The sequence below is a fragment of the Limulus polyphemus genome, unplaced genomic scaffold (genome assembly GCF_000517525.1).
Source record: "Limulus polyphemus unplaced genomic scaffold, Limulus_polyphemus-2.1.2 Scaffold3, whole genome shotgun sequence".
NCBI classification, from domain to species: Eukaryota; Metazoa; Arthropoda; class Merostomata; order Xiphosura; family Limulidae; genus Limulus; species Limulus polyphemus.
The window spans coordinates 1,915,255-1,987,343 of record NW_013665613.1 but is presented as its reverse complement, the minus strand read 5'-3'; the positions used below and the strand labels follow the sequence as shown (position 1 = coordinate 1,987,343).

The following is a 72,089-nucleotide window of genomic DNA, read 5'->3' as shown; positions in this document are numbered from 1 at the left end:
CAATCGCCGAAACTTATTTCGTAATGGCATTATACTTTGATGAATACCTGCTGGTTTATGGCAACAGAAGTATATCTTCAGAAAGTTCCGTAACCGTTTGTCAGTAGGGATGAGGTCAGGGGAACGTGATTGACTAGGCATAATGGAAATGTTGCCTAGAAACTCGTAAGCAATATTTTTACCGAGAATTTTATATTGTATCATAAATACATCCTAGCTGTTGGATTTATGTAATGATAAGAATGTGAAATAACTCATGATAACTTTATGAGTCGATTACGCTCCCTGTCACTGGAACTTTATAACCATTTTGCTGACAGCAACAGATATAACATTACTACGCATTTTGTTAGTCCTGTAAAAAATATGCCGATATTACTTCCTCAGTATTGAAGCCATTTTGATGAAATAACTTTAATAACATGATCAGTTGTTCTAAACCCTACATTGTATCGTCCGTGCCACTGGTATCCTGTGTTTACATTTCTAAACCCTACATTGTATTGTCCGTGCCACTGATATCCTGTGTTTACATTTCTAAACCCTACATTGTATTGTCCGTGCCACTGATATCCTGTGTTTACATTTCTAAACCCTACACTGTATTGTCCGTGTCACTGATATCCTGTGTTTATATTTCTGAACCCTACATTGTATTGTCCGTGCCACTGATATCCTGTGTTTACATTTCTAAACCCTACACTGTATTGTCCGTGTCACTGATATCCTGTGTTTACATTTCTAAACTCTACATTGTATTATCCGTGTCACTCATATCCTGTGTTTACATTTCTAAACCCTACACTGTATTGTCCGTGTCACTGATATCCTGTGTTTATATTTCTTTACCCTACATTGTATTGTCCGTGCCACTGATATCCTGTGTTTACATTTCTAAACCCTACACTGTATTATCCGTGTCACTGGTATCCTGTGTTTACATATCATCATTATTTATATGTGCGGTGAATGTTAATACCATAACCAGAGATCAGTGTAATGCACAACATATAATACCTTATAGACGTGCTTCCATAAAAACAGTTCAAGTATCATTACTGGCTTCATAACCACCCTTATAATAGCTATACAAGCATTTTAAAACATTTACATATAAGACACGTACTTCGGCTCAAACAAATATATCTGTTTTCAATATATCCACGAGTGCTAGGAATATGGGCAGTAATAACAGTAATTCTTTAAACGAAACTTCTTCTCCAAGAATAATATATGAAATAGATTTTGTTTTTGTCTTCATAAGCTTTATTTCCTCAGGAGTATTTACACTTCCGTGCAGTTTGTCATCTGCAAAAAATATATTAGCAAGGTTCTAATTTTTCTTATCAAAGCACTAACTGTTAATGGTGGTAAGGTAAACAAACATATATATATTGTGATTAAGCTGCTTAAACTAAAACTTGTAAAGAATTGGCGCCATCTTCCCCTTTATTTTTTCGAATATGAGCAGAGCCCCAGAAAAGTTTGACTATCTTCTCCTTTAACGGTGCACAGATTTCCAGAAAATATGATTTTTTTTATACCGAAAAAACTATTTCTTTTGAAAAAGTCCAACCAAATCTTAAAGATAATCATACAGTTAATTAATATAGCATTGTTAGGTATCACCTAGTAGTTTTCAGTGATAGACTAGTGTTTTTGTTCTCCTCGTACTTAAACTTTTCTAATAAACCCATGCATAAGTAACTAGAATTAGAATATATAGCCTTGTAACTCATGAACGTAGGAATTTAGCAGATATTGATCGATTTCAAGCTGTTACAATATCAATATATGAAGCCTGTGTTGCTTATCTTTAATCACTAGTTCTCAAATCCTTACTTACATAAAAATCTCAAGTTTATTATTTTTAAGGCAAAATATGTATACGTATATCTCAAACGACAAAATGTTTTGGATGTTTCCTGTAACCATTATGATCTTTTTTACATCTTAGCCGTTAGTCATACGATAGTAAATATCTCCAAATACCGCAGAAAATTACTAAAAACATCTTTGCTTATTTCTATCAGCTTTTTCAGGTGGAGATTTTCCTAAACAGAGGGATTGCATATTACTAACGTGTTTCCATTCTTATTCGAAGGAGTATAATGTAAGAATTACAGCAGAGAACCTTTCCTTTTATAAAGTACAATTAATTCGCATTTTAATATACTTTGCTACAGTCACTTTGATTGTTAGAAAGCATTTCTTGCTAATGCTTGCATTGAGCATTCCATTGTCATTCTTAATTCAGTCTTTGCTGAGTTTCTTTGGAATAATTTATTTATTTTTTGTTTTTGGAATATCTGGGAAAAAACTGTTAACTAAAACATGCCGATTTATAATTTTTGTCTACAAGAATTCTCCGTTGTAAACTTGTCTTCAATCTGCCAACTTAGTTTGATTTTTGTTTAGAAATAACATTATAATTTAAGATATTTGTATGACGGTGGTACCTTTGTTCATTTGTGAAGTAGAAACTTCAAAATTTTTAATCAGTTTCACTTGGTTTTCTTCATTCCTGTTGCAAACACATATCTGAAGCAGAATAAAATTCGGTATTTTAAAGAAGGAAATTTTTACCAGACTATAAAATCATCTAAGAATTGTTTGTTTGTTTGTTTGTTTTTTTAATTTCGCGCAAAGCTACACGAGGGCTATCTGCGCTAGCCGTCCCTAATTTAGCAGTGTAAGACTAGAGGGAAGGCAGCTTGTCATCACCTCCCACCGCCAACTCTTGGTCTACTCTTTTACCAACGAATAGTGGGATTGACCGTAACCTTATAACGACCCCACGGCTGAAAGGGCAAGCAAGTTTGGTGTGAGGGGGATTCGAACCCGCTACCCTCAGATTGCGAGTCGAGTGCCCTAACCACCTGGCCATGCAGGGCCATCCTCTAAAAAATTATGCACGATAGTTGTTGGAAGATAAATAAGAAGTATTTTGTAAGTTAAACCACCGAAAAACAACAAGAGGTTAACTACAGATATATTTTATGATATATACTGTTGTAGATACAACGTTTCGGGCAATGCCCTTCATCAGGTATCTCTAGCTGAACAGTAAAACCCTAAACGATTAAGTTCTAAATCGAAGGTCGCGTGACAATATAGCAAATATAAACGTGTCTAACAATGTTTACAAACGCTTGAAACAATATGAGAGAATTAGAAAGTTATATATATACATATATACACATACTTACGGACATATATACATATTTATATACGTGTATACACAAATAAACTGATAATTTGGTAAAAGTAAAAATAGGAGTAGTCGACACAAGTTATAAGAAAACATTTATGAACAAATAATAAAGGATTAGCTACATACACAGTTGGCTGTATAAATGTTGTAAGAGAAGTTAAAACTAAAGGATAGGAAAAAGCTAAAACGTTCATTCATCCTATTCGGGTGGATAGTTCTCAGGTCAAAAATGAGTTTGTTTTCTTGTAGTTCGCGTTTGTATTTGCTTGTAGGAGCCTTCTTCAAAACAAGTATTTTAAAATGTTCAAAGATATGGTTGGGCAAATTAAAGTGTCCACTGGTTTATCTGTGATAGAATTTATTATGTTTCTGAGATGTTCTCGGGTTCGTTCTGCTAATAATCTATTAGTTTCTCCTAAGTATAATTTTCCACAACACAGTGGAATATTTAATGGATTTTTATGTGCAGTTATATTGAACCCTAATGTAAAAAATCGATTTAGGACCCTGCATGGATGTTCTTGGGTCAATGTAATCACACATGTTGTAGCGTCTTCTATTACAAGGATAGCTACCTACAGTAAAACTTGTCAGTTTTTATTGGCTTCTGTGAACTAACCAGTTTCCAATATTGTTATTGTGTCCGTAGGAAATTATGATTATTAAAATTAATCGGATATCACTTCCGAACATGTAGTTCATGTCAGCATAGAAGTACTTCGTTTTGTAGACGAGTGTGATATGTACTTACAGTTTTAAATATATTACTTTATTAGTTTTAAGATTTCAAAAATTACATTTTATGTCTTGATAATTGTTCATTTTTAGCCATTCAAAGTTACCCAGTTGATTAGTCTATACATTATAATGATTATAAACTTCCTGTTTTATGACACTGCATATTTCAACTTAGTTCAGAATACGAAATTAGCTATATTAATGACTTTTTAATTTTTAATTGAGACTTGTGTAGGTAGCTTTCTTTGATCAGATGTTAATAACAGCCTTCATCAAGTTATTGAGATTTCTGTATCACTGGCTAATGAAGTCAGTTCTTATTATCCGCAGCTATTTTATGGTATAATCGCCCTTCTCAAACAAACAACTGAAATTATGGCGTCAGAGCAACTCTGATCAATCTGGATTTCCCTTGCAGAATATCGTCACACTCCTTCGTATTTATAATATTAGTATGTAGCACAGATATCACACAGAAGTTCAAACTATCAAACTAAAATTTAAAGAAACAAATAAAAGTATAATATTTCCATAGAAGTAAATGAATTGAACAAATAGGGCATAGTAGGAACTCGAGATCAGGAACAGTAAAATAAAGTGCTAATGAATTTTATTTTTAAATGAAAGCTTACGTAAATAAAGGATGAGAAACAAGAGAGGTATATGTTTTAACACTAAAAAATGAGATGATGAAGCAGAACTTTCACATTTTTACATTCATACATTACAGTTCAAATGTAATTATTTTTCCAAAGTACAATAATTGTGCTTGTTTTGTTTGCTATTAAGTACAAAGCTGGACAATTGGCTATCTGTGCTCTGCCAACCGCGGATATTTCTAACGTTATAAGCTCTCAGCCGTACTGGTAGGGTCAAAAATAGTGGTGTATTACTATATTCGTCAACCATATTTTATTAAATCAAGCCAAAAAGTAATATCTAACAAACCAAAAAATTAATGTTACTAATGTAATAATTGTGACTTTAATACCATTCTACAGAAAACTTAGAAACTTCGGGTTTAATAAAATGAATAGATTGTAATTCGGTTGAATCTTTTTTCGAGGACAGTATTTTGTTCCGCACGATGAATACCAGAATGAAATGTTTTCTTTAAACAAACATGAAGACTGTTGGATGCATCCCGTTTAAACGTTTTAAATTAACATTCTTCATTGATTCACCTATTTTATATTTTTGTTAAAATTATTACTTAAATTTCCTACAAGTTTACACTGTTGAAAAGATCAGTACTTCAAATGTCTACTCTTACTGAACTAATGTAATTTTTATGTCATGACTTAATGGACTTAGATCTTGTGGTGCAACTGGATAACCTAATTTTTGTGCGACTTTGCTGAGGGAAGAGCGAGTAATATTTCGTTCATGCAGTTAAATTTGCAATGTGTAAGAAGAATATGAGAAAATATTTATAATATGGGTTTCCATTTCTCCTGTTACCGGTTTTTCCTAAACTACTTGTAATTTATTAAAATACATAAGTATCTACATAAAACGTTGACTACATTCTAAAACATTGCACTGATATATTGGTTAAAAATTACAGTAGAGGAGCTGGAAAATATGTAGATTAAATTTAGGTTCTGATGAAACATTATTTGGGATAGCGGGTACATATTTTCTTACTTTGTCTGTAGATGAAGTTCTTCAGTTTAATATTTCTTAACAAAAATATACAACTTGTATTCAACATTAATCCTTCTGAGCTGAATTATTAAAAACACTTCTGTGCCATACGTATGGGACACCTTATTAGCATGTGGCACAGAATGATCTGAACGAGAACTTACTGCATATATAAACAAACACACGTTAGATAAACAAATTAATGGTTTATATTTGATCATTTCTGTGAATTAGAGAGCCTAAAGAATGCCTGAAATTATCACAGTGCTTTCTTACACATAATATGCTGTGCATGACTATTGAATGGCAATTAAATCTATGAGAAAGTTTCTTTTCAACATGTACAGTGAAAGACGAAAAAATTATCTAACCCATAATTAGGTTTTCGATTTCGTAAAGCATTGGAAGTTTCGAATTTTATTCGACTTTTCATTTAACTATGGGTTCTATGCAAGTATATTAAAACTAATAATTACAACTCGCATTATTTTGTCAATAATATTTTTTTCATGTTTCTACTTTTATGCAGCATCAACCAGTGGATCTATGTAAAATGTTTCTTAATCAGTCAAGTGTATAATATAAAGAAATGTGTGTTTATCAATCAGTTCATCATTGTAATAAAAAACAACGTATATTGTGATTTAGTCTTACTTTGGGCTTGAGAGAAAGAAAAAGGGAGCAAATGACCTCAATAAGTAAATTCATTTAAATATGAAATCGGTTTGTTATTAAATAAAAACACTAAGATCACACTTTCTCTACGACTTTATTATAAGCAGGAATAAAACACAATCAACAAACACCGCACTTTTACATGATTCAAAACACTAAAAGAAATTGTTCATTTGATTAGGAAATATTAAAGTCATACTTTTATCTCGTAACATGATTATCAACGATAAAATAGTTACACGAACTTTTGAAAGTCACATATTCAATTATAGCAAAAAACTGACATTGAACACATGCTTGAGATAATAAGAAATTATAAGACCCTTTCGCGATTTACATGGTTTGTCTTATATTGAATAAGTACATTTGAGACAGATTTATATTTACAGCATAGTATTAGCAAAGTTTGACAGGAAACAGTATATAATTTTGCAATGTTTCAGTAAAATGATATATTAAAAAAACTGGGAGGCAAAACTCATCGAAAGTAGAAATTTGATTTATTGTTTGAAAACATTGCAAATATAGAATAGTACGGCGTTAATGTAAAAAGTAAGTATAAGCTGCTTTGGAAAAGCTTTCCTTACTTCTTTTAAAGTTTTCAATAGGCAACAAAGAATAATGTTTATATAATTGATTAATATCAGTATGTGTGGTGTTTCTTAAACAATGAACTTATATACAACAAAGTTTCATAAATTTTTATTATTAAGAACAAGCAAAAGTACCAGTCCCCAGTGATGGGAAAAGTTTAAGTTAATCTATAAATTTATATTATTTCATAGACTTTAAAAAGTTAATTGTTTTGCACTATTGGTTTCACTCAGAGCTAAAGCTCTGAACTACTTATACCGCCTTTGCGAAAAGTAATTGTTGAGCATTTCAGTCATGTCAACAATAACATATGGTAAATCTGCATTTTTATTCTTCAAGTTAGTCACATTTTGAAATCAAAATGACAGTGAATGTGATTAATTCCGTACAATTTAGTGCAAAATATCCTGCTTGAGAAATAAAATTAGGCATCAACATTATTCATGCCTGTTGTCTTGTCATTTCAAAAGTGAATGTTGAACTTTGCCTGCGTGCACAGCTTTTCTGACGCATTGCGGAAAGCGACCACCGTAAACGAGAGACAGGCGAACACTCGGACGACACCACGGTTCGGTTTGCAATATATTTATATATGTAAGATAACCGTGAAATAAATCGCCTACGTCTTTCCAAACCAATCAGTTTTTGTATGATTTTAAAAATACAGAAAAAATAGCAAATAAAGTGAGATTTAATACAAATATTAATATTTTAGTTGTCTTCATCAAGGTTACACAGAAACATTAAAGTAACCACAATACACCCTGTGAAAGTGTTTACATAGAAATTAACCAATGAGGAATTTGAAAATGGTTAGATAGCGAATTTTCATCTAAAACAATTTCTAAATCCCAATCTAAAACAAAGATACTGGATATTTATATTAAACAGACAACGTATTATCTTAGATATGCTTTGATAAAAGTGATCACATAGTTGCCATTTCAACACTTTAGAGAAAGCATAATACGATGTTTAGAAAGCTTATTCGTAGCTTAGTATTCCATACTCATTTGCTTTTGTTTGAAAGATCAACTGAATAACATGTTCCGTATTTCTTATTAGAGAAAGTTATTATGATTTAATTTGTTACTTTCATTTTAACATTCCTGTATACATATTTACTAATCATATAATAACTTTCCAGTTGAAAGTTATACAAAATAAGTTTTTATTGTTACTTCATTTTAAGACCAAACCATGAAAAACCCTGTAGTAGTAAATTTTTCTTATTCATGGGAATGAAGAGATTAATTAAGTTTCAATAAAATAATTTTCGCTGTTTTGGTTTATTTGGAATTTCACGCAAAACTACATGAGGGATATCTGCGTTAGCTGTTCCTAATTTACCAGTGATAGACTAGAGGGAAGATAACTTGTCAGTAATACCCACCGCCAATTCTTGTGCTACTTTTTTACGAACGATTAGTGGGATTGACCGTCACATTATAAAACCTCCAAGGCTGAAAAGGCGAGCATGTTCGACGACGAAGATTCGAGCCTGCGACCCTCATATTGTGAGTCAAGCACCTTAACCACCAGGCCCTGCCAAGTCCGCCGTTATTTTGGTACTCATTCAATGTTCTTTAGTCATGCGATTCAACATGTACCTGTAAAAACACTTTTGATGCATTATTGTGTTCTCAAAATTATCTTTATTATTTGTTTTCACTATTGTGAATAATAACGATAAGAAAAGTTAGTATTCTAGACTACATTATTCTAAATCTCTTACTAGTCTCATCATATTTTTATCGGATTTTCATATTCAAAGACTTATAATCAGGCCATAAATCTAAAGGATTCTAAACCAAAAATAAATAATTTTTTGTTTATTTCATGTTACCCAATCTTTATGTTATATGACTAAAAATTAGAAATAAGTAGAAAATTCCAATACTATGCCGAGAAGAGTCTTGCTATATATATATATATATGTATATCAATATTACTATGACACTTTCATAATATCATAGAAGTGTTTATTTCAAAATCACCAACTTTTTTAAAATACGGATATGTACAAGATAATGTCACTGGTTTTGTAAATAAGCTGTCACGATTAAATATCTTTGATATTTTACACTCAACTCAGGTTTTCAGCTTAGCCATTGAATCTACCAAACTATTCAGTAAACACCTATTAAGCTCAGGATAGACTACGTAACACATATTAAACAATAATACATAAATGAACAAGGAAATTGGAAGGTTGAGTAAACATTTAGGATACGTTTTGAGCGTGGAACTCAAAGTTTGCTAAGACGGTCGGTGCTTTATGATCACAACAATTGCAATTTTATTTATGATTAAATAAACTTGATATTTAACAAGTGAATAACCATGGAAAATGTTTTATTGAATTTTCTGCCATTATATAAAGTATGCTTTATTGAAATACGTGAAGGTAAATAAAAAAGTTATATTCATTTATGTTTGTGTAAATATTGACAATAATTCTGCCGTACGTGGTTCCATACAAAAATTGATTTACCAAGAAGATGTTAACTTTTTTTTTCTGTATTTTGTAAATTTCAGTTCTAAATCTACCACGTGCAATACTTATTAATAAAAACCATTACAATAGAACATGTTAATGTATTCTAATATGTAATAATAACATAGTTTTATTTTTCCTAAAGTTATAAGTTATGTATTAGTAGTTCGTAGTTTGAAACTCTTTACAGATTTTCATATTCTGTGCGCCAAAAGTATGTTGGTTTGTTTGTAGTTATGCACAAAGCTACACAATGGGCTATCTGTGCTCTGCTCACAACGGGTATCGAAACTCGGTTTCTAGAGTTGTAAGTCCGCAGACTTAAATGTATTATTGTAATTGCTTATCATGGAACAATTACAATAGTACATAATAAATAAATGTAACCATCAGAAGTGGCTAGCACATTAATAAATACTTTTGAAGTTTTGTGTTACTGAAGGATGGAAAACACTGGTAATATGGCAAATACGTATATATACTTATATTCCAGGAACCAAATGTATTCTGCTCAGCGAAATGTTTAATAAATGAAACAAAGTAATTTATTCTAAAACTTATATAAACTTCTCATTATTTTTAATCTAAATGAAAAGATAAAATGTGTTCAAGGATATTCTTCAATTTCAATAACAAGAGTTTTCTTTATAAACTCCATATAAGAGTCATAAAAATTGTCTTATCGACTTTGTTTTTTTTTACACTGAAGTTTCCCACGTGTTTTAAACTAACTCCATGTATTAAAATACATAACATTTAGCTTAGTTTTAAATTTAGTAACAAAATATTTTTCATTATGTAATGCTTTTTTTCTTAAATAAGAATATTGAAATGGAAATATTGGGATAAAATATTCCGGCATAGTATGAAAAGTTTCCATAATACACTTATAAATTTGTTTGTTAACAGGTAATGAACAATTATTTGCATTCTTGACATGATACTTTCATAAATGTATTCTCAAACGTTTATTTACTGTTTCTTCAACAAATACAACATAATACGTAAGTTTATTACATTAATCACAAGTGAATCTAGAGTTGGAAAATATTTTCAACTCAATAGAGTCTATAATATGTTTATCATTTATATAATACAACCTTTCTCACAAATATAACAGTTTGGTTTATTATATTAAAAGATGCTTTTATGGAGTTTTTGTTTCATTTCTCTGACTTAATATTATATAAAGATTTTTGGGTTCTCTTGTGGATAATATGTGTTATTTATTTTAAATATACCTTTTAATGTTGTATCCGAGATTCTTTTCAATTATTTTTGACATAATTAATATTAACTTTAACCCAAGAACAATAAGTATTTATCAAAAAGATAGTTTGTTGCTTTCCTTGATATTATCCTTACAATTATTGTTAACTTCCTTTCTAAGTTTAGCTAAGAAAAAACGTCTGTATAATATTTTCTAGATAATGACAGTTTTTATTGTTAAACGTCTGGTATAGACAAGAGAAAAGAATATTTTAGATAGTCAAAAATAGAGTATTTACCTTTATATTACGGTTAGTTTTATTTAAATTTGAAAATATATTTCAAAATCAAAGGATCTATTTCATAATAAATAACAATCATCTAAAAATAGTTTCCAGCTATGCTTTAAATAATTAAAATAACTACCATAAAAATAATTTGTAAATTGCTGAAAATTTCAATTTTAAAATATTCCATCACTTACTGACATAAGGAGCTGCCATATTCGTTCTCATTGACATTCCAGAGATTTGTTGATATAGTTTACTTTGTATACAAAGAAACAAATATCAATATAAAATTCAACTTTTAATTATTGCTTCTTTATCAAATCGTAGATGTAACGAATTTAAGTATTGATCCAAAAATTATTTTAATTAATTTTCTATTGTAAGTGAGTCATATTTCCCCCCTTGTCATTTCAATCCAGCCCATATGACTGGTGATCCAGCAGAAGGTTATGGCCTCTTTAAGCCATGAGTTAAAATTTCAGAACATAGTGACTGTGGTTCATGGTTGATCAGGTATACATTTTGAAGTAGTGAAAAATATTATAAAATGTAAACGGAATGGTAAGAAGTGATATTCGTCAAGTGTTGCGAACGTTATTTCATATTATGTAAAGGTAAATGAGACATAAAAAATATCTTCAGGTAAGATAACTATACGTAGGTAGGGTTTTGTAGAGGAAGTAACAAGTTCAGGGTCATCCTTTGGAAGAGACATCTCATACATGTTAAAAAGTTGTTCAATTGGGGGGAATGGTTTTCATGGAGGATAAACTGAAAAGTTTAACAAGTCACCAATGATTATATTGTAAGTCTAGAAACAGCGTATGATATACTTGGTACGAACTTCTGAAGATGATGAAGAATGTTGGGAAGTGTGACGTGATCATACAACTCCTAGGTTTGACTGGATAGCTTGATTTTGAATGCCAGATGGAGGGCATGTCATTCTAGTACCATAAACCATTCGTAAATATAAAAGGCAGAAATTCATGAGTTATGACCATAGGTGGTGCAAGGACGAATGAAACCTTATAAGTACAGAAGAGAAGAAATTAATTCAAACTCCATGTGGCCTGGAAGTTGATTGCTGTAACAATAATCCTTTCATATCAGATACTTATAGAAGGTGGCATTCAATATTCATTCTGAAATTATGGTCGATGTAGAGGAATAAGCCACGAGGCAAATGATACCCATTTCAGACCTAGGTAGTATCGAGCGTGATGGCACGAGATGTAAATTAGATGGTAAATATGAGATGTTCAGGGTTATGTCTTAGCTGAAGTGTATGTATGAAATTATCACTGCAATGTAAGATGTAACCATGTATCATGCTGGAGAAGATGATCAAGAACATTACTGCTCTCGATGAAGATTCGGATCATACATATTGAACCCTGTGTGTATTTAACAGTAGTGCCGTCTACCCACAGATTAGAAATGATTTCTTTATCGGTAATGGATATATCCACATCACGAATCATGCAGGAAAATACTAGAGTACGATGAGGTGGAGGCTGTTGCTGCTGCAAATAGTTTTGTAGATGCTTGAAATTTAATAATAAAAGTGCTAACCCCCAAATTAGTAATGCCCATTTTCTTACAAATTGACTTTTGTAATAGGGATTAGTGTATTTCACAATCATTCTATAACGTGTGAGTAATATCTGTTGAATGCTAGCATTAGGCATCTTTTAGATATTTCCCAAAATAAAGAATGAGATGTATAAAAGTTCGAATCCATATCATAGTAGGAAAGATGAAAGACTAGACAATGAGTCAGTGACCATTAGAAGAAGTACTTGAAGGACTGACACATGGCAATGAAGAAGTAATAGTTCTAATGACTCGGCATCAGGTGATGAATGAAGGACGAGAAATGACAGCACATAGGAATATGTAGAAAAGTCCAATGGATAATCATTAGAAGGAGATACATAAATATTGTCTTTGATGGGCAAAAGGTGGGAAGATGACTATAGATGTAACAGACTTCTTTTGCTCCAAGGCGGATATGAAATAAGATTTGTGTGGTTGATGACTAAGAGACAATCCAAGATTCTCCAAAGAGAAGGTAGATAGCGTTATATCCTTTCACCATAAACTGTACTACAGGAGGACCTACAGACACAAGAATAATACAGTAACAGGAAAATATTTTTAAATTGAATATCCAGCAAAATTTAACCACCAATATAACTAAAAGTAGTCCCAACACTAACACCAATAAATTTGTATGGCTAAGTACATTCACTACCTGTTCTTTCCCATTTCTGGATGAATAATAAAGCCATTATCATTTTAAATATGACTGTATTTTGGATGTAAGTTGTTTTAGGATGGTGTTCACAATAGAACTCAGTGATTCAATCACCTTAAGTTTTTCAGCTGTAAAGGTTTTTCTATAGATTTTTTTTAGGATTCTTTATCTTTTTTTAGTGTTAATTCTTTACTTTTATAAGTTTTAGATATTACATAAAATTTACATGCTTTATCATTACTGAAAAAAAAAATAACTATTTTGTAAATATAGTCGGAAATCGCTGTCATTTTCTAAACTCATATCTTGTTATGGAACGCGAAATATCCTTGAAAATACGTTTGTTTGTTTGAATTTAAGCACAAAGCTACACCAAGGGCTATCTGTGCTGTGCCCACCAGGGGTATCGAAACCCGGTTTCTAGCGTTGTAAGTCGCGTAGACATTCTGCTGTGCCACTGGAGGGCTTGAAGATACGAAGCCAGAATTTATACTTTTGGTACTTATTTATTGATTTTAAATTGATAATAATAAAAAAAATTAAAAAAATTAATAACGTTGTTTCGTTTAATGATATGTGTACACACACACATGTATATGTTACAATTCAAAATTACACTTCAAGATAAATATGATAATCTTTTTTCCCCCCAAAATTTCCTTTTATTAAACTAGTTTCGTATAATAACAAGCTAATTTTCAGTATAAAAACTATAAGAACCAGAAAAATAACTACAAACCGTTATAAAAACAAAATGAAATTTATAGTTTAAATATAAGATGAAATACATAAGTTTTATTTTTCAATTTATAATTTTTATATTTTAAAAAATACACATTAGGAAAGAAAATTACCTTATTATTTTGAATGTAAAGTCAAAACCTAATTAAGAAAAATATTTAAATTAAATTTAGCATTAGATTATTTTAACTTTAATGATAAAGTTACTTCAATATGATATACAAAGTACAGATGTAATTTTTAGAGATTCTTACCCACTTTGTATTAAATAATTTAATGTTTATTCCAAATGGTCAATAAAGGTTTGTCTATTAATTACAATTCTAAAAGTGAAAACTTTGAAAATAGGTTTATTCAGTCCATTAATATATTTGAAAGTACAGAAATAAAAATGTTTATTTACTGGGAGGGACAATTTTCTTAATTTCTAACATGATACCTATGTAAACTAGTCTCAAATTATTAGCTACCGTGTTACGATCGCTTTGATACCACTTTGTTACAATCATACAGTACTTCTACTTCGCTTTCTATTTTTATGTCCATCAACCTTATTTGTACTTATTTCTATCAGGAACTTACTCACACTAACGTAAGCATAATATATTGCTCTTTATTACTTTAAGCAATAATACGTAGATTTAGAACTAGGTTTTGTTTCTTAGTGGCAGAATATTACTTTATTCCCTCAACCCTCTTCTTTTTTAATTGTTTCTCACATTTGCTGGTCTTCCTTTTTCTTTCGTTGAACTCCTGTCTTTCATATTCCTCTTTCAAATGGTCTAGTATGGCCAGGTGGTTAGGGAGCTAGACTCGCAATCTGCGGATCGCGGGTTTGAATCCCCGTCCCACCAAACATGCTCGCCCTTTCAGCCGTGGGGGCGTTATAATGTGACGGTCAATCCCCCTATTCGCTGGTGAAAGAGTAACTCAATAGTTGGCGGTGGGTGATGATGATTAGCTGTCTTCCCTCTAGTCTTACACTCCTAAATTAGGGACGGCTAGCGCAGATAGCCCTCGTGTAGCTTTGCGCGAAACTTAAAAACAAACAAACCTTTTTCAAATCCACACCAGACAAATCTCTTTTGGTTTTGACTTTGCACTTGTTTTTCTTATATCAAATTACAACGTTTCATAATCATAGGGGTCCCATAATTTTCACACTAGCTGAACAAGAAAAGTATCTCTTCTCTCCAATCACAATTTTATAGGACTTCGAGTGGTGTAATTCCCTAATCGCTTCGAGACTGGTCAAAAGCCGGCCTCTTTCCCACTTCTCTCAATTTCAGTCGATGTTCTTTACACTTAACTTCATAACACCCATTTCCTACGTTTTCCTGAATACATTCAACAATCTCAGCTATTCCTGCCTAATTGCGATGTTATCACAGGTTCCGATATTCCAGCATATATATATATGTGTGTGTGTATGTCAATTTTAATTAGAGCATGGTCATCACACAAGTTTCAGGAGCGACTTTAGTGTATCATGGCTTAAGCATATTTACACGATATGTTCGTCCCATTACTTCTCCATCCCCTACATTTACCTCATACGTCACTTTACGACACACTTAATTATAAGGATAAGACCTATCGACCTTGCCGCTACATTATTTTTGTGTAGTGAGTCCAGTACTGGAACTAACTGGTTTATCTTAAGCTCCTGTTGTCTAATATTATTATCATAGCGAAACATTTGTTTATTCTCGCTCTCCTGATTAGTTTTAGGTACTAACTTGTGCTCCTTTGCTAACATTTACACCAAATTGGTCAGATACATTTATACATTTCGTGTCTCGGCTTTGTCTCTAGACGAATATATTTTTACTATCTCTATCATATATTAACTCAAAGGTTCAAAGTCCTGTTATAGCTTGGTGGACTTATCTATATACAAATATCACGAAAGGCAATATCATATTCCAGTCAACAGGATTCTCCTGTACCATTACTCTTAGCGTGGCCTTAATTGTCTTATTTGCGCTCTCACACATCTGGTTTGTTTGTGGTCTATAAGGATTAGTGTGTTTTATTTTCACCATTGTCGCCTTAAATAGTTCTTGGATTATTTTAGATTAAAAATTGCTACTTAAATCTGATAAAAGTTCTTCAGAAAACCTGACCCGTTAGAATATCACTATCAGCTTTCAGGCCATTTCCTCTGCTTCTGTAGAATTTAGTACTACGGCCTTTACATGTTTAGTAACAGAATTAACCACTGTCAGCATTATCTTCCCCTGCTCTGTTACTGGAATTGGTCCGATAATATCGGTACTAATGGGACTAAATGACTCACTAATAACTGGAAAATTATTCATTGGGCTTTTTACTAGCCAGTTGACATGTTGGGCAGCTTTTTACCTAATTTTCTATATCTCCAAACATACCAGGACAGTAGTAGATTTTAATGATCCTATCTTTCAATTTAGCTATGCCTAAATGTCCAGCCGACATTGTATCATACTCTAACTCTAATATTGTCTATGTACTTTACTTTTGGAGTACTATTTGATCCATACCTTTTATTGCATCACTCCCATTACATTTACGTCTCAACACTTCTTTCCGTCAGTAGTAGTAATTTCTCCTTAGTTTAATTACTTACAGTTACTCAACCTTGGCTTCACTGTGGCATTTATCCAAGTTCTCATCTTCTAACTGTGATTTAATTATTTGTAGTCGATTTATATTCTCTATTCTAACAGTAGTTAAAGTTCATAATTACTTGTAGTATTTACTTGGTAATTTATTCCTTCTATAATCACGTTCATTATCTAGCTATTTTGGCTACGTGTCACCACTTCTATTGATTCATTTTACAACCCGAACTATTCTATCTCGTTACCAAGCAGGATCTGCTATCCCTATGACTATTTCAGCATCGAAAGCTCGACATTTCAATATGATTTTATCTAGTGTTACAGTACCAAGCCTATCCTGCTCTTGTGCTAAACCCAATTAAACCTAATTACCATCTTTCAGTTGATTATCTTTTACTAAATATTTTCTCACCAGAGCTTTCCACTTACAAATATTTATTTCTTGCCTATTTATCATCACATATTCTAAATACTCATTTATAATTTTCTACCTGTCTTCAATGCAACACATTACATTCTCCCTTCTTTCTGTGGTTTTCTTATTCTGCCTATAGAGTTTAACTATATGCCCAACTTGGTCATATATAAAACATCTTGGCAGAGGTTTGTCATTTTTCTTCTTATTTACAAAATCATTCTTTGAAAAGATTGATCTTACAATTCTCAGGACACCTGATTCAGTTTTATTTGTTTTATTATGTCGTTCTATAACTTCATTTATACCTACTTTCAATCCACCATGTTTTCTTGTCACTACATATTTATCTACTGACTTCATTGTCTCAGGTGCATTTTCTGCCTTCATATATTTTAACCATATTACCATATGTGTTGCTAATTTTGTCAAAATTTGCTCTTCAAACATGCAATCTACAATCTTGTCAACGTCTGTAGTGCAGCTGCATCATTTAATTCATTTAACTAGCAACTCAAGCAGTTTTATTCCATACTCTTTAAATGTATCATTTGGTGTTTTTTCTAACACTGAATTTTCTACGTTAAGTGTCAGGACCGAACTCGTATGACTCTAAAATAGCTGATTTCACTACACGGTACTTTAATTTGTTTACGTTCCGAATCTTATTGTATGATACTAACACTTTTCCAGGTAATGCACGAGTTAGTTTCAATATCATATTCTATGGCTGCCATTCCTCTGCTCCTGCTATTTTTCAAAAGCAGAAAAAATACATAATTTCTTTCGTAAAATTTAGACAACTGAACATGGATTTTTCTTTCATGCATGCCAGCCCTATCACCAGAATTACCGTGCCTACCACTCGTAAATTCAAATTATCTGTGCCTATGCCTATCTTCAAAATTTATTTTAGACGTATTTTGTTTCTCAGCTTCTACTTCCAAGAGTTTATTTTCATATTTTAAACATTTAGTTTCTAACTTTAACTTAGTAAGTTCTAAGTCCTTACTATGATAACCTTTGCGAATAGTTCCTGTATTTTCTCTAAGTTAAAATCATCTAGAAAAATCATCTACTGTGACTCTCACTTCAATTAAAACTTCGTGTATCTTATCTCTTTTCCAATTGCTGCTACCTGTTATACCCAATTCTCTACATTTATATACCAATTGACATTTTGCGAATGACTTCCAATTCTCATCCATGCTAGTGTCTTAAACAATGTTGGTTTGTTTGTTTGAAGTTAAGCACATAGCTACACAATGGACTATCTGTGCTCTGCCAACCACGAGTAACGAAACTCGGTTTATAGCGTTGTAAGTCCGCAAACATACCGTTGTGCCACTGGAAGGCACTTGAACAATGACTCACACAATTTATAACCAGTAATAGTTATCCAAACCATTGCAAAAAACAAAAAGGGAAGATAAGAACAAAACAGCAACAACAAAAAATATTATCCTAACTTCACTGCTTCATCCAGTTAATTTTCCTTCTTTTTTGATGTGGATCTACCTTTAAATTCTTCTTTCGTTGTTCAGTTTCGATTCCTAATGAACTGATGAATCCCACTTCTAACACTACTTTGTTATAGGTCATTTTGACAACATTTTGTTATTATCAAGCTAGACTCACACTTTGTTTTCCCTTTTTATGACCATCAACTTAATCTTATCAAGAACTGACTCATATTAGTGTAAACATAACAAATTGTTGTTTATTACTATAATCAATAACACATCTATTTAGAAGTGGGATTTGTTTCTTACTGGCAGCATATTACTTTCTTTCTTTGCCTCTCTTGATTTATTCATTTATTTTCACATTTTTTATGTTACTTTTTTCCAACTCATGCCAAACAGTTACCTTTCGTTTTTCTGATCTTTCATGCATGTTTCTACTATAGCGGATTACAACCTTTTATAATAATAGGGGGTCGCGTAAACTTCACACTAGTTGAACAAGAAAGTCATACTCCCACTCCAATTATTTTCTAATAAATTAGTGTTGTAATCATCTAATACTTGAGAGATTGATCAATAGTCGAACGCTTTCTCATCTCTTTCAACTTTAACTGATGTTCCTTACATCTAACTTCATAACATTCCGTGAAAGGCAATTCTCAGTAAATATAATATTTTAAAACATAAATTACACATTTACCATTACGATCAGAATAACCTTTCATCTTAAATAAATCCCGCCCTATCAGTCCAACAATGAAGTATCCAAATTCAAAATATCTATTTGAAGACATTAAACACATTTGTTTTTGTTACCTGGTACAATATTTTTCTCGTTCCTTACTTTACAATTTTTAAATGTTAACAATTTATATAACTTATATAAATTTTGAGTTATTGTTGAGCCCAAACTATTTTACAATTGTCGTAACATTCTGCAGAACTTTTTCTGAGTAAAGTCATTTCTTGTGTTTTGATTGGTCTTACTACTTTCATATTCATATGAAAGTAGTAAAGGTATTTAAAAGTACACTGAGATGTATTACATTTATGCTAGTACAAGTTCAGACTTATATATTCATACACACACATATGGCAACTTTTCAAACAAACCATTATTCTATTCTTATGTGTTTCTTTAAGTATTAAGTATATTTATATTCACGTACAGATAATTTAATACTTCATTTTATTTTATACATAATATATTTTTGTTGGATTACAGCTTTCCTGTAAATAGTATATAAATCATCTTAAGTTACATACATCATTATGAATGTACGTATTCGTTTTTCTTTCTTAGGTTTGAAAATCATTAAAGAATCGTCCAGCACTACATATATTTGCTTAACTGTTTACTGATTACATGTTCAGTTCCTGGTACATTTTAGGCACCAACATTTATATTATATATGTACTATAAATACTTTACACCTTAAATTTACAGCAAATAATAAAAGCATACCCTTGAATCTTTCGTCAATGTGTTTACCTATTATCACACTCTGTTTTCCAATTTATTTTTCAAGGTGCTCTTTAAGAATTCACTTCTCAAGCTGTCATTTCCTCCTGTCGAGTTTCCTCCTTTCGACAAACACACAGTACTACTGAAAGTTGCTAAGTTCTGGCTTTCAATATTTTTCTGTTCATTGTCCAAACTTGCCTTGTACCTGCTTGTTTGATTCTTTCTGTACTCAAACCACTTTCTACTTGATAACGTAGACGAAGCTGTTGACGTAAGAGTAGCCCTGGATTTTTTGTAATTTCCTATTTAAAGGAGAGGAAAAAAAAGACTAAAAATAAGCTTTTAATTTATATAATTGATTTACTGCCAATTGATCAAGGTTAAAAACCTTTCATTAACAATTACATTAACTGGCCACTTTAATTAAACCCTTACACACACACATAGGTAAAACACCACCTTTCTTTGTTCATGCAAAACAAATTTATCATGCGATGTGTCAAGTGATTACTTCAGTTCCATAAATGGAGAGGTGAGATAATATTATGATCTGCAGGATAATAGGTTGTTGCATTATCTCAAATTTTCACTGAAGCATGATAATGGTTGTTCTTATAATAGAACCATTGCTATAAAAGATCGCTTATTTGATCGCCTGAATAAAAACATATACTATCGGAGTATCTCAGCAGTGGCAATTGAAATGAATTATTTTTAACATTAGACAGTACTGTGGGGACCAATAGACGGTTAAACGTCACGGAAAGAAGTAGATTGGACGGGCTTATGCTGTGCAACAAACGTAAAAATATCTCACAATCGACATATTCCGTCAACAACGATCACATTCATCTTTCTCCAAGTGTATGTAAAGTCTAATCGGAAGCTCTCACATATAAGTAAGCAGCCAGTCTGAAAAACGCTTATCCTAGACTCTAATAGGTAAGAGAAGCTTCAGTGGTGAATGAAGTACAAAATACAGACTGTATAGTATAACAAGTGTGTCATGACTCGCCTTCTTCTGTAGCGATGGTGGAGTTAAAAGATTAAAACATTTGACCAGAATTTTATTGTTCCAACAACACGATGTATTGGAGATGATGCAACGGTGTGTGGTACGTTCTCAAGGAAGAGTTTGGACATTTTGATTCATTTAGAAGGGTGAATAAAATCTTGAATTTACCAACAGGGTTCAACCCACTCGTTGTACATCAATCCTAATAGACAAGGAGTTTTCCAAGACGGTAATTGAATAATCAATCGCACCCATATTGTCCGAAATTCAATGACGTGCATGAAATTGGCAACAATCATCTTACTTATCCAGCACAGCTTGACTAAATATTTTTTTTTAATGAAACTTTACGCTACATTCGCTATTGTAATCCTCTGTCGAAGTCTGTGATATAATTGCAATCTTTATACGTCTTCCAGATTCTTGTGGCATATATGTTATTCTGAATCCAGACTAGTATGGTGGTGTAATGTTGTCCAATTTGATATTAAAAGGAGATCCTAATAAAGCTACCAGCCAGTGTGTGAAGAATAACACAACTGTTTATACATAAAATACGGTTATTACAGCTGAAATAATACTAATTATAGACCTCTCTAAAAAAATATTCAATCTGTATGTAACAATGTTCTGTTTAAAAGATTGGCAGCTAGTGATCTTGAGAATAATTTACGTAAAGGTAAGCAAAAGGTAAGCATAGTTATTTTAGTTATAAAGCTATTCTTAAACTCATTGTATATATTCTAAGATCAAATTTGGATAATATAAACAGCTAAACCGAATTTCCTTCAAATCATTTCAAGTCAAAGCGAGAGTTTTACAGAGTACGTTGGATCAGAGAAACTTCTATGTGTGATAAAGCAAAATCTTTTAAAATGATTTTTACTGCGTTTGCGATATATTTAAAACAAAACGTGTTTTGGAAGTTATAAAATACCAATCGTCGGATAACCATGAACAAGTTTACATTATTAGCTTTATATATAGTTTGAAACCAAATGAAATTTGATAATCAAGTATTCTGTGGAATAGTCGCGTTTATGGAATAGTTTACTTTATATTCGAATTAACTATTTCAATACCTTGGAAGGATCTGAAAAAAGTATATATTAAAACCCAGTGACTTTTAAACATCCAGAAAAAGCCCTGCAAAAAACTCAGTATTACATTATATATTTGTTGTGATAATAAGTAAAATGAATTACTATCTTACACTTAGGAAACAAATTTCTACTTTATATATTGTTAACATCAGTGAGTCATGTAATCCACTAGTTTGTAATCCCTTAAATAAATCTTTATAAAACTATTTCCAGATTTTTTTAAAATATATTTACAGATTTTTAAAAAGAAGTATGCAGTCATTGTGAAAATACATGCAATTATTTAGGAAAATAATTTGTTACTATTGTAAAAAGAGTATTAATATTTAAGGAAGAAGTATTTCAATATTGTAAGTAAAAGAACGTAATTTGCAAATGATGTTAAATGATATGTAAATTTTCTAAAAATAAATCTCTGAAAATATTGCAAAATTTATTGAAATACCAAAACATGACATGTTTAAAACTTGCTAAATCATGTTTAAATCTTTGAAAAGTAGCTTCACGATATTTCAAATGTCATAAAACGTGTAATATTTATATGAAATGTGTAGATGCTCCATTATTAAAATTAATTATCCAGATATTTTAAATTAAATTTAGTGTATCCTATAAAAACGTAAACATAAGATCCTACAAATATATATAATACGGATACTAAGAAAAACACTCGTCTGGAAATCTTTAGAAACAGGATCTCTCTCTCTCTCTCTTCGCTGTATATATATATATATATAGTAAATAACCTTCGAAAATGTAAAAATAAGATTACTTAATCAAAACAGTAATCTATACATAAAGCAAAATACGTGTAAATGTTTATAGCAATATGAAAAACATTTCTAAATCTGGAACGTGATCCTACAGGCATTATTTTTAAACAAAAGTGTACGTCTTTTAAAATTTAATATTCATGTACAGTAAAAGCATAATCAGTCCGTAAAAGTTAAGTTATAGCAATTTTAAAAACATTGTACAAATTTTTGATGTAATAGCCAGATGCTGAAAAAAGATACTTAGCGTACATTGTCAACGGCAATATTCAGATGTTGTCAAAAACGAAAAAATAATATTCATATACAGATGTGTAATTAATTTATTAGATTATATATATTTTTATTAACACTGTTTGTAGCTGTAGCCACTCAATTGCAGTTTCGTATTCTTATCTCATTTCTTTTTATTATAAAATGATTTCATGCTGTAACTTCTGTGTCATGTTATTTATCTAGACACAGATAAGTTTGTTTCTTGGTTTTTATAATTTTTTGGCGCAAAGTACCACAAAAAACAGTCAGCACATAGGTTCCCTAATTTTGAAACGCTAGACGAGAGGGAAGACAGCTAGTCAACCGCACCTATCACTATCTCTTGGAATACTCTTATCTGACGGTATAATTGTATTTCACTGTAACTCTGTGGAGCGTGTTTTTTGCGATAATTGAACACGAACCATGAATCTAGTCGGACATGTAAAGAAAAATGTGCCTCTGTGATTGGGCTACGCATGGCATTTTTGTAAGCAGGGAAGGACACTACCTTTAATATTGCGTAAAACTGTATTGCTGTATTAATTCTGGTATATATACATCAAATATAATATAAATAGTATACATATTAAAGATAAACTACAGTTGGAAGATTTTAATAAGTATGACGTCAGTGTCGAATTATATCTAAAGTCAGTCTACCACACTTTACCTGCACTTTCGACTGTTTGAAGCTTAAACTTCCGAAAAATTACATTAATTAATACGATTCGATAACATGCTTTTGAATAGAATTAATATTATTAACTTGACTATTTATCCTTGCTTTGTATGTAGAGATTTGATGGTAAAAATTGTAAATTAAAAAAAAGAAGATAATGTACTTATTCAATCCGAATATCGACTGAACTAACAGTATTTGTTTTTGTTTTTTTTTACACATGAACTACGTTTGAGTTTTCAAATTATCCTACTCTCACCTCCCACAATAAAAAATAAAACATAAAACGTTTGATTATTAAAACATATAATTATCTCTTTTTACGTGAGTGCGTATAACCAAGATGTAATGTGAATATGACAATAAAAAAAAGTGCTTATATGGATGTACATGCAGGCCATGCCTGAACCGATGGTTAGCTCAAGGTATAAACATTTTAATTTTTACTGAAGCTATTATTCAAACCTGTCAGATATCTTACTACATTTTAAACAATATTTTGTTTTATCTTATGAAATGTTTGTATTTAGGCCAAGCTATTAGAGCTAGATACCGTCGTCCATAATTTTTAACAACTGACCAGAGGGGAAGCTGTAACCTACCACATAACATCCACATCAAGAGATTCATTGTTATTCTAACTGTTATAGCATCATTACCAACTTAAAGTGGTGATGGTTTTTTGTAGTATCGCACAGATTTGAACCCCGCTAGCCAGCTTTGAAATCCATAGCTTTACCACAGGACACTTGTCAAGTATCTGAGCTGATCAGTGCGATCATGATCGGTTCAGTCCCTTAAAATATGCTCACTTCCGGCTCACTGCGATCCGATCAATGATCTCTCGGGCACTTAACAACATGTTCACATCCGGTTCACTGCACGCCAATTGACGGGATAAATGATCGGCTCAGACCCTTGACAATATGCTCACTTCCGGCTCACTGCAAACCGATCAGTGATCGCTCAGCCCCTTAACAACGTGTTCACTTCCGGCTCACTGCATGCCGATCAGTGATCGCTCGAGCACTTAACAACATGTTCACATCTGGTTCACTGCAAGCCTGAACATCATCTTTAGTGCTTGTAACCTGGTACTTACCTTGGTGACATTTGTTCTGGTTCTCTAAGCAGTGAGTCAAATATTGAACCCAAAACGCTGAGAGTCTCTTAAACTGAAGACTCAAGCATTCATAGTGATCAGCACAACTACTTGACAAGCCTAGGAGAGCCAACTTGTGTACTACGAAATGGTTTAGCCAATTTGTTGCAAAGCAGCCTCTTTGCTTAGTAGCTAATAAAGAAAATGATTTTCTAATATACGCAATTTGGTGCGTAGATTTCATTTCGCAATTTTGATATGTATTTAAAGAAAGAGGAAAGTGAAAACATAAAATGTTAATAAATTATACTTTTCTGAATTGTAAAAATACAGAAGCCAATTACAACTTTTAACCTGCTCCAATTTAGAGCAAAGGAGTTACAGTGAATAACATGTTTACATTTTGTTTTTGTTCTCATTGTTGATTTATCTGTCACCTAAGATATACAGAATGATGAATACGTTATATTAAAACGATTTCAAACATGCAAGCCACCTAGTTACGTGACAACCATAGCCGACAGAAATTCACGGTGAAATGGCCTTTATCAGAACTACATTTCGACATTGTTTGATGTTTTTAATGTTTTTAAGTAGAATGATGTCACAGAAAACTGATCGCTTTTTCAACGCAAGATATTAATATTCTTAGATAATAAAGATATGTTCATATCGAGGATTTTGAATTACCAAAATAAGAACATATCTTGTACTTAATGGCATTGGAAGACAAAGGAATAATGATCGACTTAGGACACCAGGTCCATCCAAAAAGAAACCTGAAACAAGTCGTGCTCCAGCAGTGGAATGCAAAGTACAGATGAGAATCCAAGAATATATAGTTCGGTGCAAAATTCATCCATGTATCCAAGGAAATAGCACCCAGCTGCTTCCAAGACATAACTGTTCAACCGTTGCATACCTTAATTAGCTGGAAAATAAAAAGAGTATTCATGCTATTTACTTGAGGTAATACGAGTCAAGTCGCTGGATAAAGTGTATATGGAATTCTGTGTGATTGGTTTGTTGAAACCGGTGCTGGAAAACTGTCGTCCTCTCACAATAGATGTATTATGGAAAGCCTGTTGTGAGAAGTTGCATGATTTCGATATAACAGTTTTGCAACGTAGCCTTCATGCATGGAAAGTGCTCAGCCGGCTATTGTCATGCTGCACGGTAGTCAAATAGAGCATGACCAGACATAGTGAAATGGATTGTAACGATGTGGTGAGGCTCCAAAGTAGTTTGCAAAATAACGTATTCAACCTCTGTATTTCACTTTTACAGAAAATTATTTTTATCGTATGACTCGCACTTTGTGTATGGAGCACTAAGATTTTAATTATAGAATAAAGGGACTTTCTGTAAATAATAAAAAACTAGGAATTTGCAGAAGAAGACTTTTGTATTTGCCCGTTGCTCAAGAATAACTACAAGTCTTGAGTAATATACTGAGTGATAATGATTAATTTTTGAAATCGGAGTTTCAGATGTTGGTGAAAGGGAAAAAGTACATAGAAAAGAATAACGATAAAGATAACGATAAATAACTGCATAAAATATACAATAAAACATAGATGTAACATTATTTTGTTTGATATAATTTTAATGGATTATAGAAATTTTAAAACCTTTCTTTTAAATTTTAATTATCGAAATCGTAGTTTTGTTTGTTTGTAATTAAGTACAAAGCTACATAAGGGGCTATCTGTGCTCTGCGCACCACGGGTATCGAAACTCGGATTCTAGCGTTGTAAGTCCGCAGACATACCGCTGTGCCACTGGGGGCAAATCGTAGTTAATAAGCTTTTATTTTATATAGTGAACTGAACGCTCCCCGTTACAGCCCCCGAAAAATTGTGCTTTGTATTTTAGAGCTGCGGTTACGTTATAACAGTGACTGTCAAATTCCATCATTCCATTATAGTATCCCACGATTTGACGGTGGGTGGAATTAACTAGTTGTCTTACCTCTAGTTTATCACTTCAACATTGAGGACGTTCTAACGCAGATAAGTCTTGAATAGCTTGTGTGAAATTCAACAAGTAAACAAACAATTTTATAAATCAATTGCAAATTAAAGCTTCAGTTGGTAAATGCCCATTTTTTAAATATACTGGATCAATTATTGCATAATATGTGTTTATGTGTAATTATATTACAAACATATCCGTTCAATTGAATTATAGTCATGCTTCTGTTGGCATTTTTTTTTAAACATAGTAGATAAGTATTCCATTGAAAATTAGAATTTACAAAATTTTAATCGACTATATAAGATGTAAGCATGATTCTTTATAGACTAATATGAGTAATTAGGTAAACTTTTACCAGTCATACGTCAATAATCGCTACAAATATCAACAATAAATAAGTATGAAAACAACACGAGATAACGAAGAAGCTTATCAGCATGATGTAATTTCACTTACCTGTTGTATTTAAGGAATTTGATTCATATATATACATATCAACAACTATAAGGAAAATGATATAAATTATCAAGCTTCGTACATGTTAGTTAATAGCATACCGAAATTGTCAATCTCACACCGACAATTTTTAAATAAATACTAATAATCACCAAAAATGTACCATTTATGTATCCCCAATTACATGCACATGAAAACAAAACAATACAATGACAATATCTACAAACACTATATATATACATATTTTAATGTTTACTAAGGCAGATCAAATATTACAATACCATATAGGAACAAGCATCATACACTTTCAAATTCTTGCGATGTATGCAGATAGAAAGATTGATGGATCTACCGATAGTTAGATAAATCAACAATCATAATACAATTAAGATCACATGCATCATACATATTATATATATATATACAAACATCTATGGATTAGTTACCTGTAACATGCAGATACTGAGAATTGGCTACACGTTAACTACTTTTACATACTGAAATTTTCAATGCTACAAACATTTTCAGTTTTGTAAGTATTAATCCCAGGTCTAGTTGTGCGTGTGCAAAAATAAATCTTAGAGATTACTTTCTTTGGCAGGACTAGTCGGGTAATTTATCTGTTGTTTCAAGAGATTTAATATGTCTTCTGATTGATCGATTGCATAGTGAATGTGCTTTCTTAAGGAATATTTTGCACTTTGAGAGAAGATTCTCTTTGATATTGAAGGAGAAAAGATTCCCATATGGGAGAGTCAGGACTTGCTGTGAAGTTCTGTCTTGCCTTCTTTTGTTTCCTGTCTAATCCCTGATGATGTTAATTTGAGTTTTTCTTATATTTTGTTCTATATCACAACGTAATAGTTCAATTTGCCCCTTATTCACCCTTGAAAATTACCATATTTATCTTTCCAAATAGTAGGCCCTGAATACTCCTCGTTCTTGGAAATCTAGTAGCTGTATGCTAGGTTTAATTTTGAGATCACCACATTACAAACGAACCCAGTTAAAATTTTGGAACCGTGACGAGCATTTAATTACTGGGGAAATGGTTAGTTGTTTCTATTTTCAAATCTTCTAAGTAATTTTTCTCTTGTGATATTTGTGAGATATAATCCAAGAGATGCCTTGCTTTCTGTCAGGACTAACAGTGGAAAGGAAAGGGAATCAGCCTTATCTGAAGAATATTTATCAGAGGACCCTCGATGAACTAGGAGAAATCCTTTACCAGAGTTGAGTGTTCGCCAGCAATTTGGAAAGCGTTCCAGATCTTCACTCTCCATCTACCATCTGAGACTACTGAAACGAGACTTAGTTTATTAGGAACTGCAGAAGACACCAGTATTTCGATCTGTTCAGATATGATCGAGTAGAGAAGAGGAAGTCCGACAGTTGAAGGTCATGCTGCAAAATTGTGGTGTGGTCTGAATAGTGAACCGAGGAGACTGGCACTCAGTGCTCCTCATGTCCTTTACCGGATGACTAGTGGAAGAAACCAGACATTAACCTCAGAAGCACCAAATGCCGATATCAAATAAACGATTTATTGGAGTCCAGAGTCCGTCAGGGTTATCTTATCTCATCCTCAGATAAGACAGAATCTGAAAATTACCGATCCTGATACAGGTACTACCATACTTAATAATTAAAACTATTTAAATATTTTTTTTATGACTAAACCACTGATCATCTCTAATATAGTTTGATAGTTTTGTTGTCTCTAGATGGGACAACGGTAAGTCTTCGGAGTTACAACGCTGAAATCAGGGTTTCGATTCCCTTCGGTAGACACAGCAGATAGCCCGATGTGGCTTTGCTGTAATAAAACACACGTACAATTTTGTTTGTTCTGAATTTCGCACATAGTTACACAAGGGCTATCTGCGCTAGCCATTCCTAATTTAACAACTTTTGGGCTACTTTTTACTAACGAATAGTGAGATTCACCGTCACATTATAACGCCCTATGGCTAAAATGGCTAACATGTTTGGTGGGACGGGGATTCGAATCCACGATCTTCTTATTGTAAGTTGAGTACCCTAACCACCATTGGCCAACAGATAAACATGAAAGAAATACGATACATATGTTTTGCTTAAATATTGGAAAAGTGAGTACGGATGGTGTGGTAGTTCTATTCAGAGTTTTCAATTATGTTGTTTGTTACGGATTAAAAAAAAAGCAACTGCTACAAAAATACGCAAAAGTACTTAACCTTTTTTATGTTTCTCTGAATTATGTACCGAAGAGCACGCGACATTAAAATCTTTTTTCTGGATATTAGTTATTATATTATGGAAAAACAAAACAAACTAATAGAATAACGTTTTGTCATAGTAATGGACTCATTTTAATGGACCACTTAATTATATTTGGTTGGAAGTGAGTAGCCAGAAGCCTTATTAAAGATTGTTTATTTGGTTTGAATTTTGCACAAAGCTACACGAGGGCTATCTGCTCTAGCCATCCCTAATTTAGAAGTGATAGATTAGAGGGAAAGTAATTAGTCAATACCACCCACCGCCAAATGTTGAGTTGCTCTTTTACCAACGACATGTGGGATTGACAGTCACATTATAACGCCCCTACGACTAAAAAAGCGAGATTGTTCGGTGACGGGAATTTGAACCTGCGACCTTCAGGTTGCTAGTAGAGCGCCCTAACTACCAGACCCTGACTAAAGAGATAAAACATTGAATTTCAGATGTATTCTCTATCTTTAGTACCTTTACTGAACTGGATAAACGTTATAAAATTCGTAGTCTGAGAATAAAAAAAGAAATATAAACAGAACATATTATCTAGAAAAGCGGAGAACAAAATATTAAGACTTTTTCATCTCACTGAGGTTCTGTTCTACAAAGTGTATAGAAAAAGATCCACGCCAAATGAGAACATAGGTCTCACTGGATACTAATATTTACCCAAAGAACTGTTGAAAGAAATGAACGTTATCATATTATTAAAAACTGCTTTTTTAAATGTGTACTCGGCATCTCAATGATAGTAAGCATGCATCATCACTTTTATGCATGATACAAAAAAAGATGCACGATAACCCTAGCAATTTCAGAAGATAGACCTTTCTTCTATAGGGTTGAATTAGAAATTCCCTCCTGAAGAAGAATGATATACTTGCTGAAAGTGCTGTGGCTATATTGAGGTTCTTATTTTGTGATTAATCTAATCTTGGAGCATGAGCTATTTATTAGTATATACATTGTACCAGAAGCAATATTAATAACAATAACCTGAAATCGGTTGCTGGCATCTATGAGAATGTGAGTCCTGATATCCACACTTCACCACCACATAAAAACTTTTCCGGAAGTTACTGTTGAAACCTCCATATATTATTGGATTTAGAGCACTATTGAAGTAGGCAAAGAAATTGGCGTAGTAAGAAACCGCAGAAAACCATTCCGGAAGCTGTAAAAGAAACAAAATATTTGCCTTTTCTCACTTTTTTTTAAGAACAGAAATTTGAAGAGAAAAAAAAAGATGTATACTGAACAGTCTTTATTAATTGATGCTTGAATGGGAGATAATTATTGGAATAAGTTACAGTATATATTTTATCTTAAATGTCAAAATTAAAGATACTTCCTCGTGTATAATTGGTAATATATAAAAATGTATTTTAAGAACAATCTTGAGTTGAATTGCAAATGAAATTTATCGAATGGTAAACATTATTTTTCCAAATGTAAGCCCGATGCATCCAACCGTTGTAACATTTGTATGATTCTAATCACCGCATTTGTGAAATTCTCGGAACTACTAAATTAAGGATATTTTTCCAAAGATTTTTGTGTAGTTTGTAAACAAAACATATTGCTATACTTTTTTAAACAATATAACCTAATATTCAACCACAAGGAAAGCCGAAATAAAACACTATGGACGATTTGACCTCTTTTCAGTTTTCTTTAACGTATATGTTAGTCTTAAATATTTTCAAGACTCTTCACAAATTATTTAGTTTTCTAAAGCAAGAGTAATTAAATAAGATTCATTTTGAGGTTTACTAAGTATCCCAACAGTTGAGGCAGTTTTTCTGCAATCTTGTTTGTTTCAATGATTCTTTATTGTTAATAATTATTCTAATAAACGTTTTTTTCAAGCTATCTGAGAACTACAGAGAAACATGATTTAATAAAAATGGAATATAATTGGCTAATTAGGCTTATTGATTTTACTTTAGTATAATCACCAAAAGAGGTGCAAATGTTTTATATTTTTTGTTTATGATTAGGTAATATCACACTTAGATGATGATAATAATGATTCAGGAATGACCAAATTAATCCTAATTTAAAATAATATAGTTTTTTTTTAGAATAATAGCGATCCGACTCATTTCATTCCATACTCATCAATAAGTATGTATGATATTTATATAAAGAAATGTTTCCCCTATAGAAATGCTAATTACAACGTTGTCAGTATGACCATTTTGTCGATTCGAACAATTTGCTGAATACCATTATTACGATGTTTCAAACATGCATGCATCAACCGTTACATAGGCAAATAATTCCTTTAAAACATATGATGTACAATATTCAACCAGAAGCTTATAAAACAACGCTAATTTCTAAGAATACGATTTGCTTAATGGAGAACAATATAAAATTCTATTGGATGTGCCTAATTTAGAACAAAACAAAACTGTGTTAAATATACCATAAATACAAAGTTACTTCACTCTATGATGTAGCCTATAAACCATTTTATTCTGTTTGCTAGAAATTCATACAAAAATATTCTCTGTTGAGATATTAATTGTGTTATACTTTTACTAGATCACGAGCCCCTCACATTGTCTACATGTTCAAACTGATTATTTGAATGAAAATACTTATTTTCAACATCTTTATACACTAAGTTCAAACTAATTGCACTAGTTAGCCTTTTCAGACTCTTTAACATTTTTAAACATTACCTCACTATTTTTAGCCATAGTTTGTCATTATGATTAAGCGAAAAAACTATGTTTGTTTTTAAAGTAAATTAACTTGTTTTTATGTTTCTTACCTCTCCAATTTCAGTACTTGAGTGTACGAACTGAGAATACAGGATGATAACTTGTAGAGGTAGCCAACAAGCGACGAAAGCTATCAGCACTATACAAACCAGTTTGATGACCTAAAAAAAAACGAAATATAATGACAAGCAAGTTCAAAGAAGATACAATGATGCTGGAACTAACTTGTATTTTATGAACATTAAACTTATTTCGTTTAAAAAGAAATTTTCAAGAGAATATTGTTGTCAACGCAACCTATTGCGTTCATTTAACAGGTCCAGTTAAAAACACATCTTCTAATATACCATCCGTTGTCAGTATTTAGGTCCCAGAGTTAATAAACTAAAAACTAGAACTTTACTATAAACAGTTTTTCTATCATAAAAATAGTTACTAATGATATTATTTTGATTGTGTCTTTCAGCAACTAAGGATTTAAGTAAACTTTTGTGTTATTTAATGCAAATATCATACGTGGTATTTTAAAAAGTAACATTTATTTTGTATTTAAGCCCAAAGCTATAAAAATGGCTATCTGTGTTCTACCCACAACGGGTATCAAAAACCGGTTTCTAGCGATATAAGTCCGCAGACATACTGCTGTGCCACTGGGGGGCAAAAGTAAAGACTGAAGACGTCAGTTTTATAGTTTAGGCTATGCTTAGGCTTAGTTGTTGAACTTATTCAATATTAAGGAATTATAAAAAGTATAACTGTATTATAGTCTGTCCAACCTGCCATTTAAGATATGTTGCTTAAACTAATAACCTACGATCTAGGAAATATAGATTGTTCGAAATCTGATTAATAGTTTCAAAAAGAATCCTGAATAGTTCAAAATTCACTATATATAAAGCTAGTTTATTAAAGATATTAATTTCGGTAATATAAATAATTTGATAATGTCACAATTTAAATTAATGTTTATTTCAGAAATGGTTTCACAAATATTTTATAGTGTTTAAATTAATAAAGTTTTTATATCTTTTAACCTGTGTTACTTGATATTTGAATTACTCCCTCAATTTTTGAAAAAGTGACTTGAATTTCTGTTCACATGTTTTTGACAAGAACAGAATATAAACGAATGAAAAACTCAAAAGAGGTTTGACTGAACATATTTACTTAGAGTTTGGTATTAATAGGCAAGAAGTCATTCAAAAATAATAATTTAAATTCAGATTTTGAGAAATGTTAAAATGAAAACCTCATTCTGGTAGTCAGAGTGGTTTTGGGGGCACTCAGGGATGGGTCCTCGGGTTTACAAGAAAAATAACGGGAACGCGTTAAGCAATCTAAAGAATAATCTAAGTTTAGACTTTGGAAATCTTCACATTTGGGGGCTCCAAAATGGAGGCTCCGTGGGGTTTAGGTGGCTTTTGTCTGCACATGAAAAGTGGATAATTGTTATTTTCAACTAGAGTAGCACTGTATGGCTAAATGGTTAAGTCAGAAGCTCCAAGGTACAAACATAGCCATCTCCAACCTAGAATTGTTGCCCAGAGGGAGAGATACACAGCTACTCTTAATCAAATAAAATCTTTGGTTGTCGTGGTTTTAAAGCTCCAAATCTGAAAGTGCAAAGTGTGTTCAATAACATATTGCAGTTCGAACCTCAGTTCGTCCAACCCTCCATCTAGTTTGCTAACCGTTAAATCATGCCTGACACAGAGAGACAAATAAACTTAAAGATAAAATTATGGTTTAAATTTTGTAAACGTTTCAATTGCGTCCTACACTGGTTACACAGATTTACCCGCAAATTCTATAGAACATGTAAATTCTCGTTCAAAACAACGTGTGTAAATATTTTGCGTACTTGTTGTTTCCCAAAATTGTTTGTGTATAGTTTACTAATTCCCTTATGTGTTAGCTATGTATATTAGAAAAGTAGAACTACAGGTGAAAAAGGTAATAAAATATTTTATACAAATGAAAAAGAAATGTAATATGTTAAGCTTAATAATAATTTATTAAGCATGTCATATCAAAGTTTCGCTAAGGTAGCAAGTTTTCATAAGAATAACCTAATCTAATTGCTTTGCTTCTGGAAGCTGGTTCAATATTTATACATTACGATTGTATTTGTTAATTATTAGATAAAGGTAAACTTCAAAGGGATAATTCATTCCACTGCTTTTCTTTCTTATAATAAAGAGTGTATTCAAATGAAAGACTTGGAAACGTTCTAACTTCAGCATCACATTTTTATTCAGTATATTACATTGTTGGTAAAGAAATAAATAAATTTCTGTAAAACAATGAAATATCTTTAAAAGACTTCCCAACTCTATCTGTATTATTTGCTTTGTCTCTGGTATTATGCCTGTATTTCTCCTGTACGCTACTATTTATTTCATTTTAAAAGCTTGTACCCTTTTTTTAGATCGGTGCTGTACTTCGACATTGACTGGGTTTCTTTCGCCGGGTACTTCAGATACCCAGAGCCTCCAGATAATCAGGAAATAGGCAGTTGTCATAATGGCTACAGGGAGGAAAAACAGAATTACTGCAACAAAGGTGTAATACAACTGCTTCGAAGGGTAGGTTGTTACACACTTCTGGAGACTTTCATCGTAATCCATGGAAGGGGGCCAACTTTCGTCGCAATGCGCCTGAGAAAAGTCCTTCCACTACAGAAGAAAAAATTAACTTATTGATAAGAAATAAAATACAAAAAAAATACATTTTGGAAATAATCAATCTACAATATTTTATTACTTTTTAACTAAAACGCAAACAACTCGCAGTTTAGATACAGAATTTGTGTTTTACTAATCCAAATTTCTTAATGGTGTTAGGCCAAAGACGTTTCAAAATATCATAGAAATTATAACTCATCTTTCTCGATCACTTATTTATCTTCTAAAGAGTCCGCGTTACTTCTTTGTTATCTCAAAGGAAATAACAGGATATAACAATGAATTGAAACTTGAATATACTTGTAGAAAAAAAACTTTCCAGGGATTTGTTCTGCATGTGAGTGTATGTGAAATTTCTTTCTAGCCAAGAGGCTGGCGGGGCTTTTCCTAGATACATCTCCTCTTCAACCAGGCGCTATGAGAAGATAGTGGATGTGTGGGTAGTTGTTCTGTTTTGATCACAGATTAGTAGTATCTAAATGTATGGTTGTATGTTGGTTTAATATGGTTATTGATAATTATACCTATTTTCAGCACAAGCAACTGTCAGAATTTTTTTCTTTAAAAAATTAATAAACTTATTACGTGTTTTATTTAAATATATAAGGAATAAAATTTCACAAAACTCACTGAATTTCAAACAAGCTTAAATTAGTGGTAAGCATTACTTAGTAACTGCCGTATAGTTGGAAACTAATGGAACTGTTTACCACTCCTTGATTTGTATATTTGTAAAGTCAAACAGTTATGAAATTGATAATACACGTGCTTCTACTAAAATCTTATATATATATATATATATCAAAGTAAACCGCACAAATAAATAAAGAATAATCGGAATTATTAATATTTTGGTTATAACAGGTCAAAACGACTCTGATAACATAATACCAATCACCTATCATATGTAACTCAAGCATTCGATGACCCAACACATGATTTGAAATTCAAATGATTGGCCATTTATCTGCGCTATGTGTGTATATAATAATCTCACAAAATGAGATACATTCCTTTCCAAGCGAAACAGTTCGCGTGCAGTACTTTCGAGAACACATCCATTGGGCCAATGATATACAGCAACATACATTTTAGTAATACTGAGTCACGCTTCCCCCTATAGCTAGGCGTATACTCACTTATAGATCATCTAGATTCTGATCCAATTCCCATCTCTATACAGGAACATAACGTATATGGCAGATGTCTGAACAAGAATAATCACTGATGAATATAGCGACGAATGGTACAACCTTTCTGCCATATGCTGGTGCAACTTGCCGTGACTTTAGCTTAATGAATGATATTATGAGTCTCCTCTGTATTTAACTGAACGAAATAATATTTGAAAAAGTAAGAATTTAGCGACAGCAGTGGCTTGCATGTTTACTGGATTCCATTTTCATTGCATATGTATGAGGGGGTGCTTAGGAGTCACGTCGCATCCTGCTACGTAACTCAAGATATATAAAATCTTCTGAAAAACACAGCTATTTTAATCAAAGGTTCTTATCAACACACTGATACTAAACATCGTTCCTAAACCGCATTTCACACTGAAATGAATTGTCAACTTACATTTCAAGAATCATGACAAATTACTTTTTGTGAGTACATTCTTACACGAACGTAAAATGAGTGATTGTGATATTTACGTCAGTAGTTTTTTTTTGTCTTTTTATGGTTAGAGTGTTATAAATTCAAGAGTAATATTTTATTTATTTCGTACAGTGTATTTCGAAAACTTACTCTAATGAAAGAGAAACAGAAAATGTGTTTCACTTACAATGTGGATTTTATTGTTACATTATATATAGGTAGTATTTTGTAGCTGTAGAAAAATGTATCATTAGGATGTGACCAGAGCTATTGCGTTGAAAAAAATACTAAAGAAAAACTTAAATAAAAAGGAAAGTACCTATACGTATATAACATTTATTTTTATAACTTCATTTAAGAAAATATAATTTATGGCCCTAAGTACATTTTTTAACGCAAGGATCACAATTTCGAAAATTATAAGTGCTTTTTCATGTCGCATCTTATCCTTTAGCTTTTCACATTAAAACGAGATTTCATTCAGTGTCACAATGAGCTGAGTTCTTACCTGAATCTGAAAGTATTCCCTATACACTAAAAACGGAGTGGCTACTGCCAAAGCGACCAACCATATTACTGTTATAACAACTCCTGTCCGTTGCTTAGTAATTCGGGCTCGAAACGGAAAAAGGATAGCGACGAAACGATCACAAGAAATTGCCGTAAGTGTAAGTACACTACTAGTCAAACAGGTCACTGTAAAGGAAAGTAAAATAAGATAAAGTAATACAACGTTATCTTCGCTCTATGTTTGATTGCATGTGCTACTGATCATTATTTACGTTATAGCTGGAGCTGCAAAAAATTAGTGAAAAGGAAAAATGGTTTTACAGTTAACTAAAACAGGAAAAACCATTATAAATTTCCAATATAGATTTTAATATAGTAAATAAGAGTCTAGTTCTGATTACAAAAACATTGCTTTTTTGCGTGGGGAGGTTATTAATGATTTGCAAAATAATTGTACAGTTCACTATATACAATATAATCTCTGTCGTGTCTGTTTAAACAACGAATACTGTATCAAGCCTTATAACGTTATATAGTTCACTATATACAATATAATCTCTGTCGTGTCTGTTTAAACAATGAATACTGTATCAAGCCTTATAACGTTATACAGTTCACTATATACAATATAATCTCTGTCGTGTCTGTTTAAACAACGAATACTGTACCAAGCCTTATAACGTTATACAGTTCACTATATACAATATAATCTCTGTCGTGTCTGTTTAAACAACGAATACTGTATCAAGCCTTATAACGTTATACAGTTCACTATATACAATATAATCTCTGTCGTAGATACAGTATTCGTTGTTTAAACAGAAAGCCTTATAACGTTATGGAATGAAAAAAAAATTAAGTTCGTTTCCCAACCTTCGTTTTCGTAACTCCGACCATAGATTTATTAAATCTTTTAAAAATCAAACATTATTTCGTTTGCATGATTTTATCTTGATATGAATTCGTATAAGTTTCTTTTTTACTATAGATTGAAAAGATATCTTATTAAGTTTAATTTATACAATATGAAATTAATCTATAATTCTGTATGATTACCTCTTGCTTCATAACAAATGAGATATCAATTGAATAACGTAGGCATACTGCAACTTGAAACGTCTTACGATACAGAAATAGAATTAAAAAAGTAGCACGACAATACGTACATTTCAACAAGGAAATGACGAGACCCATTATTATCAATATGTGCAGATGCTGTGTGTTACTCACGATTATTTCTATTGAAACATGTTAGCTATTGCACAAGTGAAAATTCAACGAAATGATGGGTGTAATAAAGCAGATTATTTGAAAGTAAAGTTTTTGATAATTTAGTTTCGTTAATAAATGTTAACATCGTTTCATTTATAATAGTCTGCCATGGAATAATGGTGTAAAAGTTTAAAAAATGCGATAAAATAATGAGACAAAAGAAGTCTGAGATTAAACATAAGAAGATAAGTAATAAACTAAATAATAGTAACCTGGTAAGATATATTTAAAAACTGAATATACTCTGAAAAAATATGATGATGATGCAAGAGTATAGAAGAAAAAAAAAGATCCCAGAACTGGAATGTAAACAAAAGGAAATAAAACAACATAAACAACAGACTTTCAGTGGTCTAATAAATTACACTGAGAAACTGAATAGTGTATATAAATATGTAGGAAAATACACATTCAAAAGTGCATCAGAAATCATGACCACATTTTTTTTGTTTGGTTAAATGCTAAAATTTAAAAAAAAATTTATCAAGTGAAGCTATCTTGTTCTCTAGTATTGTAATGGATTACAGCGGAAGAATTAAACAAGGGTTCAATTTCTGTTCGGAAACACTAAACGGGTAAAGTTACATAAAATATAATATTTTAGTTCATTTCGTATGTTAATTGGTAATTAACGGTTAAGTACAATATAATACGATTTTCGATTCTTTCTTCAAGAATCTTTAAGAGTTTCGTAATAAATTTGAGTTATAAGTACAGAAAGACTCTTATGGAGTATGTAAACTAAACGTAATTAACACTCAGTCTTAGTGATTATGGAGTTTTAGTTTAGCTATTACTAGTTTTACCTTCTGCAAATGGACGAGAGCGATCTACTGATTAGCGTATCGAACTATGGATCAAAAGGGTTACCAAAAAAAAGTCTCGCCTTACACTTTGGAGTCGAGGTGTACTATGAAATTGACAGTCAAAACGCACTATTAGATCAGAAAAGAGTAAACCAAGAGTTGACTGTGGGTGCTGTTGTCTGGCTGCCTCTCTTCTAGTTTATTAGTTCAAAATTAGGAACAAAAGATTGTCTTTGAGTAGCTTTGCGCAAATATAAGAATACAAAGAAGTTTCTGTAAATACTGTTGTTTGAAACACAAACATCAACAATCACCACTTTTTCTTTTCAGAATTACATATTGGATAATAAAATCATTTTTTAAAAATTTCTCGGAACAAATATGCTTTTAAGAAAAGAAAAAAGGTTTCTGAAAACATATAACTTTATGCTTGCTATAAACATACGAATTAAAACAATATGTGTTTCTCTTTCTTTCTTCTTAGAGTACACCAATAAGGAAACAGGGATGGTTTTGTTTGTTCAGGCTTAGAACTACTAACTAGTACAGTTCTAAGAAAACATCAAGTAAAAAGCTATTGTGTCGGAGTAAAATAATAAGTTTACTTTAATAGTAAACACTCAGCTTACATAAGTATGAAATGCCTAGAGCTATAGAAGTGTTATAAAGGAAAATTAATGTTAGCTCTATAGACAACAATAAAACATTAAGCTTGGTGTTTTTGAGGAAATACTTTCTTTCAAGGTCCACCTTCATAAAAATAAGATAATAAAACATTGAATTAGGCTTGCAGTAGCATCAAACACTTTCATATATGTTGTAATTTCCTTTACAAAAATTCAACCAGACATTAAAGGATTCCTCAAGATATAAATATTTCATTACTTTAGTAATTTTGTTCGAAACAACGAGTTGCTCTATAAACGGCGCAAGTTTATGGGTATCCGAATTATGATACATAAAAATAAAACATCAAATATTACATATTTTAGATAATGTATTGAATTTTCAATGGAAATCAAAATAGAAAAAAGAAAAGCAATTAATTACTAATTATTTCTGCACTTGCTTTTCTCTACTTTAATCTCCGTTCCTTTCTAACGTCAAATGTTGGACAGGACTTAAGTTAAATTATCATAATTGTGAGAAAAAGCTATTAAAACTTTATTTATACGACGTAAAATGTCATTTTTTATTGTTTATTGTTAAGCACAAAGCTACACAATGGATATCTGTGGTCTGTCCACCGCGATTGTCGAAACCCGGATTTTAAAATTATAAGCCCTAAAACTTATCTTTTAGCCATCGTAGGGAATGACACCTTTTGCGCCTTCTATATTTTATCTTAAGTGCACCGGAATTCTATTTTTATATTTGTTTTAGGACAAAGCCACATTGAGCTATCTGCTGTGTCCGCCTCGGAGAATCGAACTCCGGGTTTTAGCACTGTAAGTCTGTAAACTTACTGCTGCTCCACCGGAGGACATTTTAACATTCAAAACACAACAAAATTACAACATATTAGACTATTCATTTAGCATTCAAATTTTTAGCGATTATTTTAAACGATAAGATTTGAAACGTAAATTTTGTGAACACATTAATAGGCTATAAACAAAATGATAAATTGATGAAATTTTTAAATATATTATTAAGTACGGTAGTACTTAATAGTAGGGATCGACAAGGATTCCAAATAATTCACGTAGTTAATAATCCTAAATAATCAATAACATTTAAAAACATAAAATGTCCTTATAATGTTTATACATATATCAGTATGGCCCAGCGTGGTCAGGTGGTTAGGGCACTCGACTCGCAATCTGAGGGTCGCGGGTTCGAATCCCCGTCACACCAAACATGCTCGCTCTTTCAGCCGTGGGGGCGTTATAATGTGACGGTCAATCCCACTATTCGTTGGTAAAAGAGTAGTCCAAGAGTTGGCGGTGGGAGGTGATGACTAGCTGCCTTCCCTCTAGTCTTACACTGCTAAATTAGGGACGGCTGGTGCAGATAGCCCTCGTGTAGCTTTGCGCGAAATTCAAAACAAGCAAACAGATATACAAGTGAAGATCAAAAAAATAGTTGTCGATTATCACACTGAATCTAATGGTTAATGTATATTTTTTAAACAAAGATCATAAAAAGGTAGAGTTTGATTCTTTTTGTTTTAGCACAAAGTTACACCATCGCCTATCTTCAATCCGTCCAATGCGATAAATCAATTGTTGCAATTCCGTAAAGTTACCACTGAAAAGGGGGGATAGAGAGATAGTAAGAATTACATTGCTGAATTGTGCAATTTACAAGTTAATGTATTACATTGTGGTGAGAAAAGGAAACTTTTTTTTCATTACGATATTTATCTGCGTGTATATTAGTTGTTACTATATACATATTGAAAATAGAAAACGTGAAACTGGAAAATCCAACATCCCCGAAGTAATGACGAACTCTGGTAGGACCGCGAATGTCATCACTCGTGAGAAAACGTCATTTCAACGTACTCTTGGGTGTTTGACTCTTCGAATTTCATTTATTGCGAAAACTTTTGAATCATGATGCTCACTAGAACTCAGATTTGTGCCTTCAGAATGGCTTAGAAACTAGTCGCAGACATGCTCCAAGAATTCAAGTCTTCCAATTGACACATCGCAATGCCAGATTTGAAAAAATCCGATTAATGCCTCAAAAGTTTCAGAATTGTTGAATTTGAAAGAGTGGTCCTCTCCAGATTTAAATCCCGCCGAAAATATCAGCGCTTTCGTTCAACAATGCACAGAAGAAATGTTGGAAACGTTGCCTGAATGCTAGAGATACAAATGTGAAACCTTGATTCGTGTTCTCACTAACGTGCTCACAGAAACAGTCACAAAAATAGACATGTTTGTTACATTACTGAAATATTTTGAAAATCGATTAAAACTCGTGCATGAGAACAATGGGGGCCCAGTAAAGCGATATTAATACTTGGATTAATACTTTTTTGATTGAATTAAAATTTTATTTTACTTTGTTATGCTCTCGGGAAAAAAGTGAGTTATTTTGCAACACCCCTTATAAACAGTTTATTTTTACTGAAACTTATTTAATAGGAAAACATGTATTTGCACTTGGAATTAGCCATACAATTCGAATTTGCTTATGCACTTTGTATAAAATATACTTCTATATGATATGTGTAATTTCATTAAGGATAACGTTTTTAATGATATTTTACGAGCTACAGTCTACTTCAAATTGGTTTGATACATAGAAAAACGTATTAGTTTCATGAGCAAACTTTCTACTGTACCAGATATTTCCTAACCTGGGATCCAATTTACACAGTTGGCTTGTAATTATAGTCATTCATTTACTCCAGAATAATGTTATATGAAGAACACGCTCTTTTATAGACCTTCGAGTTGGTTCCTTACTTATTAGCCATAGTGTGTAGTTAACATTTTAATTGACAAACATGATACAAGTTCGTTGAAACGAGACTTCAAATATAAAGAAAAAAGTACATCTTCATAATAACTATTTGCAAAACAAAACAAATTTAATTTCGTTTTTGCGCATTTTATATACAATTGTCGTTTACTTCATCTGTAAGTTTTAAACAAGTATATTTCTTGAGAATAGAAAATATGTTTTACATGATGAATTTTTGCAGTTTTCATGTCCTATCTCATAGCAGAAATGCATAACGTGCGAGTTACTTGATCCAGTAATCGACTGAGAACATTTATTCAGCTACATTTCATAAAGTGAGGCGTAAATATTTGGAAAATTATAATTAGTAAGGTCACATATGTTCTTAGGTAGAATGTTGTTAATTTAGAAAAAACTTTAATTGTTGATAATATGAGAAACACTACTGACTAATAATCAAAAGTCAGATGTTCCTTGTCATATACACACCACATAGTATTTTTGACAAACGTAAGTTGTTGTTATCTACTTCAAAATGGCAATGGTGGCCTGTATTTTACATTATTTAAATGAAAAAAGTTCCACAATAATTGAAAAGGTGAAGCAGTTTAAGCACAAATATTTTGTACCACGATTGTTATACACAATGTTCTTATGCGGAAATACTAGTAACCATGGCGGTTTTGTAATGAGTAAGATACTGTAAGTCATCTGTAATGTAAAACTAGTTTAAAATTCGTTGTGAATGATTAGCAGAAGAAATGATTGTGAGTAAATCATGAATTTTGTTATACAATAAGGATGTTTTGGAGAGTAAGTGCTCACGTCCGTTGTTTCTAACAACATGCTTTAAAACAATATTTTGTGTTTAGATGTTTTACAGGTATGTATTAATATCAAATACAACAAATTCTAATGTAATGTAAAACACGCATTGTAACTAAAACTTCTCATAACCCTGCTGCAAATAAATAAAAATTGTATACAAAAAATGACAATTTTAAAGCTAATGGAATGGGTATAGTAGAAAACAAATAGCTTATTTTAAAGACTTTTTATAAGATTTATTATCCATAAATTACAGAATAACTATGTAATCCTTATACATCTGGCAAAGACAAAATGTTCATTACAATACAAGAACTGAGAATTGTATATAACTCGAATGAACTGAAACGGGAAATGACATTTGTGAACGAAAAATAGAAAAACACATTGGTAGGATATAAATACAGAGGTTAAGTACTTGATATAAAAACAATCTTGGAGCCTCGTCACATCGTTAGAGACCATGACACCACGTCAGGCTACATTCTATTTAACGATCGTGCATACTGAAAACAGCCCTGCAGCGTAGATTTCATTTAACAAAGCTGTCATGTTTAAAGCCCTCTCCTCCTTACTGTTCGGTTTCCATAAGTCATCAAGTGTAAGAACACGACGGGTTTAACAGTACAGTCGCACAGATATCCATAGACTCAATGTCCGTCAACTTGACCGGTATGCCTAGGAAATGGCAAGAATTTCCGTTTTATTTTCCACTTGCTTGAGCTATACAATTATTTATTGGATATGTTGTAGAAGTATCTTGCATACACGTGACTTGTGTCGATTTTTCAGACAGATATCCATCTTTATTATATTTCGCACTGTTACCTGGTGGATGTGGACGGTTTTTGTTACTGACCTTTGTGTTTGTGGATGCTCAGCTGTAAGAAGACACTGTGCTTATCACGGGTAGGGTACGACTTCTTGCAAGTCTCTTTCTGGATAGTCTTGCTGCTCCAAGGTAATCAATACTTTTTTGTTTCTCAACGCCAATAAGTACAAGGGATATTCCTAGTTTAGAAATTTTAAATCACAGATCTGAACACACCTTTATGATCTGAGTGTATGAACATTTTGCGTCGGAAAAAGCTGTGATATACACTTTCCAAAAGCGATATATTTTGTGGCATGACAAAAGCTACGAACATCAAAAAATGTCAAAATACTGTTTCACCGTGACTTTATACCTGTTGTATTTGTCACGTGATATGCTAATTTGTATATTAAAATTCGTTTTAATATAGCATACTCAACCCTATGTATAACGACAGCATCTGTGTAGAAAAACTATTTCAGATAATATTTTTAAAAGTTTGTTTCCTTGGTTTATCCTGTAGGGTATTTCATCAAACGAAGCATTTTATAAACAAAAAATAATAAATATTGGTTTCTGACATAATATTAATTTTGAAAATAAAAATAAAGATACTGTATTAAAAGGAACAACAATAACAAGGAAAACATTTCAGAAAAGAAATATATGTCAAACCAGGAAAGTAATTTATAGAACAAGCACATAATAAAGCAGTTAGTTCAGGAAAAAAACATTTGAAAGCTATCAAACAAAGCGATATGACCAAGTAGTATGGTCTTTGAAACCTGAAAAACCCTAACTGGAAGAAATTTATACCAAGCTGTATTTGGTATTGTTTGAAACGGAATTATGGGCTATATAACATATCCAAAATCGCTAAAATGTGCATTAGAAAAATGTTTATGCATCAAAATTAAATAATGTCACTTTTATAATTTTTTTTTATATCTACTGAAATACAACATTATTTTTAGCCCTGATAAGTCTGGAAATTGTGGAAAACATTAAATGTCTATGGGAAATGTAATTTTGCTTTTGCAACGTTCTAGAAACAAATAACTGCAACAAAGTGGAGAAACAGAAAAACAAATCTCAAGGAAGGACGTTATAAGTAGAAGGGAAGTCTTTGGCGTATTTATAGCGCTACATGAATCAAAAAAGAAAATTTTTGCAAATGAAAAGGGTAATAGTAATGGTGCTGGCTTTTCATAGTTTGGTGTTTGGTTGAAATAATTCTGAAAAAGGTTGATATAGCGCAAATCCAGAGGTTTCTGATGTCCTGTTGGGGTTACTTTACTGGAATTCTTCGAAACACTAGTTAACTTACAGTATGAATTTTCCATTTTTCATAACAAGTATATTTAAAGCATAACATAATCAGATAAACTTTTTTGTAACGAATTAGACCGTAGAAACATTTACAGTAAAAACCAGACTCTAGAGTTTAACGTTCTTTTTATGGCTGCAGTGGAAATTTGGGAATTGGAATAATTAAATAAACTTAACTTTCGCACCCGCGTTCTATTTTAAAACCTAATACTTCCAATTGTTATTCAATAACCGTAAAAAAATGTTATGAGGTTATGCGCTCGCTGAGTGTATCTGTTTTTTGTGTGTATTTTTTTCTTGTTTGCTATTAAGCACGAAACTATACAGTAGGCTGTCTGTGCTGTGCCTACCGTGGGTATTGGAACAGATTTTTAGCATTATAAGACTTTAGATTTACCGTTGAGCAACATTGGCCCTGAATGTACCTCAAATATTAAGTTAGTGAAGATAAAAAATATGATTATATCGAATTTCGTGTAGGTGACTTACTGACAAATGCCTCCCAGTGGTACAGTGGTATGTCTGCAGACTTATACTGCTAGAAATCGGGTTTCGATACCCGTGGTGGGCAGAGCACAGATAGCCCTTTGTGTAGCTTTCTGCTTGATAACAAACAAACTACTAACAGACTCTGGCGTACAAACAATACACGAAAACAAATTAGTCGAATGTGTTCAAGTTATCAAATATGAAGTCATCAAGGGTAACATGGGAAACTAGTAAATGAACAAAACTAAATTTTCGAATGAAGATATAATTTTCTATAAGAATACTAAGTTTCATCCTCTTCATTTATCCATTACAAATTTCAAGTCAGAGATATATGAAAATAATATTTGAGATTGTCTTTTTTTTTTACACAAATCACTGTACAGAAAACCTTTTGCATCATACCAAAACTCGTTAGTGATAATGGACTATGAAAACTAGTAATCTATCTGAAATGTTATTTACAAGTGCAGTATAAATACTTATGACGTTATACATTTAAAGCTGTTATTTTAATACATCTCTGATTTGAAATCATTTAGGGAGAAAGTAAGAGGAATTTGGTTTCTTTGTTGTTAGGAACAAAGATACACAATGGGATATCTAAGTTCTACCCTCTGCGTGTATCGAAACCCGATTTTTAGCGACATAATACTTTAGACTTACCACTGCGTAAAATTTGTAAACAAGAAATTTGCAGCCTAGCGTGATGTTTGTTACGAATATTAGGCCTTATGATTTTCGACAATGTAAATTTATATACTTCTTTGTCCAGGTTTGTCACCAAACCCATGTAGTAATCATTCCTAGTTAATTTAATCCAGAATTTTATTCATCACTTAAAACTGTAAAAACAATAAAATTATTCATTTATCATCAATATAATCTGTGTGTCTATCTGTTTGTCGCTCATCTAACTACTCCTATGTCACGGGGCCAATCTCAACCAAACTTTCTGGGATCATAGTCTGGAACAAGGGACATGTTAATTGGGGTTCACAATTCACTCCCCCATTATTGCTGTTATTTAGTATATATTATCTTTGACGTAAGTTAAAGTTAATTACACTCATAAATGGCACACCGTCCTTACACCACAAACAAAAAACATCAACTATTAACTCTCTTTATATATAGAAAGCACAAAATCTGTGTCTGTCTGTTTGTTCCTTATCTAACTACGTTTAGATCGCTTGGCCAATCTCAACCAAGCTTTGTGGGATGATAGTCTGGAACAAGAGTCATGATAATTGGGGGTTCACAACCTCTCCACCATATTATTGATGTTATTGGGCATTTACGTTTTTGACGTAAGTTAACGTTGATGTCATCACGTTCTTACACCAAATAACAACAAAATAAAAACTTTAGTAAATTCTTCTCTCCCCCCGGTGGAACAGCGATAATTCTTGAGATTTACAATTTACAATATCGAGCAAACAGCTCGATGTGGCTTTGCTTTAAGAATACACAAACACACATTAAATTTTCTATAACACAATTTACACACAGTGTGTATGGGGGGGGCACGTAAACGTCTTGTATATGTTAGAGAGTTTGTTTGTTTGTTTGTAATTAAGCACAAAGCTACACAATGGGCTATCTGTGCTCTGTCCACCAAGGGTATTGAAACCAGGATTCTAGCGTTGTAAGTCCGCAGACAAACCGCTGTGCCACTGGAAGGCATGTCAGAGAGTGTGCTAATACTCTCTATGGAGGAATGCAATGAAATATATGGCCGCCACTATTGCAATAATACGTAAACTCAGATGAAGCCACAATAATGTTTCTTGAGTTATACCCACTTCTTACTTTGATCCGTGACCTTACAACTTCATCCCGTAAGACACTTCTGTGGCCAATGACTGTTAATTAAATAATAACGTGAAACAGTGTGAAAGGACATTAATAGGTGGGTGTTGAAAGTGGATGACAGAAAACACCTCTACCGCCACTACTTTTTCAGCTACCTTTCATACAAAGTCACCCTGACCATCATGCATGTTTTAAGTATATACATAGTGAGTTCTTAAAACGTATGCAAAACTTTTCATGAGGTAATAATGAACACTGTAATAATATGTTATGTTATAAATACATTATGAAAGTTATTATTTTTGTATTATTTATCTTAGCATCCACCACCATGTATTTTAAGTTCATAACCCGGATAAAGAACGAATACCTCAGCTTGTGTTTCTATAAAATCCACGTGAGGAAATATCTGTTTATGACTGAAGGTCCTTTTTACGATTACAATTGTCAACTTGTTCGTTGGTAAAAAAATTATTTTATGCTTTCGTAAACTAATAAATTTAAAAGTTATAGTGTACATAAAATGAAGTTTTGTTCTGATTTTTTGGTGAGAAAGATAATACATGTTACCATAACATTGTTCCCAAAATTTATATCAGTTTAAAAAAAATTGTTGTATAATTAAATTGTAAATCTCATACATTTTACATGTTTATATAGTTTTAGGTTTAAGAAGAAATCATGGATATTAAAAGAGAACTGAATCTATCATAGTAAAGTTATCTTCCATTTTGAAAAATATTCTAAGCCGATTGACACAGTCCGAACGTTTGACCAATTGTTGAAATACAAAAATTGCATTATATCATTTGTAAACTAAGTTCATTCGTGTTACCTAATAACTTTGTTATAATGTACATAAACTGTTTTAAAAGATACGGAAATAGAATTACTGATTTATCAACAGATATATACATTTGAGGTGTCATGACTCGTACATATCCTCACAAACTAGTATTATATACATGCTTGCAGGGGTAGGGGTGGTATGTTACAAAACATTCAATTTCCAGGCAGGATTTAAGAGAAGATTTGTCATGTGACTACCTTTGTGGTTTCCAACAATCAAAGTTTATCGATCTTGGCAGTGTCTTGAATCTAGTTGAATACAAGACGTCAGATATCTCTAAACATCTATTAAAGAAGAAAGTTTGAGTGTATCTGTTTTATGAATTTTAATTGTATAGTATGTTTTGTACTTCAAGTGAATGTTTTATAGAAAATTGTAAGTGTTGCTATTTTATATACTTTCTATAATAGTAATAGTAAAATAGGTTAAATAGTAAGTCATTCATTTATTATATTTCGTTGTAGCAAAATGGTTAAGTTAATGACCTTCAGATAAAAGGAGATAGAACGCCTATATGCTGTTAGCTTCAGTCAGCAAGCTCTCGACAAAGGGGTAGCAATAGTAATTGTTATTTATGTAGATCATTTAAACTTTCGTGATCAATTTATAGCTAAGCATGAGATTTAAATAATCATCCTCTTTAGGATGTTATATGTTAATTATACAAATTAAAACGTTTTACATATAAAACGTGAGGAAATGCAAAAATATGATAAGATATGGAAGTGAGAACTACAAGCAGTACATTAAATCATAAAAATACAGTAGGCTTTCTCGTTCAATATTTATAAAAAACATTGGATATGATAAAAGCTTTACAGCAATAACACTATCCTTCTATAGAAATACATGTAATATAAAATTAAAACTATAAACATAGTAACACCATCGACCTTTATAAAACATATGTACATGAAAACTACAAATTAAGGGTTATTGGACATATAAATAAATCTAGACATCGATTACAAGTTGAGACACGTTGAAAAACACCTTGCCCTTAGCAACACAATGCAAATATAGATCCTTAATAACAACTTACACCTTTGTAAGACACATACAATATGCCTAGTGAGACCATCCTCCTATAGAAGCTTAGTAACACTATCTGCCTACAGAAACAGTGCCTTTGTAATATATAAATGAAAATTAAAAAATAAGTTGAAATCTGTATGCAATCCTACAGAACTATCCACCGTTGTAAAAAACACATAATCCACCTAGTAACACCATGCGCTTATAAAAGCCTCAGCAAACGACATTTGCTTATAGTAACATTATCCACCTATAAAACCTTAGTAACAGTGTCCACCTATATAAACACTTCCCTTAGTAACACCGTCAACTTATAGAAACCATAGTAACATCATCTGCCTATAGTGACAGTAACCACCAATAGAACCATAGTAACACTGCCCACGTATAGTAACAGGCCCTCTGTATAAAACCTTAGTAACACTGTCTGCCTATAGGTATTAAACTATGATACCACTCATCCCTAAGATAGTCGAGCCCTGTGGTGATATTTCGTGGCCCTAATATAGTAGCGCCCTATGGTGTCACTCATGGCAGTCTAGAAACACACCATCTAGAACTAGCAACACGCTTTCTGGACAACTTCCGTTTTCATGGCGACCGAGCAACGCGCCCTTTGGTTCCACTTCGTAGAACTATGACATCATCATCTCTACTCCCTTCCCCTCACCCCGAAATATCAAATCAGCACGCGGTGTCTAAACAATCACGATAAATACTCCAATAAACGAAACTCATTTTTTCCATCTATGAAAACAAGGGGCAAAAACCTTTCAGAAGTGAAAATGGATCAGCAAAATTGGTACAGGAATCTGCTTTTCATGTTCAATTGCTAAATAAATTGAAGATAACGTTGCCTGTAGTTGCCACAATAACAATTAATTAGACACGTCACTTTTCATGTAATTCTAAGTATTGTATTGGCATGTTAACTGCATATGTATTCACAGTACTCTCAGTATGTTCGTAAAAAATTGTGAAATATAATAATCAAAAGTATTACAGTTTTACTTTCTTATTTCAGGAAATTAATTCAAACCGAGTAGCATTCTCACTCCTTGAACATTCATATGTTGTTCATAAGAAAAAAAATTCATTATCAGAAGCTGAAAATAATACTAAACTTTTTCAGATCCATAATTCATTGTTGTCATATTTTAATAGTTATTTTGAATTCAAGAGTATGGATGAATTTCATAATGTTATCATTTCAACATTTGGCTCCATTATATATATAAAAACAACAAAAAAAATAGTTGTATATATGTATATATCTATGAAAAAATAATTAAGCTATGTTAGAACATTTTCATCATTTAATGTGCCAGACCAAGCTCGAAGTTTGTTTAAATAACAACTGACATTTTAATGCTGTTACAAAATTGATATTGAAACGCAAGAATTCAGTATAAGAAATAATTTTCCTGTTTTCCACTGGTAGAAGCTAAACGTTTTGTCCAATAAAAACACTTGTAATCTGACAGTATGTATAAATTATCATGTTGCTTGTTAATATGACAGTATATATAAGTTATCATGATGCTTCTTTATCAGGATTAAATTACACTTCTAGAATGAATTATAAGGCAACTGTGAACTGTAGGTTGTAAATTATTTTTGTAAAGTCATCGCATAGCTACTTAAGAGCACCAATAATTATGTTAAGATCATATTAAATGAAGTTAAGACAAATTGTTTACAAACAAGCTCTTTATTTTTACAATTATGTAATATATATAAATACATTTGTCTCTAGCATACAAGCAGTCTTCAAAATTAGAAAATGTCAGTTCTAGAAACGAAGTTAAGACACTGAAAATATTAATACTTTCATTTAATGGACTACAATTGTGAACTCGATAAAATATTTACCCAATTTTGAAATTTTAGAAAATAAAAAGAAATTTGCTAAGTAATTGATGTTACTCAAAATAAACCTGCTTATGTAAATTCAACAATTATTGTACGTAAGAATGTTAGTTTGCGAACACTAAACAGTGGAATTTGACAATCTGTGAACAGAGTATTTGATAAATAAATGCTGACTCTGTTATGGGCTTTAAGTATTAAGGCAACTAATTTTATTATTTCATTTGTATTTGCTTTTAAAATAAAGTTAACATTATGTTTTACATTCTATACCTTATGCTTCAACCGTTAGTTTTATACCTTACTGCATCGGCTCTGTATATTACCAAACACATTTACTTAATGCCTCCTCCGTCGCTGGCTCAGCGGTAAATTTGTGGGCTTATAACGCTAGAAATGGTGTTTCAGTACCCGATGGGTACAGTATAAATAGCCCATTGTGTCGGTTTGTGCTTAACAAAAAACAACCAAATTTACTTCACGTAATATAAAAGGTAGAAGTCTGTGTACAATACCTACAGATTCTCTATTTAATTTATTCCACAGTTTCATTTCGCATTTAAACGAAATGCGTATATGAATAAAACATTTCTACGTTTTTATGTATATGAAAGGCATAAATTGACTTTTATCTTTTGCTATATAAAGTGTTATTCCTAAGGTTTTAGCTGTATAAGTTATTTTTTCTCTGAACAGATTAAAACGTTTTGCCATTTAAATTAGCATTAGCCTACTTACTATGAGCATCTCACTAATTTAAAATTTGTTTAGCTGTCTATTTAGTTCATAAGAAATATGTTATAACTAATTTTAAGTTGTCAAAATGCTTTATTTAACATAAACTGTCAATTTTAACTTTTAATAGTACAATATTGAATTTGAATACGGTTATTTTACTGCGATGTGATTAGTTAAACGTAGCTATATTTTAAACGTGTTGTAGAATGAATTGAAAAAAAAACTCAGATTCACTTTTCAAGAAAGTGAAAATTTTACACATTTTTTCCAATTATTTTCATTATGATATCTTTTGGAGATTATAAAAACAATCAATCTTGTTATATTTTACTTACAACAACTGTTTAAAAAACTTCAAAATGAGCTGATACTTTTTCAAGTCACTTGCAGTTTCAAGTGAGAAAGTTCTTTCCATAAGAATTAAAGCAGAAATAATGTGTAAGATTAAGTTAGTTTTGTTTTTATTAATTACAAAGGAAAATATAGTAATGTGGATAGTCACATTGTGATTTTTCACATAACATTTCATATCGGAAAGACGTAAGGACAATTATGCGATATATGCATCAAAGACGTTTTCATAAGATGACATAAATATATATATATTATCTTGATATATACAAAAGAAGCAATCTAATAATATTAATACATTTTGGAACCGAATCATAACTTTGAAACGCACACTCATATCTTAAGAAGAAGGAATGAGAAATCCTTGTAATATAAGTTAGTTTTTAAATACAATTTCTATTTTATCAAACATTTAACGTAATATTTCAATAAAATAAATAAAGTTAGTTGCAGACAGAGCAGTTTTTCACATGACAGATATAAATATATTAAAGTTTAGAAAACGTCAACTAGAACAACAAAACAGCTAGCAATTTTTTTCTGTTAAATATTGCTAAATTGCTAATAGTAATACTGAAAAATACTTACTTTGAGTGAAGCCATTAATTTTGCACATTACAGGTCCAAGAACAAATAGAGGCTGAGTTAAGTTGTTGACCAAGTGAACCCACATACAGAAAATTGAGATCAGTATGTCAGCAACAGCCAGGTTGACTAAATAAAAATTGATAGTGTTCCTCATGGCACGATTGCAAGAAACAGTCAAAATAACCACGGTATTTCCAATCAATGACATGCTCATAATGACAACGTAAAACGTTATCTTTAACTTTTCTTTCCATGTTAAACTTTCACGGGAAAATTGTTTTGGCCCTGAGTATTCAAATTCTGAAAAATTGAAACTTAGGATATCAACAGGCAGACAGTCCGTGACATCTGTTATGTTTGCCATTGAAAAAGATAGAAACCTCAACAAATTTGATTTATTGTATTTGAATATCTCACTCGTACTGACTTATATCCCCTTTAACTTTGACTTCGGGTTTAAAGAAAATTTAAGAAGCTTGAAATAAAAATAGTTCAGTAACGCAGCTATACTAATGTAAGATTAAAACTAAGACGACTGTAAACACGAATTTATACAATTACATATATGTATATATATATGTATTAAATTATATGAAGGATATATTATATATCTAAATATATTAAAACATTATACAATGTCTAAGGACAGTAGTATCGTATAATGTCCGTTGAAACTCTAAGCAAGAACACATGTGACCGACCAAGCCAATGCACGAGCTGGCTTTGATGCTCCGAGGAACACTGCCGCCACCTAGCTTCTTGTTATGAGAGAGCCATTATATATATATAAGTTTTGATGTAATTTGGTTGTTTTATCTCAATGTTTCAGTATACACGTACTTCTTTTCTGTGCAATTAGGGCTAAAACTATTTTGTTTAATAAACCGTACTTATTACGTATACGAGTTATGTGTATAAGCACAATTTTTGCTATTACATATTAACATACAAATAGTGCTTACAAAACGCTACAATAAATAGTTTTATACTTAATAGGTTTTAGTGGATACTGGAGTTTCTGCATAGAGAAAAGAATCACTCGCTTGTTTATTTGAATAAATATACACATTTTGTTTTGTTCGTTTGTAGTTAAGCGCAGCTATGCTCCCCAGTGGCTAAACGGTATGTTAGTGGTTAGCATACAGGAAGGTGGAGCTGATGTTCCGTGGTTCGTGGCCTGTTATCAGCGAAAAACAAATTGCGCTCTTTAATTGGGGGTCGTGGGTGAATTATGCGAGTGACAGTGAAATCCTTACATTCGGTTTGACAATGGTAGTCCAAGCTGTCTTCCCTCTACTCTATTACTTCAAAATTAGGGTCGGCAAGAGCAGATAGCCCTTGCGTAGCTTTGCGCGAAATCACACAAAACAAACAAATTAAACAAATAGTAGGATTTCACAGCCAGTCCTATAACGCGCACTAACTGAGCCATGGTGCGAATAGTAAATTTGTAAGAATTGCGAACCAGGATCCACTGACTTCATAACTTAATATACTCTAACTCTTAGGACAAATCGAGCCTACAACAAAAAAGTTTTCAATTTTGATAATTATAGACTTATTGGCAGTTTTGTAAAACATTCACTGTTAAAATAAAGAAAATAATATACAAAACATAAACAAAATCGCATTAATAGATATAAAGTGATTAAAAAGATGTGCATCTATAACTAGAAGTAGTAAAGTTTAAGTAATTCATAGAAACATGTTAACATTATACATTTTTAATTAGAAACACGGAGCTAAATTTATCATTTTTGGAAAAGTTGTTCAACATGAAAGATAAACGTCAGGGAAAAGTAATTACCACAATTATATATAACTAGATTAACGATACTTATTATAAACATTTATTTATTACATTTGCAGAATGAATATTAAACTATTAATCGAAAATCGTCAATGCATATGATACTGAAATATATGTGCAAGTGACTGGAACTAACTTTAGTACCCAAAAGAAATTAATATTTGGTATGAATTTGTGTACCAACTAACTTAACAATCTTAATGTAAAAAATATTAAACCATTTGATTCGTCTTACATTTTCCAAACTAAGAATAAAAAAAATGGTTTAGTTTAGACGAAAAAGTAATCTATGAGGCTTTACTATATAAAATTGGAAGGGCAGAGGTCGATATAAAATATAATTTGATATGAAAAAACGTTAAAGATTTATCTCTCAGGTAATTGTCTTTATGAATTTTATATAAATATATCCATATATCCTTTCGTTAATTAAAGTTTTGTTTCTAATGGAATTGGTTCTGTAAGAAATGGCTAAGGAACTAGTTTTATTTCAAGTTTATAATGTACATATGAATTTATAACAGAATCCTTCTACACACTTTAATATGTGAATTAGTTGAAAACAAGAAATTGGTTAAATTTTAGTCATTGTAAGTTGGTTTTTGTCTTATTTGTCTTCCTTTAGCTGCCAGTATCAATCTGGAGCTCCCAATTAGTAAGTACCTACCATCTAAGCATTCTTAGTTAATAAGACAATTAATAGACAAATGTTTTGTTTTTCTTTATTGTCCTTCTGCTGTTTCGCTCTGTTTTTAATGGAGATAAATACCGCAAAATAAGTAAGGATCTTGTACATTGTAGGTATATTAGAAACAACCTTTAGTTTATTACATCATAAAAAGCTTAATACCAGGGTTCATCAAGCCATGTGGGTATGCAATACCCAACGTCTTGATCAAAACGCTATTCATATCAAGACTGAGCTTGTAGGAATCACTGTAGAGGCTTACTACACTGCACCTCCGAAGTTTAGGACATCTTAACCTGATTTGGGCTAAAACTCCGTGGGTGAGAGGTTTATGCAAAACCCTCAGATAAATACCATAAATGATAAAAACAAATATAAATTCCAACATTTAAAAGTTTGACAAAAGTTTGGATGGTCCAGCCATCGATGTCATTGAACTCTCGAACAAAGTGCAACTTCGAACTGAAATATAGTTATAGCCAATTTGCACCCATGTACTTTAGCCTGTGAAAAACAAAACTGTTCATTGGGCTGAGTTAAAGACTCGAAATAGGTGTTCCTCAGATAACTTGGCCAATTACATAGATAATCTGTACTAGTTTCATGGGAAAGCAACCTTGCAATTGCATCAACAAATCAATATATTTTCTTTCGTAAATATGCCTAGGGAAAATTATGAAACATCACTTGGGTATGAAATATTTAACTCTTAATGTAGCACTTTCTGCATGAACATGGTTTGAAGTCGACTCTCGAATATATCATAAGAAAGAAAAAATATGCAGTGGTAGTGCCTTAAACAGATTACCCTCATCAAGTGAGTGACTCACATCAAGCGCTAGCTCTGCTAAGGGAAAACCACAAGTCAACACACTCTGGCACTAGGACACAGTCTCACAGGTTTAATTAAACGGACAGGGTTGCAATGAGAAAGTTTCCTTCTCTATGATGAAAATATTTTGGTACTTCGCCACATATTTGAGACCACTACTTAAAACCTAAGAATAGTACTTCAGAGGATAAGAATAGCAGTTTTAGAATTGAAACCAGAAAAGTGTGCACACAGGTTAAATTTCTCAATCATACTTGGGAAGATATGAAGTCTCTATTGACCTTGAAAAGATCTAAGCAGCATTCCCCTGGCGTCATTCTGTGACCAAATGAGAAGTCTATAGTTTCCTTAGTTTCATATAGTATTGACATTCTGTAGCCAAATTCTCTAAAACTGCTAAACTGTTATCTGCTCTCATTAACGCTAATGTGATTTTAGATAGCCCAAGAAATGAAACAAAGCATTCTGTTCCCTTAATGTGCTTTACCAGCAGTCCCAGTATATTGATGTATCCAGAACTGAAATGTGATTTCTTGTTGGATTTTAATATTGCTAATAGTGGAATGGGGACAGTGTTATCGAATTTACATGATAGAGTAGCATGTATTACAGTGTATGTTAGTTGTATACTCATGGTACCTGAACGACAATAGTGTACAAAAAATGAAGAGTTGCTTGTAGTTGTTGTCTTTGTCAACAACTACTGACACTATCTTTTAAAGATGCCTAGATGACTAGTTCGGCTTAAAAATAAAGGGGAGAAGTGAAGTGTAATATGCGAGCATACCATATGTTTCTTACCCACTTAATTAATTAATATATTTTTGCAAAATGTTTGTACATATTGAGTATGCATTCGTAATGTAAAATGTTGGCCAATGAAGTCATTAAGCTCTTCTCACCCTAGTTACTTATGTATCTAGGTCTTTCAGTTAGGGTATCAATTAGAGATCTTAAGAGAAAAAATTATGTAAGATAACACATGTTACATAGAAAGCAAATGCGATCATTTCCACTGGTAAGTCAGATGACGCTCCAGAATTACAACTTCCCTTGTTTTGTAGTAACCATCATTCATATGGGTGGTGCCAGCACCCCAAGAAAAAAACAACATGATTTTAATGGGGTTTTTTCAGTCGGGAATAGGAGTAATATTTAAAAAGATTACAGCTTGCTTTGGTTGTTGGGAACATTTGTTTGATACATACTCCAGTGAAGGTGCCAAAGTACAATTGCCTTAAACAGTTTTTATTGGGTTTATTAATGCTTAAATAAGTTTATTATTTAGTATGATACAATGTGCCAAGTTTTTTCTTTCTTTCCTTTAAATTTCAGTCAAAGTTAAAATGATTCAGATTTTGTTCTGTAAAACATTTTCTTTCGAACCTCCAGTTATTCGGCTGCTCTTACCCAATTACTTGCAATGAAATCAGAGAACCTGGAAATACCAAATCAAGGTTTTTCTGTAAATTAACTAACAAAACGTTATAATTTAGTTTGTTAAATAGAAGCTTTAAATAAGTTTTTAAGACAGTGTCAGTTTCTATTTTTTAGAGAAAGTAACACATTTTATTAATCCAAGACGTAACCATGCTAATACGATACAAGGATTATTCAACAAATAAAATCAGGATTTATTAAGTAGCAATAAAGTCTTTGAAATTTTGTTCAGTTTCTTGATTTTTAGTTATCCTCTTGCTGTAGTTGATGTGACGATGTTTCTCAAAAAATGTTATTGTATTATATATCCGTATGTAGTCGAGGCTTGCGATATAAGTATTTTTGTGTATTTCAGTATGATTTATAATGTATTTACTTATATTTGTTAAGTCAACGAAATATCTACTTTGTTGAACGTTTTATTACAACTTCTTGGTTTTCTCAAATAACACGGAACTCAAAATGTCACAACCTGTATTGACATTAACATCACTTGCCTTGTTATATCAACTAAGCCTTTACTGAACATTGTAAGAATCCATTGTTGCGCCTACCGTTCCTTAATATACTGAATTTAGCTTAGACTAATCCAAGCATATGTTATAAGTGAGAGGTGTTTTCCACAATTACTATATAGCATAGAAGTTTTTATTTTAAATTACAAATTCGACCCATATCCGTATTGACTTGACAGGTATTATGGTTTTGATATGTTTTTTTTTATTCTTTTATGTGGATGAAGTTAGTTTATAAAACTAGCGGCTTGGATTTAATTTAATGAGTTGTGGTTAAAAGTTATTGACACGTGATTTGTTTAGTGGTTGTCTATGGCTAGTAAATGAATTGTTCAAGGCAACTGGAAAAGCCATGAAAGCCCCAAGCCGAGAACAGGAAGTTGCTATGAGGAAGTGGACACAGAATTTTGACGACCAAATATCTGACAAGAGCATAAGCACCAAGAAATATGTGGTCGAAAAATAAAGCATGATGCAGCATGAATTAAACAATAACTCAAGGTAAACCTCAACGATCAAGGTAAAACTTAGCTGTGGGGAAAAACGGGGAAACCCCCGAGAAAACCCACTATCACGGCCAGGGCGCAAAAATCCTGACCCAAAATTTGCACATGCCTTTTGTATGCATACAATGCTGCGATGTAGAGAAGCTAACTTCTAAGCAGCATTATTCTAGCAGTATTTTATAGTATATCATTAAGTTGCAAAACACCGCTGAACAACTTTTCCTTTAAAACTGTAGTCTGTCTCATGTATGTATTCAGAAAATAAAAACAATTTGTATACTATAACTAGTATACATTCATTGGATGTATTGGGTAAAACATTGCAGTGCATTGTTCTATTCAAGACAGGTGTCAAATGTTATGCGTTTCGTTTATAGGTGGGGAACAATATTTTTACAAAATGTCAACTTCAATGACTCAGGTTCAAACAAAGTGCTGTAATCGGTCGTGCAAAACTGCAATTGGGTAGTTTAGATAGACATTGTTTCCGCTTTTAGCATATAGTCTTGAAGTAGCACTCTGTGACTTTCATCTTTTTTTGACACTTAAGTACAGTCTGCGGGCGAAAATAAGATAAAACGTTTCTAGGCAACTGATGATCTTAATGCACATATATATATATGTTGTTGGTTTTTTATTCGTAACACTACGCCTTTATTTCATTGCACAGATATGATGGAGGATTCCGTAAAGCTGTTTATTCCTTTATATGATATAAAAGTATTTTTATGTTCTGCATAAATCATGACTTAAAATCATATATCTAATATAAAACAATGTGCTAATTTTGTTCCATTATCAGTGTTTATAATCTATAAACAGCATTTGAATGCCTAATAATTTCAAGTTTTACCGAAATATGTCATCTTCTTCTCATTCACATAATGGATTAATAATTTGCATTAATGTCTAGAATTCAAAATTTTGTTATTTGTACAAATACTCAAGGTTTTATTACTCTAGCGTTCATTCAGTAATCAGGTAGGAAGCAATATTGAAACCATTCAGTTTTCCCTGAGATTTTGTTAAGGTCAAAGCATTCGGTGGTCATGTGATTGATGTACAAAATGTATGTACACATGAACATTTTTCTATTCCAATTTGATAACGAGGAACCTACTTTAAAAATATATATAGTTTGGAGACGGCTTGAATGGGTAGTGAAATAAACTTTATTACAAACGTGCAACATTTCGACAAGCATGTTATCATCAAATACAAATGCAACTTTATTTTCTATTCCATATATCCATTTCCACAAATGTAATACTTTACATTCACCATGTTTTGTAATCAAGGAAAATAATACCGCCTTATTTACTGTTGTTGTTTTTTTATATTCTATTTTATCATTTATTAGGGTATAAGCATTTCATCGTGCCTTACTGAATTTTTATTAATATTAATGACATTGGGCCGATCGTAGCCCAGAGGTTCCTTTACCACCGAAGTTAAAACTAAACCAAGAAATATGTCAGACAGAAAACGTTAATATAAACCAAGAAGCATTTGACACAGTGAACAGTAACGCAAACCAACATGTATTTGAGACAGCAAACGTAAACAAAAACGAACAAATATTTTAAACATCAAACATAAACACTCACCGACAAGTATGTTAGACATCAAACGTAAACATAAATCAACAAGCATGCTAGACAGCAGCAAACGTAAACACTAACCAACAGGTATTTTAGACAGCAAAACGTTAACGAAAACCAAAATACATTTTAGACAGTAATAGTAAACGTAAACCAATGTTTTCAAACGTAAAACATTCACCCACACTAACTACCATTTCAAACAGCAAATGTAACCACAAACCGACTATTATTTCGGAGCGAAAATGAAAGAACGCTTGATGTTTGCTTGTTTTTAATTATGCACAAAGCTGCACAAAGGGATATCTATGCTCTGCCCACCACGGGTATCGAAACCCGGTTTCTAGCGTTGTAAGTCCACAGAAATACCGTTGTGCCACTGGGGGGGCTGAAAGAATACAAAACAACAATAACTTAAGACAGCAATCAAAAACGCAATTCGACAATTATATGGGAGAGTAAACGTAAACACAAACAAACAAGAAAATTAGACAACAAAACATTAAGCCACTCCTTACTTTGGGGTACGTTATAACAATCCCATAATTCAATTATAATATTCCAAGGTGTTGGAGGAAGGTGTTCTTGAATAGTTCCCTTCCCGCTAGTAAATCAGCTCAAAATTATGATTTAGCTGGCGTAGACAATACTTTGGTAGCTTTGTGCAAATATGAAAACAAACGGTTAGTTATTATTACCTACAAAGAAAAAAAAAAGTATGATTCATGGTGAAATATGCTACTTATTGCACTATTTTCAAGTACAAGTGATCTAATAGCAAGAATTTTAAGTTAAAAACTATAGATAAATAACTGTTTTAGAAAATTATAAAAATAGCTCATGTAGTTAATAATATTTTTATGTACTCATTCATTTGTACAATAGGTTATAAGTCACCAACATTACTTCTGAGCCATCAGAAGGCTATTCATGCAGCAAACCATAGATTTTTATATTAATTTGATAGCATGGTTAATAATATTTCTATCATTATTTAGGTTTATCTAGTTTCTGTTGTATTGTAATGTTCTTCTTCGCTTTATAACTTTTCTTTCAACTAAAATTATCTAGTTTCGAAGTATGGAAAATCTCATGATATCGAAAATAATACAATTGTCTTTTAACTTAACTGTAAGAACATTTTGAAACGAAACATGTTTAGCAAACTTTAACGCAAAGTTCACTTAGATATAGATATTTTATAATGTACGAACAATTTAAGGCTGTATACATAAAATTAGTTAATGTGATTAATTAAAATATCTAATTATATAATAAAAATAAATCATTACATTATATATTGCAATAGATAACAAGAGGGAATCTTCAATAGCCGTGGCACTTGAAATTCTTTTAGTCACGATTAGGGTAAATTAATGTATGGTACCTCTTTTTTTTTTCCTTTTTATTAGCTATATTTTTGCGCGCCAACATTACCAAGCGTGGGACGAGCGTATACCATATTCGATTTTATTACTCATCAGGATCTCTCCCAGCCTACCGTCAAATTGAAATTATTTTACATAGGATTGGAGTAAATTAATCTATGAGACCTTGGGCGTGGTCAAATACATCAATTGAAAGGGTTTTGAAATCCTGAGTCCAAAACTGTAATTTAACGCCCCCACGGCTGAAAGGGCGAGCATGTTTGTTGGACGGGGATTCGAGCCCGCGACCAACAGATTGCGAGTCGATTGCCCTAACCACCTGGATAAAACTCAGAGCCTTTCTTTGAGCCGCTATGCCACGGATAAAATAATAAGAATTTATCAATTACGATTATAGTTATTGTAGATTGCTACCAAGTGCTGAACATGGAAGAATCCTATAGTATTATGCATTAAAGAGGATCTTTCTTGTGTCTCAGTATATGTAACTATACGTATTTGATGAAGCCGTAAGGTAAAATATTGATCAATAAAATAAACGCTTTTCTTTCACTGCAGGTGTTGTCGTAAAATAATCAAGGAAATAGTGTTCTTCCTAGTTAAGAAAATATCATTTGCTCTTCACTTCTTTTTCTTCAAATCATAACTTATGATTACTATTTCTAAACGATATATAGTTGTAGAAAAGTAAGCTTTCTTGCTTGACTCGTGAAGATCTTTAATGTATAAAATTAGGTTGTATTTCACTTCTTTTCTTACCAACTAATATAACATAATTGAATCAAATATGTTTATATATCATCAACTACAGAGATTGAATACGTTATATACGTCCAGTCATTGCTTATATGATGACCTTGTACCATAAAGGTAGCACTGCAACGTAGATTTGTTAGAAAAAACTCTGTCGTAAAACTGTCATGTCCAAAACACACCCATTCTCGCTGAATACTTTCCAAAAGTCATCTAGTATGTGAAAATAATGGATTCCCAGCGCCTATTTCAGCAGTCCGATCGCACAGGAATTCAAATCATAAGTTTGTAATACTTTGTATCGTTCCGCGATAAATAATGGCTCAAGCATTTGTCCAATTAATTTTTTGGTTCATTTAGAGAACTTCTTGATTTTTTGTAAGCATGCCTAGTATTTTATTTATTGTCATTTTTGTATTACATCGTTAAGCCCAACAATAGTTTGTTTTTTCTAACGTTTTGAAGGTTAGTTTAAGGTCAATAGCATTACTTTTGTACGCTAGAACTGTAGTGTAGGCCCTAAGGACATAGTTATTAGTTGATATAAATTATATATGATTTTTAATTTTAAATAATACAAATCAAATACTTTATAAATAATTTATATAGAAAGGCCTTTTATAGATAAAGCTTTTTTCTCCTTAAGACTCTAGAGAAGTTTCTGTATAAATGTTTATGTAGTTTTCTATAATCCACATAACTTTAGATTTTTATTGATAAAGCCCTCCCCCTTGTGCACAGTGGTATGTCTGCGGACTTAGAACGCTAGAAACCGGGTTTTGATACCCGTTACTCGTGGTGTGCAGAGCACAGATAGCCCTTTGTGTAGCTTTGTGCTTATCTACAAACAAACAAATCATTGATGAAGATTCCGTCTCTATAGGATTCTATAGAAAACTTTATAGAGTATTCTCTATACCATATAATTTCATAGATTTTGAGTGGCTTTTTTGTAGGGAAATTTTATTTTTACACAAGACTTATCAGCCAAATAAAGACTTATGTTTAATGATAATCTGTACTCTGATCAACCCAATTTTTTACAGGAACATGGCGTGTTTTACTGCTTGTGTTAGTTATGGAACCATGATCTGTATCACAACTTACATCTTGAATCTTGAGATGAACTTATTGAAAAACAATTTATATTATGTCTTACCTCTTGAAACATAAGTTATTGTTTGTGTTACTTCTGTAGACTGTTCCCCGATGATACGGCGGTAAGTCTAAGGACTTACAACGCTAAAATCCGGAATTCAATTCTCCGCGATGGATACAGAAGATAGCTCAATGTGGCTTTGCTCTAGAACAAACAAACTTCTGCAGCCAAGATCTGTATCATGACTTTCTTTTTGCTGGTATTATGTATGTAATAATGGCTTATATGAAGCGTTACTTGTGTTACATAAGGATTAATGATCTATATTATGACTTATTGTTGAACCATAAAGTATTGCTGATATTATTGAGGGACTGAGGTTTGTAATTTGTTTACTCCATGAACTACGAGGTTGTGCTTATGTTAGTTATTGGACCAGGATCTGTATCTTGTGAAATGGTATGCTGTTTTTGCTTGACTTTTCTGTAATGAATTGTTCCCATAACGTTTATCGATCCATAGTCTGATTGTGCTTTGTTTTTCTGAAATCAGTGTATTTCGTCTATCTCTTGAAGTTTAGTTATACCTCGCCTTATCTCTTGAGCCAGGAGCTGCATCTTTTCCTACTTTAGAAGGAACTTGTCCCCCAGTGGCACAGCGGTATATCTGCGGACTTACAACGCTAGAATCCTGGTTTCGATATCAGTTGTGGGCAGATCACAGATAGCCTAATGTATATCTTTGTGCTTAATTACAAATAAAAGAAGGTACTTAAAATTATTTAAAAAATATTTTTATTCATTATTTAGGGTCATTAAAAGAAAATGTATTTCGACTTATTCTATTCCACAGTCGGATTACCTTTGGTATAGTTTAATAATATCTTGAAAAACTGAAAAATATAACTTCAAAAACTGAAGAATAACAAATCTGACCAAATAGGATATGAGAATTTAGAATAAATGATGTTTTTTCTCTAATGTCGCTTTACTATCGTCTGTTTTTATTTTTGTTCTTAAGGACTTGCGATCTCAGATAGCTCACCGGAGACTTACAAAATGTATATGGTAAAGCTAATTGCCAACAAAATCAGATGTAATATGACTCTAAGTAATATATTTGGATGTTAAAGTCATACCACTTGCTTGAAAAAATAAAAATAATGGAATTAGCAAAAATAGGAAAAGAAGCTTAGCAAAAATTAATAAAATTTGAATTTTGAATTGAATTTCATTATTAACCATCAGAGTCTGTAAAAAACAAAGCTTATCAGAATCGAATACTTCCAATAATTAAATTATTTGCCTGCTGTTATTTTAAAGAATTACTTCGAGTTGGTTCCTTTCGGAGAAATTTTGAGTTCGCTGTTACTTTCTTTACCGATTTCTTTGTTCATCTGTGAATCATATATATGGGAAGAAGTAATAACTCAATTATATGTGAAGAGTAGCGCACGTTAATACAATTGTGTTTTTTAAATCCCATAATTTTTACATAACATGCCAGGAAATGTGTTTTTTTTTCCATAATTCTAAAATCATGATTTGTATCCTTTCTTAGTTTTGGAAATTTTACCCGAAATGTCTCTACTTCTAGAGTTATGATCAGTATCTATTTTTCTTTTCTGTAATAGTAGGAGTATCGCTTGCTACTTCATAGTAAGAAGCATTTAGAAATATCATCATGTATCAACATGTGAAAAAATAGTACACTCTAAAGGGAAGGTAATGTTGTTGTTTTTTCGAAGTTCACTTGGATGTAGACATCCTAGGCTATAGTTAAGTGTGAGCTATGAATATGCGACAGTGACACAAGGTATAAGACTCCATGCCAAATTAAGTGGAACGTCTGAACGTTCATTAATGGGTGGATGTAGATATATGATAACTAAAAGTTCTTTCTTTATCAATAGTTTTATTTTCTTTATGAATGATTTTTACATATACAACACTTAAACCAAGATTAGCTGATTTTTCATGCTCAAAATCATGAGAAGGGGAACCAAAATGTTCCTTTGGTATTATTTTTCTTGTCACATTCCTTTACGTAGAAATCTATATAATGTTTGTACTCTCTCGTGTAAATAGTGTTAAGATATATATAATGCGGATATTTATTTGAGAGGAATGAAGATAATTTCTTATCTGACTTAAAGTCAAACTGTACCTGAAGAAGACAGACCAATGCTCTGCCAAAACAAGTAGTATGTTCTTTCCAAAATAAATCACTTCATTGTACCTATAAATTTTTGTCAAAATATTATTATATTAACATAATGTGCTTTCATACTAAAGTATTCTAAACACGTCACAGTTATAGTGCTAAAGGCATAAGAAAAGTATGAAGTGGAAGAGTAAATTGGTTTTATTTGGTTCGTATGCGTATTGTTTTATAAATGTTTGTGTAGGAATTCGTTACTTACAGTTACTTACAATAACTTTCCTACAGAGTGTTTCTCTATTTGTAATAACAATTATTCTATAAAAAATAAATTCGACTGCAATAAATCTGGTATTCTACTCCACAAGGGATTATCTGATACTTTGGTGGATAAAACAATGAAATTCCTTCACAATCACATGTAAAACATGTTCATTATAACACCATTATTTTGTAAAAAGTTTCACTCTAAAAGTAATGTATATATTTTAGACACCTACTAGTAAGCAGAGGACCCAGCTGAGAGAGCAACTGAAATGGTAAACGAAATTATATTTTCAATGGATTGTGTAAATTCACTAGAATATCTAGACGTATAAAGCAGAATTATCTGTCGTCTGTCCTTCTGGTGTCACAAGTTTGGTGAGGACAGAGGATGAACCATTTTGATGGAAAGTGGTAGAGCAACTTAAGTGAAACTTAAAATAACCGAGTTTAAGTGAATAAACAACCATATGAAAGGTTCGAGTTTAGTAGCCATTTCAATGTTAACGTCTTAACACCACAAATGATAATTCAACTGAGCAAAGAGATCGCTAACAAATACATGAATATGTGTGTGTTTTGTTATAACAAAGTCACACCGAGCTATCTGATGTCTCCTTCCGAGGAGTTAAAAAAAACCTGAGTTTAGCATTGTAAATCCGAAGACTTAACACTGTTCCACCGAGGAACAACAAATAGATGAAACTAACAACAAATGAAAATGAAATTCTAGGCCAAGCGTAGTCTAGATGGCTTTACATTGGACTAGTAGTTCGTGTCCTACGGTTCAAAATAGTGTAAGGGGCGACCCATGCCCCAACTTATAACTTTGTTTTAAGTCATGCATTGTCTGATACCTCTACTAATATTTTATTTTTAACGCACCACAACTTTTTCGAATAAAATTCATAGAACACTTTGGAAACTTTCATATAAATACACTACATACAGCTGAAAGATTATTTGCTCTGAGTTGCTTATTTAGACGCCTGAAGTAGAAGTAGAAATAATTATAACTAGGGATACCGTTTAAAAGAATTTTATTGTATTTGATGTACTAATGAAAAACTTACAAAATATTTCTCATGATGTGTGTTGTCTTATGACACACTACAGTGCTAGAACTACACAGCACTGAGTTCGTTACATTAAAACGATTTTAAATATTCAAATCAGCAACTACGTTGCACTCATGGAAAAGATTTAAAGTCAGGGTGGAACAGAATATATCACAACTACATTTTATCATTTTTTGACGTTTTATAGGTAGTGTGATGCTACTGAAAACTGATTGCTTTTGATAAAGATAAACAACAGCCCTTTTTCACACAAAATATTCATAAACGCAGATCATAAACATGTGTTCTGATCGGGTATATAGAATTTCTAAGACATGTATATCTTTTGTACCTAAAATAAAAATATAAAACTCCTAAATAAACTAAACGTTGCATATACAAAGTTATGGTACTTGTATTTCTCATATACGTTGATTGTGGATATTTTAAGGAAAATAACCCCCTCGCGGCAGTACAGGATATAATTTTAGAAGCCTGAAACTTATCCACATAATTGCCACTATTAAAAGGCGCCAATCGCATACCCTGCCGATAATGATATAAGAAATTTATATTTTCGATGCACCCTAATATGTATACATCTTGAAGTTATCCATACTATCTACATGCGTTCATTTGTACATACTTTGAAAATACTCCTTACTATTACTCAGTTTCGTTATGATTATATATCCGAAATTTTAAACGGTCTAATTCACATGCATATTTCAGAATTTAAACCTTTACAGATGTATGATAGTTAAAGGTGATATTTTATATTATACTAAAGCAACACATAATGATGATCTTTGTCAAAAAAAAAACACAAAAACAAAATAACTTTTAGGAAATCCACCACATGGTAATTAATTGTTCACAATAATATAGTAGTTTAATAGTAGTGTTTTATTTTGCCGATTTCAACCTAAAGTCTAATCAGGCTTCTTTTTTCTTGAAGATGTCATGCACATAATATACGTTTACCTAAGCTTTTGTTTATGGAACTGGTGAACTTTACTACCAAGAACTTACATTTTCCTGATTACTAATGTTTTTTCATGACTCTATAAAAATAACTGCTAGGGATATAAATTAGCTTATTTCCGTAGTCAGTTTGTTTCTATGACACAAATGGTTAGAAAACAGACCAACTTTCTTCAATCCCTTATTATATTGCATATCCGTTTGTAATGTATTTCTTACATTTGGAGTTCCTTATATTCTATTTTTCAGTTTTTATTATCTTAAGAACAAGCAATATGCTGAAAGTAGAAATTTAGCCGTTGTACATTAATAGTACCATCAATTTACATTTCATGATTATTTATTTGTTTGTTTGTTTGGTGTAACTCTTCATTCGTACCGCTGAGCCACCCGGGGGGGGGGGGCATGATGCTAGGAAATATAATATTTAAACTAAAGTAATTTGTTATTAGTTAACTATTAAGTAAAGAAACAGCTTAATAAGCTGCAAAGTGGATTTGAAATACCTTTTGATAAAATTGTTATAATCTTGGATTATATAAAAAACGTATGTAAATGAACATGGTTTCCAGCTACCAGGGTAACAACTTTAGTTGTAAAATTGGTAGAAATTTTATATCACATTTTGGTTCAAAGTCAATAAATTATACGAAAAGTAAGAATAATCTTAATCATTACAATGCTAATGCAGAAAATGTATATTCTAAAGTAAGATTTAAAGATTTTCCTATCCTAGCAGCACGATTGAAGAGGGAAGTAAATAAATTACACTGTATACATATTATTAAAGTGATAATTTACCGATGAAACCACGACATTAAGAAATAAACTATAAAATAATTTCAATATTAAATCTTATGCTACAGATTTATGTCACGTTTATGCCACTATTTAATGACTGCTGAAAGTAAATTTACCAATTAAGTTTTTGGTTGGTTTGCGTTACAAAGTCTTAGTTGATTTGATAATTTAAGCTGCGGTAGAGCCTCGTCGTTCGAATATATGTTGTTGTTTTTATTTTAATAGAGACGCTATTATTCAGTGGCCTTAGTTAAACACTGTTATAAATGCTATCTTAGTTCTAAAATGTTTGTTTTCTTTCCTCTCTCTAACCTCATCTCTTCTTTTCTTTTGTTTCTAGAGATAATCTCTGAAAAACCATATCACAGAAAATAGCTAGATGAGATACACCAATAGCACCATGAAATTCGCATAAAAAAGTTTTCCTCTGGGTTTTGTTCACATGTTCCATAGCAATGAAGACATCTTGTAGTGTTTAGTTTCGTTTACCACAGCTAGCTAGACCGGTTTATATTCTAAATTTCAATATCTAATTTCATTTGCTTCAGTTCACATTATTACTTTAAATCAGCTATTTGTGAATTCAATTTAACTTTTTGTGATAACATCTAGTATTTCTCATTTTCCTGCCTCATGATCATGCAAGTCATCAAGTACACCTTTCATTTTTATACCAATTAAATACTCCAGTTGACTTCGTTAACTTGTAGCTTTGAAGTAACTACGTGTTTATTTTGTAATGAATCATAATTGAGGTTACCATAAGTGGTCAAACTTAAAACAAAGTTTGCTTGAGGCCAGATTTTAATTTGCTTAAGATGACAAAAAATAATAGCAATCCATTATTCGGACGCTGATATACTCAAAGAGTGAGACGTAATAAAGAGGTTTTAAAGTATCCTGGTTCAAGCTAAACACTAGCATTTTCCATCCCTCTATATGATCACGACTGCAACGAAAGCAGAATAGATACAACTGGTAGAGACAGGGAAGTACAGTGAAAAACCGTGCAGCTTTCCCAAGCTATGATTTCTGGTTATACAACAACTTCTCTTCAGTGAAACAAAAACGAGTATCATTTAGTGCATGAATTGTTAGCTACCCAAATACAACAACCATAAATTTGAAAGAAATATTTGGAGTTCAAATTCACAGTAACATAAATGAAAGTATACTACCAGCAGCTTCTTACTCCAATAAACGTGCCGAAGGAATAATATTGGATGGGCCTACCTATTAGTTAGTTTTCTAGAGGTGTGAAGTATCGACCAAAAGTTTGTATGAATATTTTCCAAATTCATGATATTGTACCAATACATTTCGAAGAACTATTAGATTCAACCCTGACGCAAACAGACATGTGATAATGTGTCAGGTCGTACAAGGCGTTAGAAACCTGCTTTACGTCAAAGCCTAAATGCGAATCTTACATTGGCAGGAACATATAGATTATGTAATGATACACAACCATGCCAACTCGGTACACTCAGCTATCAAGCACCTTGATGAGACACAGATGTAAATATAAGAAAGCACTGTAAGACGAATTAAAGCTCGACGATACAAATCCTGAGTCTGCTGAGTGAATTCATGAAGGACCATGTGGGTAAAAGTAATATTTTGACCGGAACAGAAGCAGTATAAACAAAATTTGAAGTCGTAACCAGAAGCAAGTTGAGATGATAAATAAAGTCTATAACTGTTACTACAGTGAATTAACCTGATCGTAGAGAGATTTGGCAGGCATTGTGGTTAACCAAGAGAGTTCCACCACTAAACAAGAGAACGTAGAGCTTGTAGTCACTACTAGGCTATGCATACGAGCAGACGATGACGAATAAATTGATACATCTTCCACATGTGCAAACACAGCTGAAATATACTTTATTTTGTAGGAAACATTACAGAGGAATAAAAATGTTTTATGGAAAAATGTGGATGTGGTCACTGAAATTGTCACGTTTATTTATGGCAGCAGAGTTGTTTTATTATACACATGATTGGCTGCTTTTGGAGGAAAATGTATGAGACAACATACGAGTCAAATAATGTTGTGAGAGCTCTAACAGTTTTTCTGCTATGCGTAAGTCAACTGTAGCCTAATTATAAACAAGCGTTTACACACATATGTTATGCTGTGTACAGGTGATTGTACGTATATTAATGTTTCCTACATTATGGCACTTAGGAGCAGAGAGCTGCATGACATTTAATGCATTAATGCCTAAAGTTGAAACAGAGCCAGTGATTTGATATACTCTAGCGACGTAATGAATCCCTATTACAGTACAGTGATAGAATGATTCTGAGAGGTATCAGTTTGTTGGTGTATTTTTCAATAAAGTAGAAACATGGATTTTTTCATGCTAAGGTAAGGTGCTGCTGCATTGCTTGATATGAGATAACAGGAAAACTGTGCAGGATGAACTTTGTTTTCTTAAACTCTGAACTGCTGCACTTGACACGTGGATCAAGAGTAAGTTGAGAACCTGTGTCAAGTTTTCCATGACTAGGTAGCTAACTCGTCTACAGAACTGGCTTGCAGGAAGGTGTGTGGTACGACTAGGAGTGAAATGTTGTTCAGTACTCTGCTGACAGTAGAACCAAAACGTCAAATTATCTTCGATTTGTTAGCCCAGCTCGTCTTTAGATGCTGAAAGTTCCTACATGTGTTTATATATATGTATATATATATATTTGGAGTACTAGTCCATTTCTAACCAACATCAAACTTCAGTTTGGTTGACACTGTGATATTTAGATCGGCTTTTAGCTCGACTTGCAAGTTGGTGGTTATAATTGTTTTGTTTTGTGGAAATCGTGATATAATACCGACTTGAGATTGAATAAAAGATTAATGTTATGATTAGTAATTTATCAAAACTCCAAGTTGACGGTTTTAAATTTGTGTAATATGTGAGATCTTGGTCTATTATGGCCCTGACCCTTCTATTAATTGGTAAAATTTATCACTGGCCATTTCACTGAAAGCTCTAAGTTAGGTTATCTAGAACAAGTTGTAAGTAGTGTC

At 32.0% G+C, this 72,089-nt stretch overlaps 1 protein-coding gene across 1 annotated transcript; it reads right to left on the bottom strand.

Annotated features, from left to right (window-relative positions):
• Positions 1–19,847: 19,847 nt before the first annotated feature.
• Positions 19,848–53,215, bottom strand: LOC106469435 (tachykinin-like peptides receptor 99D). The gene is made up of 7 exons (XM_013929962.2): positions 53,160–53,215; positions 36,957–37,144; positions 34,583–34,840; positions 32,216–32,326; positions 30,430–30,607; positions 24,745–24,936; positions 19,848–20,116 (listed from the first exon to the last, which is right to left on the bottom strand). Exons 1-7 carry the CDS (start codon positions 53,185–53,187, stop codon positions 19,848–19,850), a joined length of 1,224 nt encoding a protein of 407 aa, XP_013785416.2. The 5' UTR covers positions 53,188–53,215.
• Between the last annotated feature and the right edge of the window lie 18,874 nt (positions 53,216–72,089).

Excerpts from the sequence above, each read along its gene's own strand:
- LOC106469435 (XM_013929962.2), bottom strand. The coding sequence starts at position 53,187 with ATGTGCAAAATTAATGGCTTCACTCAAA. Across the intron at positions 37,145-53,159 it reads AATTAATGGCTTCACTCAAA|TGACCTGTTTGACTAGTAGT; the intron begins GTAAGTATTTTT and ends TTTCCTTTACAG. Across the intron at positions 20,117-24,744 it reads CCAGAACAAATGTCACCAAG|GAAATTACAAAAAATCCAGG; the intron begins GTAAGTACCAGG and ends TCCTTTAAATAG.